We start from the raw sequence: 72089 nt of genomic DNA on the forward strand, positions 1-72089 counted from the left end.
GCTCCTTCAATTTGTGGGATGTCTGGCTCTTCAAGGGGTAGCTTCTGGCACTTTAGCTCCTATATTTCACGCCCTTGCTTCTCTTGTTCCTTGAGCAATTTGCAGAGCATGCTGTTTTGGTTCTGCTGCTCTTCTTTGAGTTGATCCATAATTTCTTGCAGTTTGGTGACAGATGCTTCTAAGCGGGTCCAATAGTTGAATTGAGGAATTTCTGGAAGGAGCTCATGCGCCCTCCTCTTGATAGAGTCTTGAACTTGAGGTCCATCCATTACTTTTTTGGTGATTGGGCTTTCAATTGGGATATACTCATCCACACCTATCTTTACCCCTGCATCTTTACATAATAGACTGATCAAGCTTTTGCAAGCCAATTTGGTCTCAGTGGATTCCTTGTTTGCAATTATGTAAATTTCACAAGGAATCAGCTGATGAACCTCTACTTCTTTTCTTGTCATAATACAGTGAATCATCACTGCTCTTTTGACAGTGACTTCAGAACGATTACTGGTGAAAAGTATAGAATGCCTAATGAAATCTAGCCAGCCCCTAGCAACTGGTTTAAGATCTCCTCTCTTTAGCTGGTTTGGGACACCTTTTGAGTTTGTTATCCACTTGGTTCCAGGGAGACATATGTCCTCTAGAACTTGGTCCAGCTTTTTATCTTTAGCCATTCTCCTATTAAAGGATTCTGGATCATCTTGTAGTTGAGAAAGTTTGAGTACTTCCCTTACTTTGTCAAGATGAAAGTAAATAACTTTCCCTCTGACCATAGTTCGAAAAGTATGGAAGGCAGTTCCCTCCATTCTTTGCTTATCTGTCAGCCATAGATTTGCATAGAATTTCTGGACCATGTTTCTTCCCACGTGTATTACAGGATTAGCCAGGACTTTCCAGCCCCTATTTCGAATCTATTCTTGGATCTCCGGGTATTCATCTTCTTTCAACTTGAACCTTACTTCTGAGATCACTGATCTGCAGCCCACAATTTTGAGAAAATGGTCTGCATGTTCTCTGGTTATGAACCTCTCATGATTCTACTGTGGTTTTGGATTGTTTTCTTTCTTGCCTCTTGAAGTGGGTTGTTTTCCCTTAGGGGCCATGATCTCAGTCTGTTTTGGCTTAGTGATCGCGAAAAATCCCACCAAACTTAGAGGTTTGCTTGTCCTCAAGCAAAAGAGTAGAAAGAAGAGGAATAGAAGGTGAGAAAGATACGAATGATGTTCCAAGAAGGGTGGTCGAATGCGTTTTTAAAGGGGGTTTCAAAGATTAGAAAAAGAAAAGATAAAAAGATATGAGTGATAATAGATACACATGATATGAAAAAGATAAGATTTTAAAATTTTAAAAGATATGAAAAAGATATGGGGAAGTGAAATCTGAATTTTTGTTAATGCATCTAAGATAATATGGATCAATGAAAAGGATTTGGAAAGAAATTGAAAAGTTACATGAGTTTTAAAAATGTTTTGAAAAAGAATTGGAAAAGAATCTAAAAAGAATTAAAAAGAATTTATAGGATTATAAATTTTTTTTTGAAATGGAAATTGAAAGATGAATGTTTGTAACCTTTTTATGCAGAAAATTATGAATTGAAACATGAAAATTCGAAAAAAATTGAATTGGAAATGAAATTACCTCCCCATTGTTGTGCTGGCATTAAATGCCCAGAAGGATAGCCTTTCTGGCGTTTAACGCCCAGCTAGGTATCCTGGCTGGTGTTAAATGCTAGAAATCCTTTATTATTGGGCATTTTTCTGAACGCCCAGGATGCTGCTGTTTCTGGCGTTTAACGCCCAGAATGATATCTTTTCTAGCGTTAAATGCCCAGAATGATAGCCATTCTGGCGTTTAATGCCCAGAATGACTCTTTATTAGCGTTTTAACGCCAGTGAGCCCATTTCTCTATGATTCCTCCGCTTTATGCTCTGAACCTTCATTTTTCTCTGTAAACTTCTGCAGTTGATCATTAACCTTAAAAGTAAATTATATTAAACTCGTATAATTATTATTTAAATAACAAAACCTTTGCTAATGGCTAGGTTGCCTCCCAGCAAGCGCTTCTTTACTATCTTTAGCTGGACTTTTATTGAGCTTTAATTTAGTCTCAGCTTTGAGCATTCTTGCTCAACATTGCCTTTAAGATAATGCTTGACTTTTTGTCCATTAACAATGAACTTTTTGTCAGAGTCAATATCCTGAAGCTCTACATATCCATATGGTGATACACTTGTAATCACATATGGTCCTTTCCACCAGAATTTCAATTTCCCAGGGAACAATCTGAGCCTAGAATTAAACAGCAGAACCTTCTGTCCTGGCTCAAAGACTCTAGAGAATAACTTTCTGTCATGCCACCTTTTTGCTTTCTCCTTGTAAATCTTAGCATTTTCGAAAGCATTGAGTCTGAATTCTTCCAGCTCATTTAACTGGAGTAGTCTTTTCTCTCCAGCTACCTTAGCATTAAGGTTTAGGAACCTGGTTGCCCAGTAAGCCTTGTGTTCCAGCTCTACTGGCAGATGGCAAGATTTTCCATACACAAGCTGGTATGGAGAGGTCCCTATGGGAGTCTTGAATGCTGTTCTGTACGCCCACAGAGCATCATCTAGACTTCTTGCCCAATCCCTTCTATGGGTACTTACTGTCCGTTCTAGGATTCATTTTAGTTCTCTATTTGAGACTTCAGCCTGCCCGTTTGTCTGTGGATGATATGGAGTTGCCACTTTGTGGTTAATCCCATATCGGATCAGAGCAGAGTCAAGCTGTTTGTTGCAGAAATGAGTGCCTCCATCACTGATCAGTATCCTAGGGACACCGAACCTGCTGAAGATATGCTTCTGAAGGAACTTCGTCACTGTCTTAGTATCATTAGTGGGTGTTGCAATTGCCTCTACCCACTTAGATACATAGTCTACTGTCACCAGAATATAAGTGTTTGAGTATGATGGTGGGAAAGGCCCCATGAAGTCAACACCCCATACATCAAATAACTCAATCTCTAAGATTCCTTGCTGAGGCATGGCATAACCGTGAGACAGATTGCCAGCTCTCTGGCAACTGTCACAATTATGTACAAACTCTCGGGAGTCTCTGTAGAGAGTGGGCCAGTAGAAACCACATTAGAGAACTTTAGTGGCTGTTCGCTTACCTCCAAAATATCCTCCATATTGTGATCTATGGCAATGCCATAGGATTTTCTGTGCCTCTTCTCTAGGCACACAACTACGGATTATTCCGTCTGCACATCTCTTAAAGAGATATGGTTCATCCCACAAATAGTACTTTGCATCAGAAATCAATTTTTTGTTTGCTGCCGACTGTACTCTTTGGGTATGAATCTCATAGCTTTGTAGTTTGCAATGCCTCCAAACCATGGAGCTTCCTGAATGGCAAAGAGTTGCTCATCTGGGAAGGTTTCAGAGATCTCAGTAGGAGGGAGGGACGCTCCTGCTACTGGTTCTATCCGAGACAGGTGATCAGCTACCTGGTTCTCTGTCCATTTTCTGTCTCTTATTTCTATATCAAACTCTTGCAGAAGCAACACCCATCTTATGAGTCTGCGTTTTGAATCTTGCTTTGTAAGGAGATATTTTAGAGCAGCATGGTCAGTGTACACAATCACTTTTGATCCTACTAAGTAAGATCTGAACTTGTCAATGGCATAGACCACTGCAAGCAACTCCTTTCTGTGGTTGTGTAATTCTTCTGCGCGTCATTTAGAACACGGCTAGCATAATAAATAACGTGCAAAAGCTTGTTATGCCTCTGTCCCAATACTGCACCAATGGCATGGTCACTGGCATCACACATTAGTTCAAATGGTAATATCCAGTCTGGTGCAGAAATGACTGGTGTTGTGACCAGCTTAGCTTTCAAAGTCTCAAAAGCCTGCAGACACTGTGTGTTAAAGACAAATGGTGTGTCAGCGGCTAGCAGATTTCTAAGAGGTTTTGCAATTTTTGAAAAATCCTTTATGAACCTCTTATAGAATCCTGCATGCCCCAGAAAGCTTCTGATTGCCTTAATATTGGCAGGTGGTGGTAATTTTTCAATTATTTCTACTTTAGCTTGATCCACCTCTATCCCACTATTTGAAATTTTGTGCCCAAGGACAATTCCTTCAGTCACCATAAAGTGACATTTCTCCCAGTTTAAAACCAGGTTAGTCTCTTGGCACCTTTTCAGAACAAGTGCTAGATGGTCAAGACAGGAGCTGAATGAGTCTCCAAATACTGAGAAGTCATCCATGAAGACTTCCAGAAATTTCTCTACCATATCAGAGAAGATAGAGAGCATGCACCTCTGAAAGGTTGCAGGTGCATTGCACAGACCAAATGGCATTCTTCTGTAGGAAAATACTCTAAATGGACATGTGAATATTGTTTTCTCTTGGTCCTGGGGATCTACTGTAATTTGGTTGTAACCTAAATAGCCATCCAAAAAGCAGCAGTATTCATGACCTGCTAGTCTTTCTAGCATCTGGTCTATGAATGGTAAAGGAAAATGATCGTTTCTGGTGGCTGTATTAAGCCTTCTGTAGTCAATACACATACGCCACCCTGTAACTGTTCTTGTAGGAACCAGTTCATTCTTTTCATTATGAACCACTGTCATGCCTCCCTTCTTGGGGACAACTTGTACAGGGCTCACCCAGGGGCTATCAGAAATAGGATAAATAATCCCAACCTCTAGTAATTTGGTGACCTCTTTCTGCACCACCTCCTTCATGGCTGGATTCAGCCGCCTCTGTGGTTGAACCACTGGCTTAGCATCATCCTCCAATAGGATCTTGTGCATGCATCTGGCTGGGCTAATGCCCTTGAGATCAGTTATGGACCACCCAAGAGCTGTCTTGTGTGTCTTTAGCACCTGAATTAGTGCTTTCTCTTCCTGTGGCTCTAAAGTAGAGCTTATGATCACAGGAAAAGTGTCATCTTCTCCCAGAAACATATATTTCAGGGATGGTGGTAGTGGTTTGAGCTCGAGTTTAGGAGGCTTTTCCTTTTCCTGAGGAATTTTTAGAGGTTTTTCTGGTTCCTCTGGTTCCTCCAGATCAGGCTGGGCATCTTTAAAGATGTCCTCTAGCTCTGATTCGAGACTCTCAGTCATATTGATCTCTTCTACCAGGGAGTCAATAGCATCAAGGCTCATGCAGTCTTTTGAGGTGTCTGGGAGCTACATAGCTTTGACAACATTCAACTTAAACTCATCCTCATTGACTCTCAGGGTCACCTCCCCTTTTTGGACATCAATGAAGGTTCGTCTAGTTGCTAGGAAAGGTCTTCCTAGAATGAGAGTTTCACTCTTGTGCTCCTCCATTTCCAGCACCACGAAGTCAGTGGAAAAGGCAAATGGCCCAACCTTGACAATCATGTCCTCAATTACGCCTGATGAAATTTTAATGGAGCCATCAGCAAGTTGGAGGCATATCCTGGTAGGTTTAACTTCATCAGTCAAACCAAACTTTTTGATAGTGGATGCAGGTATCAGCTTGATGCTCGCCCCAAGATTGCATAAAGCTGTCTTGGTACAAGTATCCTCTAATGTGCATGGTATCATAAAGCTTCTGGGATATTTGAGCTTCTCTGGCAAGCTTTTTAGAATGACTGCACTGCATTCTTCCATGAGGAACACTTTCTCAGTTTCTCTCCAATCCCTTTTATGACTTAAGATCTCTTTAATGAACTTAGCATAAGAGGGTATTTGCTCAAGTGCCTCTGCAAAAGGAATCTTTATTTCAAGAGTCCTGAGATAGTCTGCAAAGCGAGAAAATTGTTTATCATGTTCTACTTGGCAGAGTTTCTGAGGATAAGGCATCTTGGCTTTATATTCTTCAACCTTAGTTGGTGCAGGTTTATTCCCTGCAGAAGTGGTTGGAGAATCCTGCTTAAGAGGGTTGTTATCAGCACTTGTAAGTGTCTGATCCCTCATTGGCATTTGAACGCCAGACTTGGATGCTGAATGGGCGTTCAACGTCGACTTCTGATCCTTTTCTTGTGTTTGAACGCCAGAGTCATTTCTCTCTGGGCTCTTACTGTCCTCAGAGGAATTTTTGGCAGTGAATTGGTCATCTTCTGTCAGATGTTCCTTTCTTGGCTTCTTGCTGCTTTGAGTTGAGGCATTCAATGTCTTCCACTCCTTAAATGAACAGCTTGGCATTCTTCTGTTATCTGTTTAGATAACTGCTATTTTGTCTGATTTAATTGTTTTTCCATATTCTGATTAGCATCCTTGGTTTCTTGTAGCATCTCCTTAAATTCTGCTAACTGTTTAGTTATAGAAACTAGTTGCTGATTGAGTTCAGCAACTTGTTTAGGAGGACTAAGTTCAGTGGATACTGCTTTAGCCTCTTCTTTCATGGAAGACTCACTACTTAAGTACAGATGCCGATTTCTAGCAACTATATCAATAAGCTCTTGAGCCTCTTCAATTGTCTTTCACATGTGTATAGATCCACCAGCTGAGTGATCTAGAGATACCTGAGCCTTTTCTATAAGCCCGTAGTAGATGTCTAACTGCACCTATTCTGAAAATATTTCAGAGGGGCATTTCTTTAGCATCTCTCTGTATCTTTCCCAGGCGTTATAAAGAGATTCATTATCCTCTTATTTAAGGCCCTGGATGTCTAGCCTTAGCTGTGTCATCCTTTTTGGAGGGAAATATTGATTCAGGAATTTGTCTGACAACTGTTTCCACCTCTTAGCTTGATCTTTTATAGCAAACAGAAACAGTAATAATCTGTAGACATCCTGATCTACTTCCTTATCACGTACTGTGTCAACAATTTGTAAGAACTGTGCCAGAAACTCAGTAGGTTCTTCTTGTGGAAGACCGAAATACTGGTAATTTTGCTGCACCATGATAATGAGCTGGGGGTTTAGCTCAAAATTGCTGGCTTTAATGGGGGGTATACAGATACTACCCCCATATGAAGCAGTAGTGGGGTTAGAATATGACCCCAAAGTCCTTCTGGAGTGTTCATTTTCACTTAGGTTCATGATGGAGAAAGGAAAATGGTGTGAATTGTAAATAAAAAAATTAAAATAAAGTAAGTAAATAAAAAATGTAAGTTTTGAAAATTAAGAAGAGGAAAAGGAATAAAAGAAATTAGAGAACCAAATTAATTAATTAATTAAAAATTTTTTGAAAACTTTTTTGAGTGAATTTTCGAAAAAAATGAGGAGAGAGAAAGTGGTTAGGAAGTTTTGAAAAAGATATGTCTTAAAATTAAAGATACTTTAAAGTTAATACTTGTAAGAAAATAAATAAGAGAAAAGATTTGAAAAAGATATGATTTTTGAAAATTTGAAAACTAAGATATGATAAGATAAAATTTTGAAATTGAAATCTGAATTTTTTTTTTTATCAAAAATTTTGAAATTTTTACTTAAAATTAGTTAGAGAAGATAATTTTTTTATTTTTTGAATTTTATGATGAGAGAGAAAAACATACAAAAGACACAAGACTTAAAACTTTTAGATCTAATGCTCCTTGTTTTCGAAAATTTGGAGGGAAAACACCAAGGAACACCAAACTTAAAAATTTTAAGATCAAACCACAAAGAAAACTCAAGAACACTTTGAAGATTCACAAGAACAACAATAACAAGACTCAAGGAACTCAAGAACATAAAAAAGAACACCAAACTTAAAATTTTTAGAAAACTAAAAATAAATTTTCAAAAATGAAAGAAAATTAACAAGAGAACACCAAATTTAAAAGTTTGACACAAGATTTAATTAAAGAAAAATTATTTTTGAAAGTTTTGAAGGGAAGATACCAAAATATCAAAAATTACTGTAATTAATAAATATTAAAACCCAAAGAAGCACAAAGTTCCCAAGAACATAAGCACAAGGCTCTAACCAATTGAGTTATGAAAGTAAGAATTGTGTTGCTCCTTGCATACGTTTAAGTACCGTCTCACCTCTTGAACATTCAGATACAAGATTTTCCATATAACATTCCACTTGACCTGCATACTTTGTTACATATCCTCCAATTGCATACATATTAGTATTGGACATATATTTGACACATTGCCACCATATCCATTTTCTCTCCACTTCTTTCTCAAATCTCATCAAGCTATCAATCTTAATCTTGTTTTCCTTCTTTTCCCATTGCACCACCATTTCCTGAACCTGTTCCATGCACTATTCCAAGGTATTATTTTTTTTTCAAATATCACTTCTACACCTTCATACAACCCATATAATACTAAAAAAATAAATTATCCATTCTTTTTTCCGTTTATCTACATTATGAGACATCTAACATTCAAACTAAGTTTTTACCTCCCTGCTACCTACCCAACATATATTTCCCAACACAACGTTTGCTACTGATGAGCGGATAATTTGTACGCTTTTTGGCATTGTTTTTAGTATGTTTTTAGTATGTTCTAGTTAGTTTTTAGTATATTTTTATTAGTTTTTAGTTAAAATTCACTTTTCTAGACTTTACTATGAGTTTGTGTGTTTTTCTGTGATTTCAGGTATTTTCTGGCTGAAATTGAGGGACTTGAGCAAAAATCTGATTCAGAGACTGAAAAGGACTGCAGATGCTGTTGGATTCTGACCTCCCTGCACTCGAAGTGGATTTTCTGGAGCTACAAAAGCCCAATTGGCGCGCTCTTAACGGCGTTGGAAAGTAGACATCCTGGGCTTTCCAGCAATATATAATAGTCCATACTTTGCCCAAGATTTGATGGCCCAAATTGGCATTCCAAATCAGCTCAGAAATGCCCGGCGTTAAACGCCGGAACTGGCACAAGAATGGGAGTTAAACGCCCAAACTGGCACAAAAGCCGGCGTTTAACTCCAAGAGAAGTCTCTACACGAAAATACTTCAATGCTCAGCCCAAGCACACACCAAGTGGGCCCGGAAGTGGATTTTTCTGTCATTTACTCATTTCTGTAAACCTTAGGCTACTAGTTCTTTATAAATAAGACCTTTTGCTATTGTATTATCATCTTGGTAGCTATCTTCATTCTTATGCTATCTTAGATCATTGGGAGGCTGGCCTCACGGCCATGCCTAGACCTTGTTCTTATGTATTTTCAACGGTGGAGTTTCTACACACCATAGATTAAGGTGTAGAGCTCTGCTGTACCTCGAGTATTAATGCAATTACTATTGTTCTTCTATTCAATTCAGCTTGTTCTTGTTCCAAGATATCACTTGTTCTTCAACTTGATGAATGTGATGATCCGTGACACTCATCATCATTCTCACCTATGAACGTGTGCCTGACAACCACCTCCGTTCTACCTTAGATTGAGTGGATATCTCTTGGATCCCTTAATCGGAATCTTCGTGGTATAAGCTAGAATTGATGGCGGCATTCAAGAGAATCCGGAAGGTTTAAACCTTGTCTGTGGTATTCTGAGTAGGATTCAATGATTGAATGACTGTGATGAGCTTCAAACTCCTGAAGGCTGGGCATTAGTGACAGACGCAAAAGAATCACTGGATTCTATTCCAACCTGATTGAGAACCGACAGATGATTAGCCGTGCCATGACAGGGTGCGTTGAACATTTTCACTGAGAGGATGGGAGGTAGCCACTGACAACGGTGAAACCCTACATACAGCTTGCCATGGAAAGGAGTAAGAAGGATTGGATGAAGACAGTAGGAAAGCAGAGAGACAGAAGGGACAAAGCATCTTCATACGCTTATCTGAAATTCCCACCAATGAATTGCATAAGTATCTCTATCTTTATCTTTATGTTTTATTCATCATTCATAACCATTTGAGTTTGCCTGACTAAGATTTACAAGGTGACCATAGCTTGCTTCATACCAATAATCTCTGTGGGATCGACCCTTACTCGCGTAAGGTTTATTACTTGGAGGACCCAGTACACTTGCTGGTTAGTTGTGCGAAGTTGTGTTTATGCCATGGTATTGAACACCAAGTTTTTGGATTCATCACCCGGGATTATTTGAGTTGTAGTGATCACAATTTCGTGCACCAAGTTTTTGGCGCCGTTGCCGGGGATTGTTCGAGTATGGACAACTGACGGTTCATCTTGTTGCTTAGATTAGGTATTTTTCTTCAGAGTTCTTAAGAATGAATTCTAGTGTTTCAAGGTGATGTTCTTATCATCACAAAAGCTGATTGATTTTCATCAATTTAGCTCTTGAATGCAATGTCCTGCTGAAGCTTGTTCAGCCATGTCTAATTTCTTTAGACTGAAGCTTTAGACTAACATTGCATGATTCCTGGAATTCTCATTAAGAATTTTGATATTTTTATTTTTCCTTTTCACTTAATTTTCAAAAAAAAACCAAAAAAATTACAAAATCATAAAATCCAAAAATATTTCTTGTTTGAGTCTAGAGTCTCATGTTAAGTTTAGTGTCAATTGTATGTTTCTGTTCTTTTTGCATTCATGCATGTGTCTTCATTAATCTTCAAGTTGTTCTTGATGGTTTCATTGCTCTGATTTTTAAATTCTCTTGACTTGAGTGTTTATGTGTCTCATATGCATTCTCATTTTGTCAGTGTTAGTAGTATACAAATTGCTAAGTTTGGTGTCTTGCATGCATTGTTATTTGATTTTAGTTGCATTTTAATTATTCCTCATCATTAAAAATCCAAAAATATTTTTAATTTGTGTCTTTTCAAGTCAATAATACAGAGAATTGAAGATTCAGAACATACAGCAGAGGAATTACACAGAAAAAGCTGGGCGTTCAAAACGCCCAGTAAGGAAGGCAAACTGGCGTTTAAACGCCAGCCAGGGTGCCTGGCTGGGCGTTTAACGCCCAAAAGGGTAGTGGTTTGGGCGTTAAACGCCAGAATGTGCACCATTCTGGGCTTTTAACGCCAGGATGGCACAAGAGGGAAGATTCTGTTTTTAGTTCAAATTTTTTTCAGGTTTTCAAAATTTTTCAAAATCAAATCTTTTTCAAATCAAATCTTTTCAATTAAATCTTTTTCAAAATCAATTTCTTTCCATTTTCAAAGATACTTGCTATCAATTAATGATTTGAGTCAACATTTCAAGTATGTGGCCTTTTCTGTTGAGAAAGGTTAATGTTTGAATCATATTTTTTTTGTTAGCCAAGTTATTAATTTTTAAAATCAAATCTTTTTAAATTGCTTTTCAATCATATCTTCTTAACCACATCTTTTTCAAAATAGTTTTCAATCAAATCTTTTTGATTTCTAATTTCAAAATCTTTTTCAGAAATCACTTGATTTTTTTTTTCACTATTATTTTCGAAAATCAATTAAAGTTTTTCAAAATGTTTTTAAAATCTTTTTAATTTTTTTCGAAAATTTCTTCCCCTCTTCTCACATCCTTCTATTTATGGATTAACACTACTCCTTAATGCACAATTCGAACTCCATCTTTCTTGATAAGTTCGAATTCTTCTACCTCTTCCTTCTATTTTTCGTTTCCTCTGACACCTCAAGGAATCTCTATACTGTGACATAGAGGATTCCATATTTTCTTGTTCTCTTCTCTTTCATATGAGTAGGAGCAAAGACAAAAGCATTCTTGTTGAGGCTGACCCCGAACCTGAAAGGACCTTGAAGTGAAAGCTAAGAGAAGTTAAGGCACAATTCTCTGTAGAGGTGATGAGCGGATAATTTGTACGCTTTTTGGCATTGTTTTTAGTATGTTTTTAGTAGTTTTAGTTGAGTTCTTAGTATATTTTTATTAGTTTTTAGTTAAAATTCACTTTTCTGGACTTTACTATGAGTTTGTGTGTTTTTCTGTGATTTCAGGTATTTTCTGGCTGAAATTGAGGGACCTGAGCAAAAATCTGATTCAGAGACTGAAAAGGACTGCAGATGCTGTTGGATTCTGACCTCCCTGCACTCGAAGTGGATTTTCTGGAGCTACAGAAGCCCAATTGGCGCGCTCTCAACGGCGTTGGAAAGTAGACATCCTGGGCTTTCCAGCAATATATGATAGTCCATACTTTGCCCAAGATTTGATGGCCCAAACCGGCGTTCAAAGTCACCTCAAGAAATTCCAGCGTTAAACGCCGGAACTGGCACCTAATTGGGAGTTAAACGCCCAAACTGGCACTAAAGCTGGCGTTTAACTCCAAGGAGAGTCTCTACACGAAATTTCTTCATTGCTCAGCCCAAGCACACACCAAGTGGGCCCGGAAGTGGATTTTTATGTCATTTACTCATCTTTGTACACCTTAGGCTACTAGTTTTCTATAAGTAGGACCTTTTACTATTGTATTTGACATCGGGGGATTATTTTAGATCCTTTGATCATTGGGAGGCTGGCCTCACGGCCATGCCTAGACCTTGTTCTTATGTATTTTCAACGGTGGAGTTTCTACACACCATAGATTAAGGTGTGGAGCTCTGCTGTACCTCGAGTATTAATGCAATTACTATTGTTCTTCTATTCAATTCCGCTTGTTCTTTTACCAAGATATCACTTGTTCTTCAACTTGATGAAGGTGATGATTGACACTCATCATCATTCTCACCTATGAACAAGGTGACTGACAACCATTCTTGTTCTACAAGCATTCGAGGCTTGGTGAATATCTCTTGGATTTCTGATTGCATGATGCATGGTTGATCGCCTGACAACCGAGTGCTCGCCTGACAAACGAGCCAGCCATTCCGTGAGATCAGAGTCTTCGTGGTATAGGCAAGAACTGATGGCGGCATTCAAGAGAATCCGGAAGGTCTAACCTTGTCTGTGGTATTCTGAGTAGGATTCAATGATTGAATGACTGTGACGTGCTTCAAACCTGTAACCTACTGGGCGTTAGTGACAGACGCAAAAGAGTGATTCTATTCCGGTAGGGGAGGGAACCAAACCGGTGATTGGCAGCACTGTGACAGAGTGCGTGCATTAGCTTTCACTACGCGGATGGGAGGTAGCTGCTGACAACAGTGAAACCCTACACGAGCTTGCCATGGAAAGGAGTAAGAAGGATTGGATGAAGACAGTAAGAAAGCAGAGAGACGGAAGGGAAGGCATCTTCATACACTTGTCTGAAGCTCTTACACCAATGATATACATAAGTATCCCTATCCTTATCTTTTATGTTATTTTCGTTCATCACCATACCCATTTGAGTCTGCCTGACTGAGATTTACAAGATGACCATAGCTTGCTTCATACCACCAATCTCCGTGGGATCGACCCTTACTCGCGTAAGGTTTATTACTTGGACGACCCAGTGCACTTGCTGGTTAGTTGTGCGAAGTTGTGTTTATGCCATGGTATTGAGCACCAAGTCTTTGGAGCCATTACCGGGGATTGTTCTGTGTAAAAGTATTGATCACAATTTCGTGCACCAAGTTTTTGGCGCCGTTGCCGGGGATTGTTCTTGTGTATGGACAACTGAAGGTTCATCTTGTTGCTTAGATTAGGCATTTATTTTTTTTCGAAATTCTTGAAGATGAATTCTAGAGTTTCATGATGATTTGCTGAAATCTGGCTGGCTGTAAAGCCATGTCTAATTTCATTGGACCGAGGTTTCAACTTATCATCACAAGAGCTTGTTGATCTTGCTTTTGGAGCAGTGATCTGCTAAGGCTTGGCTGGCCTTTGGCCATGTCTAGTGTTTTGGACCGAAGCTTTCTTTGAAAGCTTGGCTGGCTGTGAAGCCATGTCTAATTCCTGGACCGGAGTCTTAGACTAGCATTGCACTGATTCCTGGAATTCTCATTAAGAATTTTGATGTTTTCACTTAATTTTCGAAAATCACAAAAAAAATTCACAAAAACCATAAAAACAAAAAAATATTTGATGTTTCTTGCTTGAGTCTAGTGTCTCATCTTAAGTTTGGTGTCAATTGCATGCATTCATTCATGTGTCTTAAGGATCTTCAAGTAATTCTTGATGATTTCTTACTCTGATCTTTGAATTCTTTTGACTTGAGTGTTTATGTGTCTCATATAGTGTCAATAGTATACAAACTGCTAAGTTTGGTGTCTTGCATGCATTGTTATTTGATTCTTGTTGCATTTTGATTATTAAAAATCCAAAAAAAATTTTTAATTTGTGTCTTTTCAAGTCAATAATACAGAGAATTGAAGATTCAGAACATACTGCAGAGGAATTACACAGAAAAAGCTGGGCATTCAAAAATGCCCAGTGAAGAAGGCAGACTGGCGTTTAAACGCCAGCCAGGGTACCTGGTTGGGCGTTTAACGCCCAAAAAGGGTGCATTTTGGGCGTTAAACGCCAGAATGGATGCCATTCTGGGCGTTTAACGCCAGGATGGTGCTAGGGGGAAGATTTTGTTTTCAAATCAATTTTTTTTCAAGTTTTCAAAGTTTTTCAAAATCAAATCTTTTTCAAATCATATCTTTTCAATCAAATGTTTTCAAAATTAATTTCTTTCCTTTTTCAAAGATACTTACTAACAATTAATGATTTGATTGAACATCTCAAATTTGTTGCCTTTTCTGTTGAGAAAGGTTTTATGTTTGAATCATATCTTTTCTTGTTAGGCAAGTCATTAAATTTTAAAATCAAATCTTTTTAAATTGTTTTCAAATCATATCTTTTCAATCACATCTTTTTAAAACCAATCATATCTTCTTAACCACATCTTTTTCAAAATAGTTTTCAATCAAATCTTTTTAATTTCTAATTTCAAAATCTTTTTCAAAAATCACTTGATTTCTTTTTCACTTTTAATTTTCGAAAATTATCAATCAAATTTTCAAAATGTTTTCAAAATCTTTTAAATGAATTTTCGAAAATTCTCTTCCCTCCTTCCCACATCCTTCTATTTATGGAGTACCACTCCTTCTAAATGCACAATTCGAACCTTATCTAATTAAAGTTCGAATTCTTCTTCTCCTTCTTCTTTCTATTTCTCTTTTCCTCTGACATTTCAAGGAATCTCTATACTGTGACATAGAGAATTCCACACTTTCTTTTTCTCTTCTCTTTCATATGAGCAGGAGCAGAGACAAAGGCATTCTTGTTGAAGCTGACCCTGAACCCGAGAGAACCTTGAAGAGAAAGCTAAGAGAAGCCAAGGCACAACTCTCTTTAGAGAACCTGACCGAATTCTTCAAGGAAGAAGAACACATGGCAGCCGAAAACAACAACAATGCCAACAATGCAAGGAAGGTGCTGGGTGACTTCACTGCACCTACTCCTGATTTCTATGGGAGAAGCATCTCTATCCCTGCCATTGGAGCAAACAACTTTGAGCTTAAGCCTCAATTAGTTTCTCTAATGCAACAGAATTGCAAGTTCCATGGACTTCCAATGGAAGATCCTCATCAGTTCTTAGCTGAATTCTTGCAAATCTGTGACACAATCAAGACTAATGGGGTTAACCCTGAGGTCTATAGACTGATGCTATTCCCTTTTGTTGTAAGAGACAGAGCTAGAATATGGTTGGATTCTCAACCTAAAGAAAGCCTGGACTCTTGGGAAAAGCTAGTCAATGCCTTCTTGGCAAAGTTCTTTCCACCACAAAGATGGAGTAAGCTTAGAGTGGAAGTCCAAACCTTCAGACAGAAGGATGGAGAATCCCTCTATGAAGCTTGGGAAAGATACAAACAATTAATCAGAAGATGTCCTTCAAACATGCTTTCTGAATGGAGCATCATAGGTATTTTCTATGATGGTCTCTCTGAACTATCCAAGATGTCTTTGGAGAGCTCTGCTGGAGGATCTCTTCATCTGAAGAAGACGCCTGCAGAAGCTCAAGAATTGATTGAAATGGTTGCAAATAACCAATTCATGTACACTTCTGAAAGAAATTCTGTGAACAATGGGACTAGTCAGAAGAAAGGAGTTCTTGAGATTGACACTCTGAATGCCATATTGGCTCAGAACAAGATATTGACTCAACAAGTCAATTTGATTTCTCAAAGTCTGTCTGGAATGCAAAATGCACCAAGCAGTACTAAGGAAGCTTCATCTGAGGAAGAAGCCTATGATCCTGAGAACCCTTCAATGGAAGAGGTGAATTACCTAGGAGAACCCTATGGAAACACCTACAATTCTTCATGGAGAAATCACCCCAATTTCTCATGGAAGAATCAAGAGAGACCTCAACAAGGTTTCAATAATGGTGGAAGAAACAGGTTTAGCAATGGCAAGCCTTTTCCATCATCTTCTCAGCAACAGACAGAGAGTTCTAAGCAGAATACTTCTGACTTAGCAACAATGGTCTCTGATCTAATAAAGACCACTCAAAGTTTCATGAATGAAACAAGGTCCTTCATCAGAAATTTGGAAGGACAAGTGGGTCAGCTGAGCAAGAAAGTTACTGAACTCCCTCCTAGCACTCTCCCAAGTAATACAGAAGAAAATCCAAAAGGAGAGTGCAAAGCCATAGACATGGCCGAATATGGAGAGGAAAGAGAGGAGGAGGACGCCACTGAGGAAGACCTCAGTGGGCGTGTACCAATCCCCTCTGAGTTCCTCAATGAGGAACAATGGGAATCTGAGGCTCAAAATGAGACCATAGAGATTCCATTGGACTTACTTCTGCCATTCATGAGCTCTGATGAGTATTCTTCCTCTGAAGAGGATGAGTATGTCACTGAAGAGCAAGTTGCTAAATACCTTGGAGCAATCATGAAACTGAATGACAAGTTATTTGGAAATGAGACTTGGGAGGAAGAACCACCTTTGCTCACCAAAGAACTGGATGACTTGTCTAGGCAGAAACTGCCTCAAAAGAGGCAGGATCCTGGGAAGTTTTCTATACCTTGTACCATAGGCACCATGACCTTCAAGAAGGCCTTGTGTGACTTAGGGTCAAGTGTAAACCTCATGCCCCTCTCTGTAATGGAGAAATTAGGGATCCTTGAGGTGCAAGCTGCAAGAATCTCATTAGAGATGGCAGACAATTCAAGAAAACAAGCTCATGGACTTGTAGAGAATGTTTTGGTGAAGATTGAGGACCATTACATCCCTACTGACTTCATAATCCTAGAGACTGGGAAGTGCATGGATGAATCCATCATCCTTGGCAGACCCTTCCTAGCCACAGCAAAGGCTGTGATTGATGTTGATAGAGGAGAGTTGATCATTCAAGTGAATGAAGAATCCTTGGTGTTTAAGGCCCAAGGACATCCCTCTATCATCATGGAGAGGAAGCATGAAGAGCTTCTCTCAAAACAGAGCCAAGCAGAGCCCCCACAGTCAAACTTTGAGTTTGGTGTTGAGAGGCCACAACCAAACTCTAAGTTTGGTGTTGAACCCCCACATTCAAACTCTAAGTTTGGTGTTGGGAGGTTCCAACACGGTTCTGAGTATTTCTGAGGCTCCATGAGAGCCCTCTGTCAAGCTACTGACATTAAAGAAGCGCTTGTTGGGAGGCAACCCAATGTTTTATGGTTAACTATTTTCTTTTGTTATTTTATCTTTTTTGTAGGTTGATGATCATAAGAAGTCACAAAAACAATGAAAAAAGCAAAAACAGAATGAAAAACAGGAAGAAAAAAACAGCACACCCTGGAGAAGAAGAAGCTGGCGTTCAGACGCCAGTAATGCTAGCTGTTGGGCGTTTAACGCCCAGTCTGGCACCATTCTGGGCGTTTAACGCCAGAAAGGGGCACCAGACTGGCGTTAAACGCCAGTAAAGGGCAACAACCTGGCGTTAAACGCCAGGAATGGGCACCAGCCCGGCGTTTAACGCCAGAAATAGCTCAAAACGTGATTTTGAGCAACATTTGGTGCAGGGATGACTTTTCCTTGACACCACAGGATCTGTGGACCCCACCATCACTCTCTCTCTTCTTCCCCCATTCACCAATCACCTCAATACCTCTTCCCCAAAAAAACCCTTCACCTATCAAATCCCATCTTTCTCTTCACCACTCACATCCATCCTTCATAAATCCCCACCAACCTCACCCTTCAAATTCAAACCACTTTCCCTCCCAAACCCACCCTCCATGGCCGAACCATTACCCCCCCTCTCTCCTATAAATACCCTTCTTCAACATTCTATTTTCACACAACCTAAACACCCTTTCTTACCCTTCTTGGCCGAACACACCACCTTCCCCCTCTTCCTCATTTCTTCTTCTTCTACTCTCTTCTTTCTTCTTTTGCTCGAGGACGAGCAAACATTTTAAGTTTGGTGTGGTAAAAGCGTTGCTTTTTCATAACCATTTATGGCATCCAAGGCCGGAGAAACCTCTAAAAAGAGGAAAGGGAAGGCAAAAGCTTCCACCTCCGAGTCATGGGAGATGGATAGATTCCTCTCAAGGGTGCATCAAGTCCACTTCTATGAAGTTGTGGCCTTGAAGAAGGTGATTCCCGAGGTCCCCTTTTCACTCAAAAAGGGTGAATATCCGGAGATCCGCCATGAGATCCGAAGAAGAGGTTGGGAAGTTCTTACCAACCCCATTCAACAAGTCGGAATCTTGATGGTTCAAGAGTTCTATGCCAATGCATGGATCACCAAGAACCATGACCAAAGTGTGAACCCGAATCCAAAGAATTATCTCACTATGGTTCGGGGGAAATACTTGGATTTTAGTCCGGAGAGTGTGAGGGTGGCGTTCAACTTGCCTATGATGCAAGGAGATGAGCACCCTTACACTAGAAGGGTCAACTTTGATCAAAGGTTGGACCAAGTCCTCACAATCATATGTGAAGAGGGCGCACAATGGAAGCAAGATTCAAGAGGAAAGCCGGTTCAATTGAAAAGGCATGACCTCAAGCCCGTGGCTAGAGGATGGTTAGAGTTCATACAACGCTCAATCATTCCCACTAGCAACCGGTCCGAAGTTACCATAGACCGGGCCATCATGATTCATAGCATCATGATTGGAGAAGAAATAGAAGTTCATGAGGTCATAGCCCAAGAACTCTACAAGGTGGCGGATAAGTCCTCTACCTTGGCAAGGTTAGCCTTTCCTCACCTCATTTGTCACCTCTGTTATTCAGTTGGAGTTGACATAGAGGGAGACATCACCATTGATGAGGATAAGCCCATTACCAAGAAAAGGATGGAGCACACAAGAGACCCCTCTCATCATGAGATCCCTGAGATGCCTCAAGGGATGCACTTTCCTCCACAAAACTATTGGGAGCAAGTAAACACCTCCCTAGGAGAATTGAGTTCCAACATGGGACAACTAAGGGTGGAGCACCAAGAACACTCCATTCTCCTCCATGAAATAAGAGAAGATCAAAGAATCATGAGAGAGGAGCAACAAAGGCAAGGAAGAGACATTGAGGAGCTCAAGCACTCCATAGGACCTTCAAGAGGAAGGAAGAGCCGCCATCACTAAAGGTGGACCCGTTCCTTGATTTCCTTGTTCTTTATTCTTCTGTTTTTTCGAATTTTAGTGCTTATGTTTATCCATGTTTGTGTCTTATGATCATTAGTGTCTTAGTGTTTATGCCTTAAAGTTATGAATGTCCTATGAATCCATCACCTTTCTTAAATAAAAACGTGCTTAATTGAAAAGGAAAAGAATTGCATGAATTTTGAATTTTATAACAGTTTAATTATTTTGATGTGGTGGCAACACTTTTGTTCTCTGAATGTATGCTTGAACAGTGCATATGTCTTTTGAATTTGTGGTTCATGAATGTTGGCTCTTGAAAGAATGATGAAAAAGGAGACATGTTACTGAGGATCTGAAAAATCACAAAAATGATTCTTGAAGCAAGAAAAAGCAGTGAATACAAAAAAAAAAAGGAGAAGGAGCAAACGAAAAAAAAAACCGAGAAAAAGAAGAAAAGAGAAAGAAAAAGAAAGAAAAAGAGTTGTGATCCAAGGCAATAAGAGTGTGCTTAAGAACCCTGGACACCTCTAATTGGGGACTTTAGCAAAGCTGAGTCACAATCTGAAAAGGTTCACCCAATTATGTGTCTGTGGCATGTATGTATCCGGTGGTAATACTGGAAGACAGAGTGCTTTGGGCCACAGCCAAGACTCAATAAGTAGCTGTGTTCAAGAATCATCATACTTAACTAAGAGAATCAATAACACTATCTGGATTCTGAGTTCCTAAAGAAGCCAATCATTCTGAATTACAAGGGATAGAGTGAGATGCCAAAACTATTCAGAGACAAAAAGTTAAAAGCCCCGCTCATCTAATTAATACTGATCTTCATAGATGTTTTGGAGTTCATTGCATATTCTCTTTTTTTATCTTATTTGATCTTTAGTTGCTTGGGGACAAGCAACAATTTAAGTTTGGTGTTGTGATGAGCGGATAATTTGTACGCTTTTTGGCATTGTTTTTAGTATGTTTTAGTAGTTTAGTTGAGTTCTTAGTATATTTTTATTAGTTTTTAGTTAAAATTCACTTTTCTGGACTTTACTATGAGTTTGTGTGTTTTTCTGTGATTTCAGGTATTTTCTGGCTGAAATTGAGGGACCTGAGCAAAAATCTGATTCAGAGACTGAAAAGGACTGCAGATGCTGTTGGATTCTGACCTCCCTGCACTCGAAGTGGATTTTCTGGAGCTACAGAAGCCCAATTGGCGCGCTCTCAACGGCGTTGGAAAGTAGACATCCTGGGCTTTCCAGCAATATATGATAGTCCATACTTTGCCCAAGATTTGATGGCCCAAACCGGCGTTCAAAGTCACCTCAAGAAATTCCAGCGTTAAACGCCGGAACTGGCACCTAATTGGGAGTTAAACGCCCAAACTGGCACTAAAGCTGGCGTTTAACTCCAAGGAGAGTCTCTACACGAAATTTCTTCATTGCTCAGCCCAAGCACACACCAAGTGGGCCCGGAAGTGGATTTTTATGTCATTTACTCATCTTTGTACACCTTAGGCTACTAGTTTTCTATAAGTAGGACCTTTTACTATTGTATTTGACATCGGGGATTATTTTAGATCCTTTGATCATTGGGAGGCTGGCCTCACGGCCATGCCTAGACCTTGTTCTTATGTATTTTCAACGGTGGAGTTTCTACACACCATAGATTAAGGTGTGGAGCTCTGCTGTACCTCGAGTATTAATGCAATTACTATTGTTCTTCTATTCAATTCCGCTTGTTCTTTTACCAAGATATCACTTGTTCTTCAACTTGATGAAGGTGATGATTGACACTCATCATCATTCTCACCTATGAACAAGGTGACTGACAACCATTCTTGTTCTACAAGCATTCGAGGCTTGGTGAATATCTCTTGGATTTCTGATTGCATGATGCATGGTTGATGCCTGACAACCGAGTGCTCGCCTGACAAACGAGCCAGCCATTCCGTGAGATCAGAGTCTTCGTGGTATAGGCAAGAACTGATGGCGGCATTCAAGAGATTCCGGAAGGTCTAACCTTGTCTGTGGTATTCTGAGTAGGATTCAATGATTGAATGACTGTGACGTGCTTCAAACCTGTAACCTACTGGGCGTTAGTGACAGACGCAAAAGAGTGATTCTATTCCGGTAGGGGAGGGAACCAAACCGGTGATTGGCAGCACTGTGACAGAGTGCGTGCATTAGCTTTCACTGCGCGGATGGGAGGTAGCTGCTGACAACAGTGAAACCCTACACGAGCTTGCCATGGAAAGGAGTAAGAAGGATTGGATGAAGACAGTAAGAAAGCAGAGAGACGGAAGGGAAGGCATCTTCATACACTTGTCTGAAGCTCTTACACCAATGATATACATAAGTATCCCTATCCTTATCTTTTATGTTATTTTCGTTCATCACCATACCCATTTGAGTCTGCCTGACTGAGATTTACAAGATGACCATAGCTTGCTTCATACCACCAATCTCCGTGGGATCGACCCTTACTCGCGTAAGGTTTATTACTTGGACGACCCAGTGCACTTGCTGGTTAGTTGTGCGAAGTTGTGTTTATGCCATGGTATTGAGCACCAAGTCTTTGGAGCCATTACCGGGGATTGTTCTGTGTAAAAGTATTGATCACAATTTCGTGCACCAAGAGGACCTAACAGAAATCTTCAAAGAAGAAGAACCCATGGCAGCCAAAAACAACAACAATGCCAACAATGCAAGGAAGGTGCTGGGTGACTTTACTGCACCTACTCCCGACTTCTATGGGAGAAGCATCTCTATCCCTACCATTGGAGCAAACAACTTTGAGCTTAAGCCTCAATTAGTTTCTCTAATGCAACAGAATTGCAAGTTTCATGGACTTCCATTGGAAGATCCTCATCAGTTTTTAGCTGAATTCTTGCAAATCTGTGACACTGTCAAGACCAATGGGGTTGACCCTGAGGTCTACAGACTTATGCTATTCCCTTTTGCTGTAAGAGACAGAGCTAGGATATGGTTGGACTCACAACCTAAAGAAAGCCTGAACTCTTGGGAAAAGCTAGTCAATGCCTTCTTGGCAAAGTTCTTTCCACCTCAAAATTGAGTAAGCTTAGAGTGGAAGTCCAAACCTTCAGACAGAAGGAAGGAGAATCCCTCTATGAAGCTTGGGAAAGATACAAACAATTGATCAGAAAGTGTCCCTCTGACATGCTTTCTGAATGGAGCATCATAGGTATTTTCTATGATGGTCTGTCTGAACTGTCCAAGATGTCTTTGGATAGCTCTGCTGGAGGATCTCTTCATCTGAAGAAGACGCCTACAGAAGCTCAAGAACTAATTGAAATGGTTGCAAATAACCAATTCATGTACACTTCTGAAAGGAATCCTGTGAACAATGGGACTAATCAGAAGAAAGGAGTTCTTGAGATTGATACTCTGAATGCCATACTGGCTCAGAATAAGATATTGACTCAGCAAGTCAATTTAATTTCTCAAAGTCTATCTGGAATGCAAAATGCACCAGGCAGTACTAAGGACGCTTCATCTGAAGAAGAAGCTTATGATCCTGAGAACCCTTCAATGGAAGAGGTGAATTACATGGGAGAATCCTATGGAAATACCTATAATCCTTCATGGAGAAATCATCCAAATCTTTCATGGAAGGATCAACAGAGACCTCAACAAGGTTTCAACAATAATAATGGTGGAAGAAACAGGTTTAACAATGGCAAGCCTTTTCCATCATCTTCTCAGCAACAGACAGAGAATTCTAAGCAGAACCACTCTGACTTAGCAACCATGGTCTCTGATCTAATCAAAACCACTCAAAGTTTCATGACTGAAACAAGGTCCTCCATTAGAAATTTGGAGGTACAAGTGGGTCAGCTGAGCAAGAAAATTACTGAACTCCCTCCTAGTGTTCTTCCAAGCAATACAGAAGAAAATCCAAAAGGAGAGTGCAAAGTCATCAACATGGCCGAACTAGGAGAGGAGGAAGAGGCAGTGAACGCCACTGAGGAAGACCTTAATGGACGTCCACTGGCCTCCAATGAGTTCCCTAATGAGGAACCATGGGAATCTGAGGCTCCCACTGAGACCATAGAGATTCCATTGGATTTACTCCTGCCATTCATGAGCTCTGATGAGTATTCTTCCTCTAAAGAGGATGAGTATGTCACTGAAGAGCAAGTTACTAAATACCTTGGAGCAATCATGAAGCTAAATGACAAGTTATTTGGTAATGAGACTTGGGAGGATGAACCCCCTTTGCTCACCAAAGAACTGGATGACTTGTCTAGGCAGAAACTACCTCAAAGGAGACAAGATCCTGGAAGTTCTCAATACCTTGTGCCATAGGCACCATGACCTTCAAGAAGGCCTTGTGTGACCTAGGGTCAAGTGTAAACCTCATGCCTCTCTCTGTAATGAAGAAGCTAGGGATCTTTGAGGTGCAAGCTGCAAAAATCTCACTAGAGATAGCAGACAATTCAAGAAAACAAGCTTATGGACTTGTAAAGGATGTTCTGGTAAAAGTTGAAGACCATTACATCCCTGCTGATTTTATAGTCCTAGAGACTGGGAAGTGCATGGATGAATCCATCATCCTTGGCAGACCCTTCCTAGCCACAGCAAAGGCTGTGATTGATGTTGATAGAGGAGAATTGATCATTCAAGTGAATGAAGAATCCTTTGTGTTTAAGGCTCAAGGATATCCCTCTGTCACCATGGAGAGGGAGCATGAAGAGCTTCTCTCAAAACAGAGTCAAACAGAGCCCCTACAGTCAAACTCTAAGTTTGGTGTTGGGAGGCCACAACCAACTTCTAAGTTTGGTGTTGAACCCCCACATTCAAACTCTAAGTTTGGTGTTGGGAGGTTCCAACATTGCTCTGAGCATCTCTGAGGCTCCATGAGAGCCCACTGTCAAGCTACTGACATTAAAGAAGCGCTTGTTGGGAGGCAACCCAATGTTATATTTTATCTATTTTCCTTTGTTATTTTATGTTTTCTGTAGGTTGATGATCATGAGAAGTCACAAAATCAATTGAAAAAGCAAAAACAGAATGAAAAACAGAAAGAAAAACAGCACACCCTGGAGGAAGATCTTGCTGGCGTTTAAACGCCAGTAAGGCTAGCAGATGGGCGTTTAACGCCCAGTCTGGCACCATTCTGAGCGTTTAACGCCAGAAAGGGGCACCAGACTGGCGTTAAACGCCAGGAAAGGGCAAAAACTTGGCGTTAAACGCCAGAAATGGGCACCAGCCCGGCGTTTAACGCCAGAATTGGCATGAAGAGCAATTTTGCTCGCCACTTGATGCAGGGATGACTTTTCCTTGACACCTCAGGATCTGTGGACCCCACAGGATCCCCACCTACCCCACCACTCTCTCTCTTCTTCACCCATTCACCAATCACCTCAACACCCCTTCCCCAAAAACCCCTCACCTATCAAATCCCATCTTTCTCTTCACCACTCACATCCATTCTTCATAAAACCCCACATACCTCACCATTCAAATTCAAACCACTTTCCCACCCAAACCCACCCATACATGACCGAACCCTACCCCTCTCTTCACCCCTATATAAACCCCTCTTCACTCCTTCATTTTCACACAACCTAAACACTCCTTCTCCCCCTTTGGCCGAACCACAAAGCCATTCCCTTCTCTTTCATTTCTTCTTATTCTACTCTCTTCTTTCTTCTTTTGCTCGAGGACGAGCAAACTTTTTAAGTTTGGTGTGGTAAAAGCATTGCTTTTTGTTTTTCCATAACCATTTATGGCATCCAAGGCCGGAGAAACCTCTAGAAAGAGGAAAGGGAAGGCAAAAGCTTTCACCTCCGAGTCATGGGAGATGGAGAGATTCATCTCAAGGGTGCATCAAGACCACTTCTATGAAGTTGTGGCCTTGAAGAAGGTGATCCCCGAGGTCCCTTTTAAACTCAAAAAGAGTGAATATCCGGAGATCCGACATGAGATCCGAAGAAGAGGTTGGGAAGTTCTTACCAACCCCATTCAACAAGTCGGAATCTTAATGGTTCAAGAGTTCTATGCCAATGCATGGATCACCAAGAACCATGACCAAAGTGTGAACCCGGACCCAAAGAATTGGCTTACAATGGTTCGGGGGAAATACTTGGATTTTAGTCCGGAAAATGTAAGGTTGGCATTCAACTTGCCCATGATGCAAGGAGATGAACACCCTTACACTAGAAGGGTCAACTTTGATCAAAGGTTGGACCAAGTCCTCACAGTCATTTGTGAAGAGGGCGCCCAATGGAAGAGAGATTCAAGAGGGAAGCCGGTTCAACTGAGAAGGCATGACCTCAAGCCTGTGGCTAGGGGATGGTTGGAGTTTATCCAACGCTCAATCATTCCCACTAGCAACCGGTCCGAAGTTACTATAGACCGGGCTATCATGATTCATAGCATCATGATTGGAGAAGAAATAGAAGTTCATGAGGTTATATCCCAAGAACTTTATAAGGTGGCGGACAAGTCTTCTACCTTGGCAACGTTAGCCTTTCCTCATCTCATTTGTCACCTCTGTTATTCAGTTGGAGTTGACATAGAGGGAGACATCCCCATTGATGAGGACAAGCCCATCGCTAAGAAGAGGATGGAGCAAACAAGAGACCCCTCTCATCATCAAATCCCTAAGATGCCTCAAGGGATGCACTTTCCTCCACAAAACTATTGGGAGCAACTGAACACCTCCCTAGGAGAATTGAGTTCCAACATGAGACAACTAAGGGTGGAGCACCAAGAACATTCCATTCTCCTCCATGAAATTATAGAAGATCAAAGAATCATGAGAGAGGAGCAACAAAGGCAAGAAGAGACATTGAGGAGCTCAAGCACTCCATAAGATCTTCAAGAGGAAGAACAAACCGCCATCACTGAGGTGGACCCGTTCTTTAATCTCCTTGTTCCTTATTTTCCTGTTTTTCGAAAATTATGCTTATGTTTATCTATGTTTGTGTCTTGTGATCATTAGTGTCTTAGTGTCTATGCCTTAAAGTTATGAATGTCCTATGAATCCATCACCTATCTTAAATGAAAATGTTCTTAATTGAAAAAGAGAAGAATTGCATGAATTGTGAATTTTATAACAGTTTAATTATTTTGATGTGGTGGCAATATTTTTGTTTTCTGAATGTATGCTTAAACAGTGCATATGTCTTTTGAATTTGTTGTTCATGAATGTTGGCTCTTGAAAGAATGATGAAAAAGGAGACATGTTACTGAGGATCTAAAAAATCATAAAAATAATTCTTGAAGCAAGAAAAAGCAGTGAATACAAAAAAAAAGAGAAGGAGAAAAACAAAAAAAAAAGGAAAAAGAGAAAAACGAAAAAAAAGAGAGAAAAGAAAAAAATAAAGTTGTGATCCAAGGCAAAAAGAGTGTGCTTAAGAACCCTGGACACCTCTAATTGGGGACTCTAGCAAAGCTGAGTCACAGTCTGAAAAGGTTCACCCAATTATGTGTCTGTGGCATGTGTGTATCCGGTGGTAATACTGGAAGACAGAGTGCTTTGGGCCACGGCCAAGACTCATAAAGTAGCTATGTTCAAGAATCATCATACTTAACTAGGAGAATCAATAACACTATCTGGATTCTGAGTTCCTAAAGAAGCCAATCATTCTGAATTTCAAAGGATAGAGTGAGATGCCAAAACTGTTCAGAGGCAAAAAGCTAAAAGCCCCGCTCATCTAATTAATACTGATCTTCATAGATGTTTTTGGAATTCATTGTATATTCTCTTCTTTTTATCTTATTTAATTTTCAGTTGCTTGAGGACAAGCAACAATTTAAGTTTGGTGTTGTGATGAGCGGATAATTTGTACGCTTTTTGGCATTGTTTTTAGTATGTTCTAGTTAGTTTTTAGTATATTTTTATTAGTTTTTAGTTAAAATTCACTTTTCTAGACTTTACTATGAGTTTGTGTGTTTTTCTGTGATTTCAAGTATTTTCTGGCTGAAATTGAGGGACTTGAGCAAAAATCTGATTCAGAGACTGAAAAGGACTGCAGATGCTGTTGGATTCTGACCTCCCTGCACTCGAAGTGGATTTTCTAGAGCTACAGAAGCCCAATTGGCGCGTTCTCAACGGCGTTGGAAAGTAGACATCCTGGGCTTTCCAGCAATATATAATAGTTTATACTTTGCCCAAGATTTGATGGCCCAAACCGGCGTTCCAAATCAGCTCAGAAATGCCCGACGTTAAACGCCGGAACTGGCACAAGAATGGGAGTTAAACGCCCAAACTGGCACAAAAGCTGGCGTTTAACTCCAAGAGAAGTCTCTACACGAAAATGCATCAATGCTCAGCCCAAGCACACACCAAGTGGGCCCGGAAGTGAATTTTTCTGTCATTTACTCATTTCTGTAAACCTTAGGCTACTAGTTCTTTATAAATAAGACCTTTTGCTATTGTATTATCATCTTGGTAGATATCTTCATTCTTATGCTATCTTAGATCATTGGGAGGCTGGCCTCATGGCCATGCCTAGACCTTGTTCTTATGTATTTTCAACGGTGGAGTTTCTACACACTATAGATTAAGGTGTGGAGCTCTGCTGTACCTCGAGTATTAATGCAATTACTATTGTTCTTCTATTCAATTCAGCTTTTTCTTGTTCCAAGATATCACTTGTTCTTCAACTTGATGAATGTGATGATCCGTGACACTCATCATCATTCTCACCTATGAACGTGTGCCTGACAACCACCTCCGTTCTACCTTAGATTGAGTGGATATCTCTTGGATCCCTTAATCGGAATCTTCGTGGTATAAGCTAGAATTGATGGCGGCATTCAAGAGAATCCGGAAGGTCTAAACCTTGTCTATGGTATTCTGAGTAGGATTCAATGATTGAATGACTGTGACAAGCTTCAAACTCCTGAAGGCTGGGCGTTAGTGACAGACGCAAAAGAATCACTGGATTCTATTCCAACCTGATTGAGAACCGACAGATGATTAGCCGTGCCATGACAGGGTGCGTTGAACATTTTCACTGAGAGGATGGGAGGTAGCCACTGACAACGGTGAAACCCTACATACAGCTTGCCATGGAAAGGAGTAAGAAGGATTGGATGAAGACAGTAGGAAAGCAGAGAGACAGAAGGGACAAAGCATCTTCATACGCTTATCTGAAATTCCCACCAATGAATTGCATAAGTATCTCTATCTTTATCTTTATGTTTTATTCATCATTCATAACCATTTGAGTTTGCCTGACTAAGATTTACAAGGTGACCATAGCTTGCTTCATACCAACAATCTCTGTGGGATCGACCCTTACTCGCGTAAGGTTTATTACTTGGAGGACCCAGTACACTTGCTGGTTAGTTGTGCGAAGTTGTGTTTATGCCATGGTATTGAACACCAAGTTTTTGGATTCATTACCGGGGATTATTTGAGTTGTAGTGATCACAATTTCGTGCACCAGCCACCATATGTTTAGAGTATACTTACAGTGCAAGAACAAATGGCTCACCGTCTCTAGTTTATCACTGCACATCACACACATTTCATCACTTTGATTTATGATACATCTCCTTAAGAAGACATTCTTTGTATTTAAGGCTCCTAAAATCACGAACCACAACAATATTTCTACCTTTGGTGGCACCACTTCTTGCCAAATATTGTTAAACACATGCTTCATTGTTAAACTCCTAAAAATTGCAATCAATTTGAAGTGGTTGAGTGATAATCTTCTCATTCGGTGGGGTTTGATGGAAAACTATACTCCTAAAAGTAGCTTCTATATTCTCCTTTTTGCAGGTTACAATTAAGCCCTTTCTTATTTCTTATATATGATTGATATATGAATAAAAAATAGTGTTTGCATATTCAATTCTTTAGATAAATTACCTTGGTCTGATGGGTTAATGCTAACGCTTTATATAGGGGATAGAACCATCAATCTTTATCTCCAACCCTCTAAATTTTCATAACGAAGTAATTAGTCTTCATTATTTTTCATATTATAGTATTTGCTTCTTCATCTCATCCTACTAATAGTGGCTATCAATTTTTTAAATAGGTCTAACAATAGCTGACATATCATTTCTGCATATCTTTACACCTGAAAAACTGACAAAACAGCTCTCCAAGCTGAATTTCTTAATATATGGTTTGTGGCCCATAAATGTGCCTTATCCTTGTCCATTATCTTATTCAAGCAATAAATTTCAAGCAAGCATGTTGAATATATTAATTAGACTTTATCCATTTTCATTTATCTTGCTATTTATAAATTATTAATTATTTTTGTGATTTATTCTCATAGATAAAGAGTTTGACAACTTATTAACGATTGATTGGCTAAATCTAATAGACGAAATACGCAATAGTTATTTTTGGTAAAAGCAATGGAAAAAGACATGGACCTTGTAATTTCACTAAGTTTAATCAAGTTCAATATTTTAAATTGGTAATTGCTATTAAAATACCCTTATGATGTTTTTTTTTACACAATTATTATTATTGCTGTTGTTGTTGTGTAAAAAATAAGGTTCAATTATTGATTCCCTAGATATAAATAAATATTATTAACAACATCAGCGAATTTTTAATTTGAATCAAATATTACATGTGCACAAAAAGAATATGCTTATTAATGAACTGGTGTTATTATAACATACAAGAATAACATATGAATTCGTATATTTACTAATCAATTAATTCCTGTGGTGAAAGAGAAGAGGTTTCTTTGTAAATCCATGTACCAAACTTACCTGCTTTGATACCAATATTGTGAACTACTTTGCTTGTGATGACATCAAAAGAAGCCAATTCATCGTTATAGCTTCTAATATAAAATATTACATCACATTTGTTGCCTATTTGCATTGGAAGATCAACTTTTAGAAAGGGTCCAATTGTGAAAAGCTTCACCCAAGATTCTTCTACACCAACTTCACCCAAAATAAATATTTCAATCCGACTATTCTCAGCAAAAGAGGATATCAGAGCAAGAGACTCGTTGAGCACTACCAATGCTCCGGTAAGGAGGCGACCATAATTACTTTGCAGCCAAGCAATCGATGTAGTTCGAAACATTTCAGAGCTGAGGTTAAATGACACAATTACATCTTCTCCGTTGTGCCAACCCCGCCCATACTCCCTACCTCTCCAGTGCCATACTCCATTCAAGTACCTTACAAAATCTTGATGTGAATATTGGTGCGTTTCTATGTCAAAAAGCTCAAGTGTCTTCCAACAATTACTTTTTAGACTATAAATTTGCCAATTTGATGAACCATAATCATCATAGTAAAATGTATGTTGAACGTAATATACACATTGAATAACTTTGTAGTCATCATTGACATTATCATAACCAAATCCAACACTTACATACGGATTAAACATGTGCTCTACAGGAATAACACACGGAGGAATAATTTTACGCTCATCGGTTTTGGGGTTCCAAAGTCCAATTTTTACATCATAATCAGATTGTTCATAATGGCATATGATACCATTAACACAGTCTGCAATAGTGCCGGGAATATACTCCTCAAACAGACTTGGCAAAATTAATGTAACCATGTTTTCATACCTCTCTCCAGAAAGTAAATGCACATCATATTGATGATGGACGACGTATTCTACACTTCCGTCATCGAAATTGTCTCCATCACTTCCGACATCGAAATTGTCTCCATCACTTCCGTCATCGAAATCATCTCCATCACTTCCGTCATTGAAATCATCTCCATCATTTCCGTCATCATATTCACGAATGTGTCCATCACTTCTGTCATCATATTCTCTCCATAGAAGGAGAGACGATGAATAAGCAGTTTTAGATTTTAAATTTTCGTAGTACATGCTCTTGAAATCAGAATTCTCAAGTAAATTTAGCCAAGACTTCTGCACGCAACTAAATCGCTTCAAAGATTTAACAGATAATTTTGTTAGAATTCTCAATACAATATCATTAGGAAGCTGATTGCTATGGTTGCCTATTTCCATTGAAGATGAAGATGGAAACAAATAGAGGATAGGGTCTTGCGCTTGTGCTGTGCCTCGCAGAATGTTATGAAAAATAAATTAGATTCCAACATACAAGTTTAGAAAAATTTCAATGGTTTTACATTTTTGTCGATCTATTTGTTTCTTTCCTAATCAAGATCTCCAATAATATATAGGACTTTACATCAAACAAATCAAATTGATTGATTGTGAGCCAATAATATTAGGAAGACAAAAAAAAATAACTAAAACTTCTCTTATTTAACATTTATTAATTATTACAATAATTAATGAATACTAAATAAAATAAATTATGATTATTTTAGCTAATTTTTTTTTGTGACCAAACAGTTTTGTTATTTTGATTATCAAACATTTTCTCTTATAATTATTGGTAATGCTAGGGGAAAAAAATAAAAACTTGCCTTATTTAACATTTATTAAATCTTATTTAGTATTCATTAATTACTACAGTAATTAATGAATACTAAATAAAGTAAATTTTAACTAATTTTGGTTAAATTTTTTTATTATCAAATATTTTCGAATTGCGAACACCTGAATTTGCATTTGCAATCACAAACATAAATGTATAATTATTATTTATTACGCTTAGTTTATTCTTAAACAATATTAGATTATACTAGTTTAAAAAGAAAGAAAGAAATAACCTAAGCTGAAAAAAACTGTTTGTCATTAATGTTTTGCCTATACAAAATAGTAAGATAAATCGATCTTAAAAGAAATTTTAATTTATTATTATTTGTATTATTTGTGCTACGTTGTTGGGAAATAAAAAAAAGTTTTGGAGGTGAAATAAATTGACATAATTCTAAAAAATAACAGTACTAAATCAAGTACAAATAACAGAGATATATATTGTATTTTCTATTATTATTATTATTATTATTATTATTATTATTATAGTGTGATAAATATGGATCAATAGGTTTTAATTTATAACTTTGTCTAAACTAACTAATTTTAGTAAAAGATTAATTTTCACGGATTTCATGATCTATTAAAGTGAAAAAGTTTGAATAATAATAAAAAATATTTAATATACAAACACTAATATTCAAATAATTGAGAAATCACTATTTATTCATAAGATTTAGGTTAACTTTAGTTATTATATAGTATGATAAACTTTTAACACATTAAATAAAATAAAAATAAAAGTTAGAACAAAAAAGAAAGAAAACTTCAAAATGTGCACTATTTTTTACTCATACAATGAATTGAAATACTAATCTAAAATATAAGTATATAACTAAATAATTTAACTTGCTAGAAATTTGGATTAATGCACCACATAAACTACCTGTTTTGTCGATTTTTAGCAAATCGATGGTAGTTCGATATCTAATAGTCTGGGAGTGAAACCTACTCCTTTTTTGCAGGTACCAATTTTCTATAAGTGCATCAAAGTGTCTTAAATTAGACGAGTATCGAAATAAAAAGTAAATTAAAATTTGTAAAAGAATGAAGGAAGTGAACAACAAAGCATTCGAAAAGTAAATTGACTGAAATAAAAAAAAGGTTGCATTAAAATTTAAACAAAGCAATAAAATGCCTTTGATTGGATCAAAAGACTTTTGACATGAAAATTAAAGGTGTTGAAATGTAAATCTGACAAGGAAATTAAATGGTGCTTGAAAGATAAATTGGACGGGAAAAGTAAAGTTTTACAGAAATTATAAATGGAAAAATAAAGACAAGTGGAAGGAACCCTATAGAAATTTCACTCGAAGCAGACTCAGAAAGTCGCTGAGATGTGAATGTGTGTGAGTAATTTCTGAAGAAAAATTCCAACCCTTATTTCTTAAAAATTCCTAATCTTTATAACCCACATCTGTAACCAACCCCTAATCACACGATATTGCCTTGTGTGCGGATTCTTAGGTAACCGTTCCTGCTCTTCTGCCTATAGACGTTGCCCATAAATTCCTCATTCAGAGAAAGCCTTCAACTTCTCAACTTAGCGTAACCGCTCGATTCTCTATTCGAGCAACTATTCGATTTCTTACTCAAATGCTTGCGCTTTCTCTCTCCACCTCTTCGCCTTCTACGCAAAGTTACCTCCTTTCTCTTTGAACTCCATCTGCGATTATGGCTACAGTGAAACTTCCTTTAAATTTGACACTTCCACCTTTGGTAGACTTTCTCGAACCTTTATTCTCTCGATTTCTCTCGCATCCATTTTTCTTACACAACCTCCATTCTCCAATCTTCATTCCTCTTTGCTCTGTGAGGGCTGCTTCTTCATCTCATGCTGTTGCCCAAGACAATGGTAAAGGCCCCATGGTGGAACCACCAGCTCCTCCAGCTCTTCATGTGTTAAATCAAGTTATATGAAGGCACTTTGGATCTTCTGAATCAGGGCCTCACCCATCAAATCAAAGAAGATCCAAGTACATAACATCACCGGTGAAAGGAGAAGGAAAGAAATAAGCAAGTGCTTAAGTGCGATCTTAACATTTCGAATTCTTTTCAGTGATGGAAACAAGCCAACAAAACGTTTCATATCATGTTGAGCTTGAGCCCTCTTTCACTAAGTAGTGCTGTCATTTACAGTTAGATGTGGGACTTGCACACCAACACCAATACTAATGGGATGTGTGTCTCCTAAGGGAGACTAACGGAAGTTTCCTAATGATGAAGTCATTGACGACCCACAGCTTCAAATCAATGATCCCAGAATCCTAATTCCTTTCACAATAGGTGGAGATGTCCATTGTTTCATTGGACCTACCGAAAACCTAGAAAGAGCAAACAAAAAACTGCCTTTCTTCCCTAGTGCTCAAGGGGAAGATTTGTTGATCAACCAAGATCTCGATATCTCCTTCTTCATCAACCAGAAACCCTTCAGGAATAACCTAAAGATTAACCCTCGAGGGACTGACTTCACAGCCAGGTCTTTGATCTCCTTTGCTCCAACGAACTTAGGTACCAAAGCCATCCAAGTGATATTGGTGTCTGCCGGTAACTTGAATGTCTGAAAGAACCACAACACAACTGTCGTGAACTCAAGCCCAATCTTATCCTAACACCTCTTGATGAAATTCATGTTATACCTGTCACAACTTGGCGCCTTAGATGACTCACAATCCCAAACCATTTCTCTGATCTCCTCAACTGACGACAAATCCTCCAAATTCACGGAATCGACCTCATCTATCCTCCCTCACCAGATCATCTCTAAACCCCACCAACGGAGACACTTCCTGATAATACAGCTCTACTATGTAAATTTAATTTTTTAATTTAAAATTTTTATTTTTAAGATTAATACTAGTATGTTTATGTAATTTTTTTAATTTGAAATTGTTAATTTAAAAATGAGACTAATGCACTTATTCTTTAATTTAAAATTAAAAGTTTCAAACATTTCAATTTTTTATAACTGAGTATACATAATTAATTAAAAAGAACAATAATACGAGTATATTTTTTGTCTTTATTTAGTAATCCTATTTATTAAAGTAATAATAATAAAAATAGTCATCAGAAGAATAGTAGAAGAAATGGCAAAATTCACGGGATGAAAAATCAAAACCTCAAGAATAAATATAATATCAATAAATAAAATTATCACAAATAAATTTTAACAAAGATAAATTTTTATAAGTATTGTTATTAATAAAAAATTATTCTGCTTTAAAGACAAATATTATTTTTTATGGTATTGTCTATTTCGGTAGATCGAAAACTAATCCACCATAAATTGAAGTTCCATTTATTAAAAGTATGTCATTAGCTAATGAGTTATTACATATATAACACAAGATTCAAATCCTTAATATTCTTTTAAGTGGACGAACTCAACTAACTCAAATTAGTTAAGATAAATATTAATTATTTTTAATATATTTAATATTAAAAAATATTTTAATTATAATTTAAAAAAATATTTATAGTCATAATTTATATATTTTTTGTTTAATTTTTTAATAAAAAAGTTTTATATATTTTTATGTATAATGCAGAGAAACACACACTAATACATAAAAATCAACTTATTTGCACAAGTTTTAGCTTCTGCTCTTCTTTACACAAATGGATTGGTTTCTGTCATTTTAAGATTGCCAATCTTTAGTTGTAGAAATAAATAATGGTGGTGATAATATCGATAATTCAAAGGCTGAGTCTGCTTTTTTTTTTTTTGGTTACAAATATACCATAGAGAAAAAAGTTTGTAAGTTTGGCCATTAATGAAGTTGGACGACCATGATGAACTGAGAAGATACGAAGCGGATGTTAGGAAATTATTTAAATTTCTTAATTTATGTGTGGGTAATACATATATTAATTATAATCACAAATTATACTATTTTAAATTAAATGACTTATATAATGGTATTTTATTTATTGTTATAAATGCTAAATTAAATAAGTCATAATTACTTTTAATTTAGAATTAAATGAGAATAAAATTAGATATTATCTTTTGAACTTTAGATAACAATCTTTTAGATTTTAGATATATTATCTTTTGGTCTTTAGATACTATTTTTTATTTGGGCTTTAGGGTTTAACGGGTGCCATGCACAAATATATATATATATATATATATAGCAAAAAGAATATAATATACGAGGAGTCTTGAAAAATAGGTAAAACAAAATCGCGAAATTAAAACCGCAACGCTCAACAAACAAGATTACTTGCGTGCGAAGAAAACTAAAGTTCATAAATATAAATAAGTAGAAAGTAAGAATAGAGGGTCAAGGATACAAAATAACAAGCTCCTAACTCATCCAGCAAAAGTAAGGCTGGCTGGAGAATATTTACATATATATATATCCCAAAACCCAAAATACATAGATAAAATCCTAGCTCTTCGTAAACCTCTAAGAGGAATAAAATAAACAAGTTATTTGGAGAGAGTTAAGTACATCTATATACATAAACTACACATCAAAATATAACTCAAGAATCACTCCGCTGCAGAAGTCCAGACGCCTAGCGAGGTGCCTCTCGACCTGCATCTGAAAAAGCAACAATATCGTATAGAAAGAGAACCGGGGATTCTCAGCATTGTAAAGGTACTAGCACAGGTCCTGGGAATGCCAGAGGCAATCCTAGAACACCAACACTCAGATATAAAGCTCAAAGAACTAAAACATAAGCCATAAACGGGTGTTCATCTAAAGGCTCTCTAACTTAACTAAACATAACCTATACACTAAATTTTCCCACCTTTCCTCCGTTCCTCTGTCTCTTATGAGTTGTGGTGCATGACATTGTAATCCCAATATCAAAATCAAGATTTCTTATAACTTCGTACCACTAATCAGCAAGTGTACTGGGTCGTCCAAGTAATACCATACGTGAGTAAGGGTCGATCCCACGGAGATTGTTGGTTTGAAGCAAGCTATGGTTATTTTATTATTCTTAGTCAGGATATCAATTATAATTATCGGTTTGAATTACTAAAGAAAATAAAAGAGCGTGAAATAGTTACTTGTTGTGCAGTAATGGAGAATATGTTAGAGTTTTGGAGATGCTTTGTCTTCTGAATTCCTGTAATGTAATATTCAACTCATTCAAAAGTGCGAAGTTCCTTCCATGGCAAGCTCTATGTAGGGTGTCACCGTTATCAATGGCTACTTCCCATCCTCTCAGTGAAAATGGTCCAAATGCTCTGTCACAGCATGGCTAATCAGCTGTTAGTTCTCGATCATGTCGGAATAGAATCCATTGATTCTTTTGCGTTTGTCATCACGCCCAACATTCGCGAGTTTGAAGCTTGTCACAGTCATCCGATCCCAGAATCCTACTCGGAATACCACAGACAAGGTTTAGACTTTCCGGATTCTCATGAATGCCGCCATCAATTCTAGCTTATACCACGAAGATTCTGATTAAGGAATCTAAGAGATACTCACTCAATCTGATGTAAAACAGAGGTAGTTGTCAGACACACGTTCATGGATTGAGGAAGGTGATGAGTGTTACGGATCATCACCTTCTCCATAGTTAACCGCGAATGAACATCTTAGATAGGAACACGCATGTTTGAATGGAAAAACATAAATAATTGCATTAATTCATCGAGACGCTGCAGAGCTCCTCACCCCCAACAATGGAGTTTAGAGACTCATGCCGTCAAAGAGTATAAAATTCAGATCTAAAAATGTCATGAGATACAAAATAAGTCTCTAAAAGTTGTTTAAATACTAAAGTAGTAACTAGGTTTACAGATAATGAGTAAAATAAGATAAGTGGTGCAGAAATCCACTTCTGGGGCCCACTTGGTGTGTGCTGGGTCTGAGACTTAAGCCTCTCACGTGCTTGGGCTGCTTCTGGAGTTGAACGCCAGGTTGTAACGTGTTTTGAGCGTTGAACTCCAACTTGTAACCTGTTTCTGGCGCTGGACGCCAGACTGCAACATGGAACTGGCGTTAAACGCCAGTTTACGTCATTTATCTTCGCGCAAAGTATGGACTATTACATATTGCTGGAAAGCTCTAGATGTATACTTTCCAACCCAATTGAGAGCGCGCCAATTGGACTCCTATAGCTCCAAAAAATCTATTCCGAGTGCAGGGAGGTCAGAATCCAACAGCATCAGCAGTCCTTTTTCAGCCTAACTCAGATTTTTGCTCAGCTCCCTCAATTTCAGCCAGAAAATACCTGAAATCACAAAAAAACACACAAACTCATAGTAAAGTCCAGAAATATGATTTTTGCCTAAAAACTAATAATATTCTATTAAAAACTAATTAAAACATACTAAAATCTACATGAAATTACCCCCAAAAAGCGTATAAAATATCCGCTCATCACAACACCAAACTTAAACTGTTGCTTGTTCCCAAGCAACTAGATAAATAAAATAGGATAAAAAGAAATTAAGAAGCAATAATATCTCAGAGTTTTAAGTGAAGCTCAGGTTCTAATTTAGATGAGCGGGGCTAGTAGCTTTTTGTTTCTGAACAGTTTTGGCATCTCACTTTATCCTTTGAAATTCAGAATGATTGGCATCCATAGGAACTCAGAATTTAGATAGTATTATTGATTCTCCTAGTGTAGTATGTTGATTCTTGAACACAGCCATTCTATGAGTCTTGGCCGTGGCCCTAAGCACTTTGTTTTCCAGTATTACCACCAGATACATAAATGCCACAGACACATAACTGGGTCAACCTTTTCAGATTGTGACTTAGCTTTGCTAAAGTCCCCAGTTGGAGGTGTCCAGAGCTCTTAAGCACACTCTTTTGTCTTGGATCACGACTTTAACCACTCAGTCTCAAGTTCTTCACTTGGACCTACATGCCACAAGCACATGGTTAGGGATAGCTTGGTTTAGCCGCTTAGGCCTGGATTTACTTCCTTGGGCCCTCCTATCCATTGATGCTCAAAGCCTTGGATCCTTTTTACCCTTGCCTTTTGGTTTTAAGGGCTATTTGGCTTTTTCTTTTTCTTGATTCTAAATTTTTTTTGAACTGCTTTTTCTTGCTTCAAGAATCAAATTCATGATTTTTCAGATCAGCAATAATATTTTTCGTGTTCCTCATTCTTTCAAGAGCCAATATTCATAAAATTCAAGATAAAAAAATATGCACTGTTCAAGCATTCATTCAGAAAACAAAAAGTATTGCCACCACATATAATTAATTATAATTTTTCTTATTAAGAACTCTAAAGATATAAATTACCTCTTTATTCTAAAAATCTACTATTTTATTCATGTTTGATGATGATGAGAGAAATAAATTATAACTTAATTGAAAATAAAATCAAAAATAGATATACTAATTACCACTACTCCTATATAACTTCTAAGGTAAATTCCTATAGTAACAACTGTCACATAGTTAAAGGTAAAATTAGAACTCAACAACCTGTATTTTGGGAAGTGGGTGTTCCTTTAGTCTGTGGGGTGCTTGGTCCTTCAAGAATTAATTTCTGACGCTTCAATTCCCTCAAGTCGCGCCCTTGCTCCTCTTGTTCCCTAAGCAATTTGCAAAGCATGCTATTTTGATTATTCTGTTCTTCCTTTATTTGGTCCATAGCTTCTTGTAACTTGAAAACAGACGCCCCAAGATGCTCCCAATATTCAAATTGAGGGATTTCTGGGAGAACTTCCTGTGCTCTCCTCTTGATGGGGTCATCCTGCAACTGTTGTTTTTCCATTGATATTTTAGTGATTGGCCGTTCAACTGAGATATACTCAGTTATTCCCATCCTCACTCCCGCATCTTTGCAGAACATAGAAATTAAGCTTGGATAAGCCAATTTGGCATCTTTGGAGTTCTTGTTTGCTATTTTGTAAAGTTCACACGTGATTAGTTGATGAACTTCTAATTCTCTTCCCAACATGATGCATTGAATCATCACTGCTCTTTTAACAGTGACTTCAGAGCGGTTGCTAGTGGGCAATATAGAACGCCCAATGAAATCCAGCCAGCCTCTGGCGACTGGTTTGAGATCTTCTCTCTTGAGTTGATTTGGGATGCCAGTTGTGCTGGTGGTCCACCTGGCTTCGGGGATGCATATATCCTCTAGAATCTTGTCAAGGCCCTTGTTTGTTCTCATCATTCTCCTATTAAAAGAGTCTGGGTCATCTTTCAGCTGAGGCAACTTAAAGATCTCCCTGATTTTGTCAGGGTGGATGTGAACAATTTTTCCTCTGACCAAGGTCTGATAGTCATAGAGGGCAATTCCAAATATTCTATGTCTATCCGTTTGCCAATGATTAGCATAGAATTCCTGAACCATGTTCCTTCCCACTTTTGTTTCAGGATTAGCTAGGATTTCCCAGTTCCTGTTTCGAATTTGCTCTTGGATCTCTGGATATTCATCTTCTTTCAGATCGAACTTGACTTATGGGATCACTGATCTTAGACCCATTATTTTCTAGTAATGGTCTGAATGTTCTTTGGTTAAGAACTTCCCTTGATTCCAAAGTGGTTTTGGAGTACTCTCTTTCTTGCCTCTTGGAGTGGGTTATTTTCCTTTAGGAGCCATGATCTTAGTGAGTATGTTTTTGTGATCACGGATAAACACACCAAACTTAGAGGTTTGCTTGTCCTCAAGCAAAAGAAAAGAAAGGAGAGGGATAGAAGGAGAGCTAGTGTAGAATGGTGGATGAGAAGAGGGAGGCCGAGTGGGGATTTAAAAGGGAGGGGGTGGGTTTTCGAAAATTTTAAAAAGATATAAGATAAAAGATATGATTTATAAAAGATAAATATGATAAGAGAAAGATATAAATTTAAAAAAAAAAGTTGTGAAAGATATTTGTAAAAGATAAATCTGAATTTTTATTTTGAAAAAGATTTAAAAAGATAGTTGAGTTTTGAAAGATTTGAAAATGAGTTGGATTGGATTGAAAAAGGATTTGTTTTTATGGATTAAGATGCATTTGATATTTTTGAAAAAGGGATTTTAGAAATTAGGATTAAAATTTTTGGAATTGAAGGACGAGATTTTGAAACATGTTTATGCAAGAAATCATGAAGTTGAAACGTGAAAAATAAAATAAAATAAAATAAATTGTGAAGTAAAAACAAATTTACCTCCCACCATCTTGGCGTTAAACGCCCAAATGCTGCATGTTTTGGGCGTTTAACGCCCATGTGCTGCTCCTCCTGGGCGTTCAACGCCCAGCTGTTGCTTCTTTCTGGTGTTGAACGCCAGGAACTCCTTTGTCACTGGGCATTTTTCTGAATGCCCAGGATGCTATCAATCTGCCGTTAAACGCCCAGAAGGTGCTTCTTTCTGGCGTTCAACGCCTAGAAGATGCTCCTTTCTGGCGTTTAATGCCCAGATGGCTACCCTTACTGGCGTTGAATGCCCAGTAGGTGCTTCTTTTGGGCGTTCAACGCCCAAAACAGCTTTTACTGGCTTTTTCGTACCAGTGAGCTTCCTTTTTTTGCTGTTTTATCCTCTAAATCCTTCTGTAACTCTGTGAACTTAAGAATTTGCCATTTTACCTTGAAGAAAATCAATATGAATCTATAAAAATAAATAAATGAAAAATAAACTTTGTTTATGGCTGGGTTGCCTCCCAGCAAGCGCTTCTTTATTGTCTTTAGCTGGACTTTTACTGAGCTTTAATCAAGTCTCAGTTTTGAGCATTCTTGCTCAAAATTGCTTTCAAGATAATGTTTGACTCTCTGTCCATTAACAATGAACTTTTTATTAGAATCATTATCCTGAAGCTCTACGTATCCATATGGTGACACGCTCGTAATCACATATGGACCTCTCCACCGGGACTTCAATTTCCCGGGAAATAATCTGAGCCTAGAATTAAATAGCAGGACTTTCTGCCCTGGCTCAAAGACTCTGGATGATAATTTCTTATCATGCCATCTTTTTGCTTTCTCTTTGTAAATTTTTGCATTCTCGAAAGCATTGAGTCTAAATTCCTCTAGCTCATTTAACTGGAGCAATCGTTTTTCTCCAACTAACTTGGCATCAAGGTTTAGAAATCTGGTTGCCCAGTAGGCTTTATGTTTCAGTTCCACTGGCAAGTGATAGGCTTTTCCATACACAAGCTGGTATGGAGAAGTTCCTATAGGAGTCTTGAATGCTATTCTGTATGCCCACAGAGCATCATCCAAGCTTCTTGCCAAATCCCTTCTGTGGTTAATCACAGTCCGTTCCAGGATTCTTTTAAGTTCTCTATTAGAGACTTCAGCTTGCCCATTTGTCTGTGGATGATATGGAGTGGCTGCCCTGTGGCTGACTCCATATCGAACCAAAGCAGAGTAAAGCTGTTTATTGCAAAAATGAGTGCCCCCATCATTGATTAATACTCTATGGGTACTGATGAGCAGATAATTTATACGCTTTTTGGCATTGTTTTCACTTAGTTTTCAGTATGATTTAGTTGGTTTTTAGTATATTTTTATTAGTTTTTAATTAAAATCACATTTTTGGACTTTACTATGAGTTTGTGTGTTTTTCTGTGATTTCAGGTATTTTCTGGCTGAAATTGAGGGAGCTGAGCAAAAATCTGATTCAGGCTGAAAAAGGGACTGCCGATGCTGTTGGATTCTGACCTCCCTGCACTCAAAGTGGATTTTCTGGAGCTACAGAACTCCAAATGGAACGATCTCAATTGCGTTTGAAATTCGACATCCAGGGCTTTCCAGCAATATATAATAGTTCATACTTTGCTCAAGGATAGACGACGTAAACTGGCGTTCAACACCAGTTCCATGTTGCAGTCTGGCGTCCAGCGCCAGAAACAAGTTACAAGTTGGAGTTCAACGCCAGAAACAGGTTACAACCTGGCGTTGAATGCCCAAAACAGCCCAGACACGTGAGAAGCTTAAGTCTCAGCCCCAGCACACACCAAGTGGGCCCCAGAAGTGGATTTCTGCGCTATCTATCATAGTTTACTCATTTTCTGTAAACCTAGGTTACTAGTTTACTATAAAAAAAACTTTTAGAGACTTATTTTGGACATCATGACATTTTTCAGATCTGAATTTTATATACTTTAACGGCATGAGTCTCTAAACTCCATTGTTGGGGGTGAGGAGCTCTGCAGCGTCTCGATGAATTAATGCAATTGTTTCTGTTTCTCCTTTCAAACATGCGTGTTCCTATCTAAGATATTCATTTGCGCTTAATTATGGAGAAGGTGATGATCCGTGACACCCATCACCTTCCTCAATCCATGAACGTGTGCCTGAGAAACACCTCCGTTCTACATCAGATTGAATGAGTATCTCTTAGCTTCCTTAATCAGAATCTTCGTGGTATAAGCTAGAACTGATGGCGGCCACTCTTGAGGATCCGGAAAGTCTAAACCTTGTCTGTGGTATTCCGAGTAGGATTCAAGGATTGAATGGCTGTGACGAGCTTCAAACTCACGATTGCTGGGCGTGATGACAAACGCAAAAGGATCAATGGATCCTATTCCAACATGATCGAGAACCAACAGCTGATTAGCCGTGCTGTGACAGAGCATCTGGACTATTTTCATTGAGAGGATGGGAGGTAGCCACTGACAATGGTGATTCCCTACATACAGCTTGCCATGGAAGGAGCCTTGCATTTATGAAAGTGAGTAAGCATTATGTTGCAGGGATTCAGAGGACAAAGCATCTCCAAAAACCCCAACATATTCTCCATTACTGCACAACAAGTAACTATTTCACACTCTTTTATTTTTTAATTAGTATCCTGAATAAGAATAATAAAATAAACATAGCTTACTTCAAACCAATAATCTCCGTGGGATCAACCCTTACTCACGTAAGGTATTACTTGGACGACCCAGTGCACTTGCTGGTTAGTGGTACGAAGCTGTGTTAAATAGTCCATTAATATTGGCATACACAATTTCGTGCACCAAGTTTTTGGCGCCGTTGCCGGGGATTGTTCAAGTTTGAACAACTAAAGGTTTATTTTATTTCTTAGATTAGGAAGATTTTGGCAATTGGGTCAGAGTCTTTTATTTTCTTTTCAAAAATATTATTTTTCTTTATTAATTTTTTATTTTTCTTTAAGTCTAGTGTCTTGTTATAAGTTTGGTGTCAATTGCATATTTTATATTTTTCTTTAAAATTTTCGTATTAGTGTTCTTTGTTCTTCCTTGATCTTCAAGTTGTTCTTGTTTATTTTTCTTGTTTGATCTTTAATTTTTCTTGTTCTGTGTCTTTTCTTGTTTCACTTGTGTTCTTTTTAAAGCATTAATCTTCCAAAAGGAATATACCTATTTAGAACAAGTGTTACATTTACTCCCAATTGGCTAGAGCGTTGGTCTATGTTCTTGGCAATTGGGCATCTTCTTTTTAAAATCTTTTTTCAAAAATAATTTTTCTTGATTTAATCTTGTGCCAAACTTTAAGTTTGGTGTTTTCTTGTTAATCTTTTCATAATTTTCGAAAATTTTATTAAATTCTTCTAAAAATTTTAAGTTTGGTGTTCTTTCTTTTGTTCTTGGTGTTCTTGTGAATCTTCAAGGTGTTCTTGAGTCTTTCTTGTGTTTTGATCTTAAAATTTTTAAGTTTGGTGTTCCTTGGTGTTTTCCCTCCAAAATTTTCAAAAATAAGGAGCATTAGATCTAAAAATTTTAAGTCTTGTGTCTTTTATGTGTTTTTCTCTTTCATCATAAAATTCAAAATTCAAAAAAAATATCTTTTCTAACTAATTTTAAACTATATTTTCAAAATTTTTATATAAAAATTCAGATTTCAATTTCAAAATTTTTCAATTCTTATCTTTTTAAGTTTTTTTTAAAAAAAGATATTTTTAATATATATTTTATTACCTTTTTCAAAAATATCCTAACCACTTTCTCTTTTTCCTCAAATTTTTCGAAAATCTTCATAAACTTTTTCAAATTTTTATAAATTTTAATTTTTAATTTTCTTTCTTTATTTACTTTATTTTTATTTCGGTTTTTGTTTTATTTTATTATTTCGAAAATTATTCTTATAATAAAATAGACAATATCAACATCCATACCATCTCCCTTGCTCCATCATGGAACTAAGTGGAAATGAACAGTCTAGGAGGACTCTGGGGTCATATGCTAACCCCACTACTGCTTCATATGGGAGTAGTATCTGTATACCCTCCATTGGAGTTAGTAGCTTTGAGTTGAATCCTCAGCTCATTATCATGGTGCAGCAAAACTGCCAGTATTCCGGTCTTCCACATGAAGAACCTACAGAGTTTCTGGCACAATTTTTACAAATTGCTGACACAGTACATGATAAGGAAGTAGATTAGGACGTCTACAGATTATTACTATTTTCATTTGCTGTAAAAGATCAAGCTAAGAGGTGGTTAAATAACCAACCTAAGAATAGCATAAGGACATGGAAACAGCTGTCAGAAAAATTCCTGAATCACTATTTTCCTCCAAAACGGATGACACAGCTAAGGCTGAGCATCCAGGGCTTCAAACAAGGAGATAATGAATCTCTTTATGATGCTTGGGAGAGATACAGAGAGATGCTGAAAAAATACCCCTCTGAAATGTTTTCAGAGTGGGTGCAATTAGACATCTTCTACTATGGGCTTACAGAAAAAGCTCAGATTTCTCTAGATCTCTCAGCTGGTGGATCTATACATATGAGAAAAACAATTGAAGAAGCTCAAGAGCTTATTGATACAGTTGCCAGAAATCAGCATCTGTACCTAAGCAGTGAATCTTCCATGAAAGAGGAAGCTAAAACAGTAACTGTTAAACTCAGTCCAATAGATCAGGCTAATGAATTCAATCCGCAATTAGACTTTCTAACAAAACAGCTAGCCGAGTTCAAGGAGATATTACAAGAAACAAGAATGGCTAATATGAATATGGAAGTACAGTTGAAGCAAACAGAAAAGCAACTGTCAAAACAAATAACAGAAGAATGCCAAGCAGTTCAATTAAGAAGTGGGAAAATATTAAATACCTCACTTCAAAGCAGCAGGAAGTCAAGAAATGAACAAATGGCTACTCAAAATCCCTCTGAGGACAATCAGAGCCCAGAGAGGAATAATGCTGGCGCTGAACGCCCAAACCATGCTCATTCTTGGCGTTCAACGCCAGAAACAAGCAAGGGTTTGGCGTTGAACGCCCAAAGGGAGCACATTTCTGGCGTTCAGACGCCAGAAACAGGTAAGGAGCTGGCGTCTAACGCCACTCCAGCTTCCACCCCTGGTATTCAAATGCCAGTGGGGGATCAGACACATACAAGTGCTGATAACAACCCTTCTAAAAAGGTTTCCCAATCCACATCTGTAGGCAATAAATCTGCAGCAACTAAGGTTGAGGAATACAAAGCCAAAATGCCTTATCCTCAAAAACTCCGCCAAGCGGAACAGGATAAGCAATTTGCCCGCTTTGCAGACTACCTCAGGACTCTTGAAATAAAGATTCTGTTTGCAGAGGCACTTGAGCAAATACCCTCTTATGCTAAGTTCATGAAAGAGATCTTAAGTCATAAGAAGCATTGGAGGGAAACTGAAAAAGTTTACCTCACTGAAGAATGCAGTGCAATCATTCTGAAAAGCTTTCCAGAAAAGCTTAAGAATCCCGGGAGCTTTATGATACCATGCATATTAGAGGGTAACTGCACCAAGACAGCTCTATGTGATCTTGGGGCAAGCATCAACCTAATCCCTGCATCCACTATCAGAAAGCTTGGCTTGACTGAAGAGGTCAAACCAACCCAGATCTGTCTTCAACTTGCTGATGGCTCCATTAAATACCCATCAGGCATAATTGAGGACATGATTGTCAAAGTTGGGCCATTTGCCTTCCCTACTGACTTTGTAGTGCTGGAAATGGAGGAGCACAAGAGTGCAACTCTCATTTTAGGAAGACCATTCCTAGCAACTGGACGAACCCTCATTGACGTCCAAAAAGGGGAGATAACCCTGAGAGTCAATGAGGATGAGTTTAAGTTGAATGTTGTCAAAGCTATGCAACATCCAGACACATCAGACGACTGCCTGGGCGTTGATATTATTGACTCCCTGGTGGAAGAGGTCCATATGACTGAGAGTCTCGAATCAGAGCTAGAGGACATTTTTAAAGATGTTCAGCCTGATCTGGAGGAACCAGAGGAAATAAAAGAACCTCTGAAAACTCCTCAGAAAGAGGAGAAACCTCCTAAACCCGAGCTCAAACCACTACCACCACCCCTGAAATATGCATTTCTGGGAGAAGGTGACACTTTTCCTGTAATCATAAGCTCTGCTTTAGGGCCACAGGAAGAGAAAGCATTAATTCAGGTGCTAAGGACACACAAGACAGCTCTTGGGTGGTCCATAAGTGATCTTAAGGGCGTTAGCCCAGCCAGATGCATGCACAAGATCCTATTGGAGGATGATGCTAAGCCAGTGGTTCAACGACAGAGGCGGCTAAATCCCGCCATGAAGGAGGTGGTGCAGAAATAGGTCACTAAGTTACTAGAGGCTGGGATTATCTATCCTATTTCTGATAGCCCCTGGGTGAGCCCTGTCCATGTTGTCCCTAAGAAAGGAGGAATGACAGTGGTTCATAATGAAAAGAATGAACTGGTTCCTACAAGAATAGTTACAGGGTGGCGTATGTGTATTGACTACAGAAGGCTCAATACAGCCACCAGGAAGGATCATTTTCCTTTACCATTCATAGACCAGATGCTAGAGAGACTAGCAGGTCATGAATATTACTGCTTTTTGGATGGCTATTCAGGTTACAACCAAATTACAATAGATCCTCAAGACCAAGAGAAAACAGCATTCACATGTCCTTCTGGAGTGTTTGCCTACAGAAGAATGCATTTTGGTCTGTGCAATGCACCTGCAACCTTTCAGAGGTGCATGCTCTCTATCTTCTCTGATATGGTAGAGAAGTTTCTGGAAGTCTTCATGGATGACTTTTCAGTATTTTGAGACTCATTCAGCTCCTGCCTTAACCATTTAGCACTTGTTCTGAAAAGATGCCAAGAGACCAACCTAGTTTTAAACTGGAAAAAATGTCACTTTATGGTGACTGAAGGGATTGTCCTTGGGCATAAAATTTCAAACAAGGGAATAGAGGTGGATCAAGCTAAAGTTGAAGTAATTGAAAAATTACCACCACCTGCCAATGTTAAGGCAATCAGAAGCTTTTTGGGGCATGCAGGATTCTATAGGAGGTTTATAAAGGATTTTTCAAAAATTGCAAAACCTCTGAGCAATCTGCTAGTTGCTGACACGCCATTTGTGTTTGACACAAAGTGTCTGCAGGCGTTTGAGACCCTGAAAGCTAAGCTGGTCACAGCACCAGTTATTTCTGCACCAGACTGGACATTACCCTTTGAACTAATGTGTGATGCCAGTGACCATACCATTGGTGCAGTATTGGGACAGAGGCATAATAAGCTTCTGCATGTCATTTATTATGCTAGCAGTGTTTTAAATGATGCCCAGAAAAATTACACAACCACAGAAAAAGAATTACTTGCAGTGGTTTATGCCATTGACAAGTTTAGATCCTACTTAGTATGATCAAAAGTGATTGTGTACACTGACCATGCTTCTCTTAAATATCTACTCACAAAGCAGGATTCAAAGCCTAGGCTCATAAGATGGGTGTTGCTTCTGCAAGAGTTTGATATAGAAATAAGAGACAGAAAAGGAACAGAGAATTAAGTAGCTGATCACCTGTCCCGGATAGAACCAGTAGCAGGAGCATCCCTCCCTCCTACTGAGATCTCTGAATCCTTTCCGGATGAGCAATTTTTTGCTATTCAGGAAGCTCTGTGGTTTGCAGACATTGCAAACTATAAGACACAAGGTTCTCCTTCTGTAACCATGGAGAGGAAGCATGAAAAGTTTCTCTCACTGCAGAATCAACCAAAGCCCCCACAGTCAAACTCTAAGTTTGGTGTTGAACCCCCATATTCAAACTCTAAGTTTGATGTTGGGAGGTCCCAACCTTGCTCTGATTATCTGTGAGGCTCCATGAGAGCTCACTGTCAAGCTATTGACATTAAAGAAGCACTTGTTGGGAGGCAACCCAATATTATTTAATTATATCTATTTATTTTCCATGGCTATTTTATGTTTTCTTTAGGTTGATGATCATGTGAAGTCACAAAAACAAATGGAAAATCAAAAACAGAATGAAAAATAGCACACCCTGGAGGAAGATCATTTTGGTGTTTGAACGCCAGAAACAAGCATCTGTCTGGCGTTTAACGCTAGAAACAAGCACCAAGCTGGCGTTTAACGCCAGAAACAAGCATCAGTCTGGCATTAAACGCCAAAAACAGGCTACATTTGGGCGTTTAACGCCAGAAACAGGTGGCAGTCTGGCGTTAAATGCCAGGATTGCACAGTAAGGGCATTTTGTACGCCTAATTGGAGCAGGGATTCTAAATCCTTGACCCCATTCGATCTGTGGACCCCACAGGATCCCAACCTACCTCACCATTCAAATTCAAATCATTCCCCTCCTAAACCCACCCATTCACACACTTCCATCTCCTCCATCTTCTCCACTTCTTTCTTCTTTTGCTCGAGGACGAGCAAACCTTTTAAGTTTGGTGTGGTAAAAGCATTGCTTTTGTTTTTCCATAATTCAGTGGTAGAGCAATTGACTGCAGATCAAAGAGCTATGAGGAAAGAGCAACAAAGGCAAGGAAGAGACATAGAGGAGCTCAAAAGCACCATTGGTCCTTCAAGAAGAGGAAGACGCCACCCTCATTAAGGTGGACCCATTCCTTAATCTCCTTGTTCTTATTTTCCTGTTTTTCCTTTACTATGCTTCATGTTTAATTATGTTTGTGTCTTTACTATATGATCACTAGTATCTAAGTGTCTATGTCTTAAAGATATGAATGTCCTATGAATCCATCACCTTTCTTAAATGAAAATTGTTTTCTGAAAAAGAAAAAGAAGTACATGAATTTTGAATTTTAAAATAGTTTAATTATTTTGATGTGGTGGCAATACTTTTCGTTTTCTGAATGAATGCTTGAACAATGCATATGTCTTTTGAATTTGTTGCTTATGAATGTTAAAATTGTTGGCTCTTGAAAGAATGATGAAAAAGGAGAAATGTTATTTGATAATCTGAAAAATCATAAAAATGATTCTTGAAGCAAGAAAAAGCAGTGAAGAACAAAGCTTGCAGGAAAAAATGCGAAAAAAATAGCAAGAAAAAGAAAAAGCAAGCAGAAAAAGCCAAAAGCTCTTTAAACCAAAAGGCAAGAGCAAAAAGCCAATAGACCTTAAAACCAAAAGGCAAGGGTAATAAAAAGGATCCAAGGCTTTGAGCATCAGTGGATAGGAGGGCCTAAAGGAATAAAATCCTGGCCTTAGCGGCTAAACCAAGATGTCCCTAACCATGTGCTTGTGGCGTGAAGGTGTCAAGTGAAAACTTGAGACTGAGCGGTTAAAGTCGAGGTCCAAAGCAAAAAAAAAAAAACAAAGTGTGCTTAAGAACCCTGGACACCTCTAATTGGGGACTTTAGCAAAGCTGAGTCACAATCTGAAAAGGTTCACCCAGTTATGTGTCTGTGGCATGTATGTATCCGGTGGTAATACTGGAAAACAGAGTGCTTAGGGCCACGGCCAAGACTCATAAAGTAGCTGTGTTCAAGAATCAACATACTGAACTAGGAGAATCAATAACACTATCTGAATTCTGAGTTCGTATAGATACCAATCATTCTGAACTTCAAAGGATAAAGTGAGATGCCAAAACTGTTCAGAAGCAAAAAGCTAATAGCCCCGCTCATCTAATTAAGACTGATCTTCACAGATGTTTTTGGAATTCATTGTATATTCTCTTCTTTTTATCCTACTTTATTTTTAGTTGCTTGGGGACAAGCAACAATTTAAGTTTGGTGTTGTGATGAGCGGATAATTTTTACGCTTTTTGGCATTGTTTTTACTTAGTTTTCAGTATGATTTAGCTGGTTTTTAGTATATTTTTTATTATTTTTTAATTAAAATCACATTTCTAGACTTTACTATGAGTTTGTGTGTTTTTTTGTGATTTCAGGTATTTTCTGGCTGAAATTGAGGGAGCTGAGCAAAACTCTGATTCAGGCTGAAAAAGGGACTGCCGATGCTGTTGGATTCTGACCTCCCTGCACTCAAAGTGGATTTTCTGGAGCTACAGAACTCCAAATGGCGCGCTCTCAATTGCGTTGAAAATTAGACATCCAGGGCTTTCCAGCAATATATAATAGTTCATACTTTGCTCAAGGATCGACAACGTAAACTGGCGTTCAACGCCAGTTCCATGTTGCAGTCTGGCGTCCAGCGCCAGAAACAAGTTACAAGTTAGAGTTCAACGCCAGAAACAGGTTACAACCTGGCGTTGAACGCCCAAAACAGCCTAGGCACGTGAGAAGCTTAAGTCTCAGCCCCAGCACACACCAAGTGTGCCCCAGAAGTGGATTTCTGCGCTATCTATCATAGTTTACTCATTTTCTGTAAACCTAGGTTACTAGTTTACTATAAAAACAACTTTTAGAGACTTATTTTGGACATTATGACATTTTCAGATCTAAATTTTATACACTTTGACGGCATGAGTCTCTAAACTCCATTGTTGGGGGTGAGGAGCTCTGCAGCGTCTCGATGAATTAATGCAATTGTTTCTGTTTCTCCTTTCAAACATGTGTGTTCCTATCTAAGATATTCATTTGCGCTTAATTATGGAGAAGGTGATGATCCGTGACACTCATCACCTTCCTCAATCCATGAACGTGTGCCTGACAAACACCTCCGTTCTACATCAGATTGAATGAGTATCTCTTAGCTTCCTTAATCAGAATCTTCGTGGTATAAGCTAGAACTGATGGCGGCCACTCTTGAGGATCCGGAAAGTCTAAACCTTGTCTGTGGTATTCTGAGTAGGATTCAAGGATTGAATGGCTGTGATGAGCTTCAAACTCGCGATTGCTGGGCGTGATGACAAACGCAAAAGGATCAATGGATCCTATTCCAACATGATCGAGAACCAACAACTGATTAGCCGTGTTGTGACAGAGCATCTGGACCGTTTTCACTGAGAGGATGGGAGGTAGCCACTGACAATGGTGATTCCCTACATACAGCTTGCCATGGAAGGAGCCTTGCATTTATGAAAGTGAGTAAACATTATGTTGCAGGGATTCAGAGGGCAAAGCATCTCCAAAAACCCAACATATTCTCCATTACTGCACAACAAGTAACTATTTCACACTCTTTTATTTTTCTAATAATTCCAACTGATAATTTTAATTAATATCCTGACTAAGAATAATAAAATAAACATAGCTTGCTTGAAACCAATAATCTCCGCGGGATCGACCCTTACTCACGTAAGGTATTACTTAGACGACCCAGTGCACTTGCTGGTTAGTGGTACGAAGCTGTGTTAAATAGTCCATTAATATTGGCATAAACAATTTCGTGCACCAGGTACCAAATCTGCTGAAGATGTGTTTCTGGAGGAATTTTAGCACTGTTTTAGTGTCATTAGCGGGTGTTGCAATAGCTTCCACCCATTTGGATACATAATCCACTGCCACCAGAATATAAGTGTTTGAGTATGATGGTGGGAAAGGCCCTATGAAGTCAATACCCCATACATCAAACAACTCAATCTCCAAGATCCCTTGTTGAGGCATGGCATAACTGTGAGGTAGATTGCTAGATCTTTTGGCAACTGTCACAATTAAGTACAAACACTCGGGAATCCTTATAGAGAGTAGTCCAGTAGAAGCCACATTGGAGAACTCTTGTGGCTGTTCGCTCACTTCCAAAATGTCCTCTATACTGTGATCCATGGCAGTGCCAGAGGATCTTCTGTGCTTCTTCTTTAGGCACACATCTACGGATTACTCCGTCTGCACATCTCTTGAAGAGATATGGTTCATCCCAAAGATAGTACTTTGCATCTGTGATCAACTTCTTTGATTGCTGCCTACTGTACTCTTTGGGTATGAATCTCACTGCCTTGTAGTTTGCAATGTCTGTAAACCATGGCACTTCCTAGATGGCAAAGAGTTGCTCATCCGGAAAGGTTTCAGAGATCTTAGTAAGAGGGAGGGACGCCCCTTCTACTGGTTCTATTCGGGACAGGTGATCTGCTACTTGGTTCTCTGTCCCTTTTCTGTCTCTTATCTCTATATCAAACTCTTGCAGAAGCAACACCCATCTGATGAGTCTGGGTTTTGAATCCTGCTTTGTGAGTAGATATTTAAGAGCAGCATGATCAGTGTACACAATCACTTTTGATCCTACTAAATAAGATCTAAACTTGTCAATGGCGTAAACCACTGCAAGCAGCTTTTTTTCTGTGGTTGTGTAGTTCTTCTGTGCATCATTTAAAATATGACTGGCATAGTAAATGACGTGCAGAAGCTTGTCATGCCTTTGTCCCAATACTGCACCAATGGCATGGTCACTGGCATCACACATTAATTCAAACGGTAATGTCCAGTCTGGTGCTGAGATGACTGGTGCTGTAACCAGTTTAGCTTTCAGGGTCTCAAATGCCTGCAGACACTCTTTATCAAAGATAAATTGCGTGTCAGCAGCTAGCAGATTACTCAGAAGTTTGGCGATTTTTGAAAAATCCTTTATAAACCTCCTATAGAATCCTGCATGCCCTAGAAAGCTTCTGATTGCCTTAACATTGGCAGGTGGTGGTAATTTTTCAATTACCTCTATCTTAACTTGATCCACCTCTATTCCCTTGTTCGAAATTGTTTGCCCAAGGACAATGCCTTCAGTCACCATAAAGTGACATTTTTCCCAATTTAAGACCAGGTTAGTCCCTTGGCACCTCTTTAGAACAAGTGCTAGATGGTCAAGACAGGAGCTGAATGAGTCTCCAAATATTGAAAAGTCATCCATAAAGATTTCCAAAAATTTTTCCACCGTATCAGAGAAAATAGAGAGCATGCACCTTTGAAAGGTTGCAGGTGCATTGCACAGACCAAATGGCATCCTTCTGTATGCAAATACTCCGGATGGACATGTGAATGCTGTTTTCTCTTGATCCTGGGGATCTAATGCAATTTGATTATAACCTGAATATCCATCCAGAAAGTAGTAGTATTCATGACCTGCCAGTCTTTCTAGCATCTGGTCTATGAATGGTAAAGGAAAATGATCCTTTCTGGTGGCTGTGTTGAGCCTTTTGTAATCAATGCACATACACCACCTTGTAACTGTTCTTGTAGGAACCAGTTTATTTTTTTCATTATGGACCACTGTCATGCCACCTTTCTTAGGGACAACTTGGACAGGGCTTACCCAGGGACTTTCAGAAATAGGATAAATAATCCCAGCCTCTAGTAATTTAGTGACCTCTTTCTGCACCACCTCCTTCATGGCTGGATTTAGCCACCTTTGTGGTTGAACCACTGGCTTAGCGTCACCCTCCAATAGGATCTTGTGCATGCATCTGGCTGGGCTAATGCCTTTAAGATCACTAATGGACCACCCGAGAGCTGTCTTGTGTGTCCTTAGCACTTGAATTAGTGCTTCCTCTTTCTGTGGCTCTAAGGTAGAGCTTATGATTACAGGAAAGGTATCACCTTCTTCTAGAAATGCATATTTCAGGGATGGTGGTAATGGTTTGAGCTCGGGTTTGGGAGGTTTCTCCTCTTCTTGAGGGATTTTTAGAGGTTCTACTATTCTCTCTGGTTCCTCCAGATCAGGCTGAACATCTTTAAAGATATCCTCTAGCTCTGATTCGAGACTCTCAGCCATATTGACTTCTTTTACTAGAGAGTCTATAATATCAATGCTCATGCAGTCATTTTGGGTGTCTGGATGCTGCATGGCTGTGACAACATTCAACTTGAACTCGTCCTCATTGACTCTCAGGGTTACTTCCCCTTTTTGAACATCCATAAGGGTTTGGCCAGTTGCTAGGAAAGGTCTTCCCAGAATGAGAGTTGCACTCTTGTGCTCCTCCATTTCTAGCACCACAAAGTCAGTGGGAAAGGCAAATGGCCCAACCTTGACAATCATGTCTTCAATCACGCCTGATAGGTATTTAATGGAGCCATCAGCAAGTTGGAGACATATCCGAGTTGGTTTAACTTCATCAGTCAACCCAAGCTTTTTGATAGTAGCTGCAGGTATTAGATTAATACTTGCCCCAAGATCACATAGAGCTTGCTTGGTACAAGTACCTTCTAATGTGCATGGTATCATAAAGCTTTCCGGATCCTTAAGCTTCTCAGGTAAGCTTTTCAGAATGACTGCACTGCATTATTCAGTAAGGTGAACTTTCTCAGTTTCCCTCCAATCCTTCTTATGACTTAAGATCTCTTTCATGAACTTAGCATAAGAGGGTATTTGCTCAAGTGCCTCTGCAAACGGAATCTTTATTTCAAGAGTCCTGAGATAGTCTGCAAAGCAGGCAAATTGCTTATCCTGTTCCGCTTGGCGGAGTTTCTGAGGATAAGGCATTTTGGCTTTGTATTCATCAACCTTAGTTGCTGTAGGTTTATTGCCTATAAATGTGGGTTGAGAAGCCTTTTTAGAGGGGTTGCTATCAGCACTTGTATGTGTCTGATCTCCCACTAGCGTTTGAATGCCAGGGATGGAAGCTGGAGTGGCGTTAGACGCCAGCTCCTTACCTGTTTCTGGCGTCTGAACGCCAGAACTGTGCTTCCTTTGGGTGTTCAACGCCAATTCATTGCTTGTTTTTAGCGTTGAACGCCAGGATTGAGCATGGTCTGGGCGTTCAGCGCCAGCTTTCCATCCATTTTCTGGCGTTTGAGCGCCAGAGTCATTCCTCTCTGGGCTCTGATTGTCCTCAGATGGATTTTGGGTGGTTTGCTCATTTCTTCACTTCCTGCTACCTTGAAGTGAGGCATTTAATGTTTTCCCACTTCTTAATTGAACTGCTTGGCATTCTTCTGTTATTTGTTTTGATAACTGCTGTTCTATTTGCTTTAACTGTACTTCCATATTTATATTAGCCATTCTTGTTTCTTGTAGTATCTCCTTGAATTCAGCTAACTGTGTTGTTAGAAAATCTAATTGCTGATTGAATTCGACAGCTTGATCTGCAGGATTGAGTTCAGCAGTTACTGTTTTAGCCTCTTCCTTCTTGGGAAATTCACTGCTTAGGTACAGGTGCTGATTCCTGGCAACTGTATCAATGAGCTCTTGAGCTTCCTCAATTGTCTTTCTCATGTGTATAGATCCACCAGCTGAGTGGCCTAGAAAAATCTGAGCTCTCTCTGTAAGCCCATAATAGAAGATGTCTAATTGCACCCACTCTGAAAATATTTCAGAGGGGCATTTTCTTAGCATCTCTCTGTATCTCTCCCAGGCATCATAAAGGGATTCATTATCTCCTTGTTTGAAGCCTTGGATGCTTAGCCTTAGCTGTGTCATGTTTTGGAAAAAAATAGTGATTCAGGAATTTTTTCGACAGTTGTTTCCATGTCTTTATGTTGTCCTTGGGTTGGTTATTTAACCACCTCTTAGCTTGGTCCTTTACAGCAAATGGAAACAGTAATAATCTGTAGACATCCTGATCTACTTCCTTATCATGTACTGTGTTAGCAATTTGTAAAAATTGTGCCAGAAACTCTGTAGGTTCTTCCTGTGGAAGACCGGAATACTGACAACTTTGCTGCACCATGATAATGAGCTGAGGATTCAACTCAAAGCTACTGACTCCGATGGAGGGTATACAGATACTACTCCCATATGAAGCAGTAGTGGGGTTAGCATATGACCCCAGAGTCCTTTTGGACTGTTCATTTCCACTTAGTTCCATGATGGAGCAAGGGAGATGATATGAATGTTGATATTATTTATTTTATTATATATAAAAATTTATTTTCGAAATAATAAAATAAAACAAGAAAAAATAAAAACGAAATAAAAATAAAATTAAAAAAATTTGAAAATATTTTGTGAAGATTTTTGAAAAAAATTGAGGAGAGAGAGAAAGTGGTTAGGATATTTTTGAAAAAGATAATAAAATATTATTATATATATATATATTTTAAATCTTAAGAAGATAAGATTTGAAAAGTTTTGAAATTGAAATCTGAATTTTTTAAAAAAAATTTTCGAAAAAGTAGCTTAAAGATAGTTAGAAAAGATATTTTTTTTGAATTTTGAATTTTATGATGAAAGAGAAAAACACATAAAAGACACAAGACTTCAAATTTTTAGATCTAATGCTCCTTGTTTCGAAAATTTTGGAGGGAAAACACCAAGGAACACCAAACTTAAAATTTTAAGATCAAAACACAAAGAAGACTCAAGAACACTTTGAAGATTCACAAGAACACCAAGAACAAAAGAAAAAACACCAAACTTAAAATTTTTAGAAAACCAAAATAAATTTTTGAAAATTATAGAAAGATTAACAAGAAAACACCAAACTTAAAGTTTGGCACAAGATTAAATCATGAAAAATTATTTTTGAAAAAGATTTTTAAAAGAACCGGTGCCCAATCATCAAGAACATAAACCAATGCTCTAGCCAATTGAGCTGTAAATGTAACACTTGTTTTGAAGATGTATATTCCTTTTGGAAGACTAATACTTTGGAAAAGCACAAGAAAAACAAGAAAAGACACAAAATAAGACAAACCAAAGATCAACTAAGAAAAATTGACAAGAACAATTTGAAGATCAAGGAAAAACAAAGAACACTAATTCGAAAATTTAAAGGAAAATATAAGATATGCAATTGACACCAAACTTAGAACAAGACACTAAACTCATGGAAAAAATTAAAAATTGATAAAAAAATAATATTTTTGAAAAATTTTTGAAAAGGGAATAAAGGACTCAGAATTTAATGACTCTATAGCAACAAAAAATAAATTATTCCTAATCTAAGCAACAAAATAAACCTTTAGTTGTTCAAACTCGAACAATCCCCCGCAACGGCTCCAAAAACTTGGTGCACAAAATTGTAATCCCAATATCAAAATCAAGATTTCTTATAACTTCGTACCACTAACCAGCAAGTGCATTGGGTCGTCCAAGTAATACCTTACGTGAGTAAGGGTCGATCCCACGGAGATTGTTGGTTTGAAGCAAGCTATGGTTATTTTATTATTCTTAGTCAGGATATCAATTATAATTATCAGTTTGAATTACTAAAAAAAATAAAAGAGCGTGAAATAGTTACTTGTTGTGCAGTAATGGAGAATATGTTGGAGTTTTGGAGATGCTTTGTCTTCTGAATTCCTGTAATGTAATATTCAACTCATTCAAAAGTGCGAAGTTCCTTCCATGGCAAGCTCTATGTAGGGTGTCACCGTTGTCAATGGCTACTTCCCATCCTCTCAGCGAAAATGGTCCAAATGCTCTGTCACAGCATGGCTAATCAGCTGTTGGTTCTCGATCATGTCGGAATAGAATCCATTGATTCTTTTGCGTTTGTCATCACGCCCAACACTCGCGAGTTTGAAGCTCGTCACAGTCATCCGATCCCAGAATCCTACTCGGAATACCACAGACAAGGTTTAGACTTTCCGGATTCTTATGAATGCCGCCATCAATTCTAGCTTATACCACGAAGATTCTGGTTAAGTAATCTAAGAGATACTCATTCAATCTGATGTAAAACGGAGGTGGTTGTCAGACACATGTTCATGGATTGAGGAAGGTGATGAGTGTCACAGATCATCACCTTCTCCATAGTTAAGCGCGAATGAACATCTTAGCTAGGAACACGCATGTTTGAATGGAAAAACATAAATAATTGCATTAATTCATCGAGACGCTGTAGAGCTCCTCACCCCCAACAATAGAGTTTAGAGACTCATGCCGTCAAAGAGTATAAAATTCAGATCTAAAAATGTCATGAGATACAAAATAAGTCTCTAAAAGTTGTTTAAATACTAAACTAGTAACCTAGGTTTACAGATATTGAGTAAACTAAGATAGGTGGTGCAGAAAATCCACTTCTGGGGCCCACTTGGTGTGTGCTGGGGCTGAGACTTAAGCCTCTCACGTGCTTGGGCTGCTTCTGGAGTTGAACGCTAGGTTGAAACGTGTTTTGGGCGTTGAACTCCAACTTGTAACCTGTTTCTGGCGCTGGACTTCAGACTGCAACATGGAACTGGCGTTGAACGCCAATTTCCGTCATTTATCTTCGTGCAAAGTATGAACTATTATATATTGCTGAAAAGCCCTGGATGTATACTTTCCAACCTAATTGAGAGCGCGCCAATTGGACTCTTGTATATCCAAAAAATCCATTCCGAGTGCAGGAGGTCAAAATCCAACAACATCAGCAGTCCTTTTTCAGCCTAACTCAAATTTTTGCTCAGCTCCCTCAATTTCAGCCAGAAAATACCTGAAATCACAGAAAAACACACAAAATCATAATAAAGTCTAGAAATATGACTTTTGCCTAAAACTAATAATATTCTATAAAAAACTAATTAAAATATACTAAAATCTACATGAAATTACCCCCAAAAAGCGTATAAAATATCCGCTCATCAAGTTGCACACACAAACAAGTAAAATAAGGCAGACACAAGTAGTTCACAAATAATACAGATAACAATTATGACAAATAGCATATTATAATCACGTAGGCAATCCCAGATAGTTCATAAGCAAGCAAATCAGACAATATGCACATGATGTATGCTTCTCCTATGGTTGATGAGTCTCATCTATCGGTTATCAAGCCAACCCGATAAGTTCGGCTGCTAAACTTTGGCCTGTCCCTCGACGCGCATCCCCAAGAGTCTATGCATAGCTTTTTCTCATATATATGTAAAATTGCTCAATGGGGGTCAACATTCCCGAGAATTTATAAGTGCCCAGTCACACTTGCGTCATAGGGTCAACAGAGTATCGAGTCTCAACCTGGAACACGTGGTGGCAAGCCACGGTACTTTACCCAGGAAAACTCATTTCTCAGATAACATTGAATGCATAAAACACATAAGTATTCATAATCATTCATATTCATCACATAATCATTCGTCATAGCCATGGCATTATATATCCTTCATGCATACATATTCTTCTCATATAGTTCATCACTTTTTAACCTTTACTTCATCCCCAAGTTACCTCTATTTCCTAGCTTCAACTTATTTCTAGGCTTATCACTATAATCTAGGGATAAAAGGGTAAAAATTGAGGTTTGGAGGTTCAAAGTTAAGCTTTAAAACATAAAAACTCATGTGCTGAAAAATAGGGGTATGCGTACACATGCACCTATCCGCGTACGCATGTACACTAGACAGAATAGCATGCATGCGTATGCCCTATGTATGTGTACGCATAGGTACCAAACAGAATCTACCCCATGCGTAGAGAGGGTATGCATATGCATGCAAGGTATTTTGCCAAAAATTTGGCTAAGTCTGAAATCTGCAAAATTATCATTTTAAACCCTAAACTTCCGACGCGCATAACTTTTTCGTTTTAAATCATTTTCACCCATTTTTCGAACAGTGTAAACTTCATGGACACAATTTTCATATAAAGTAAGTTTGAAATTATTTGGAGATCCAGAAGCCAAGTTATGACTCGTCAAAGTTTGGCCAAAAATTAATATTTCATAAAAACCTCAAACCTTAATTTTCTATCAAGCCACATTTCAAAAATCAACCTAATACACTCAAATTCAGCACCAACTCATATAATATAACTCCACATCCTTCCACCACCCCGTTATACTCCAATTTAAGCAATTCTAGTACATAAACTTCACACTTATATTAATAAGAACATCAATAATTCATTATCTATACAAATTTATTACTATCAACATGTCAATCATCATCATAGCATCATTTAACATTCTCTACAAAACTCACATATAAATTTTGTAAGAATCTAGCAATTTATTATTCAGACACTCTTCCCTAATTTCAAAATTTAAGGTTTTGAGTTTGATAGATTATGTAATTTTGATGTTATAGGCTTGAGTTAGCTTGTAGAAACTCTTGGATTTTGTTCATTTGAGCCGTGGGTAAGGTAAAGAACTCCTATTTCTTTGGTGAATTTCCAATTTAGTGAACTCTATGTTGATTATAGTGATATTGTATGAATTAGATTGTGTTCTTGTTGATTTGGAGTTCAATTCGGCGGTTTAGAACAAAATCTGGGTGATTAAACTTGAGGAATTGACGTTTGGAAGCTTGGAGCTTTTGAAAGGAAAGGTTTTTGAGGAGTTCCGAGCTTAGGGAGGAATTGGCCAAGGTATGATTTTAGTTTCTCATAGATAATATATAATGTTTTGTGAAAACATAGGCTAGATGACCATAGGATAGGTTAGAAATGTGGGAATATGTTAATGCTAGTAACCTTGATAGAAATATGGAATTATATTGCGAATTAGTTGATGAATGATGATTCTGATGAGTAGATTGTTATGATTATTGATGAATGTGAATATTGATTATAAAAGATTAAGGATTGGTTGAGTTGTGTGTGTGTGTGTGTGTGTGTTTTGAATAATGAATGAATTGAGAGTTGAAAATGATTTTGATATTGGGATTGGTTTGATTGATTAGAAATGATTTGAAAAGGGTTTTGAAAGGTGGTTTGGCTGGGACTCGAGAAGGGTGGCAAAGTCCAAATTTTAAACAAGATGCTGTTGAAATTTTTATAAAAATTAGAGATTTTGTTTAAAGTATTATTTAGACAAGTATGGATATAAGAATTATATTATTTAACTTCGATTTATAAAGAAATGAAATGTATTATATTTTGGAACTTGATTTATTTATAAAAGTATTATGTTGGAGTTTCAACTTATCAAGAAAAGTATTATGTTTTGAGTTTTACTTGGTTAAGAAGAGAATTATGTTTTGAGTGTGAATTTTTTTATGAACGGAATGGGAGGTGTGAAGATGATAATTGTTGAATGAATTGAATGATGATGAGGATAAATTTGATATGAAATTGTTGTGGGGATCGTGGTTATTCCCCCCCCCCCGGCCACCAGATTTTAAAGAAAATTATTTTGTGGGGATCGTGGTTATTTACCGCTCACGTGTGTGCTATTTTCCAATTGAAAACGTCTGTAGGGATCGAAGTGGTTTACCGGCCACAGATGGTGGGGATCGAGGTGGTTTACTGCTCACCAGGTGAGGATCCTGCTACTTTACCGCTCACCAATTTTCAAGAGGATGATGTCCGGATTAGCTACCGGACATGTCGGGTTGGTTGTATAACCGACAGATAAGACTCATCAGCCATAGGGTAGGCATACATCATATGCATATGTGTCTTTTGTTTGATTGTGCATTAATTGGGCTTGCCTATGTGATTACCATGCTTACCTGCTATATATGCTACTTGTTGTATCTGTATCCTACTTGTGCTTGCTTTGTCTGTATTGCTTGTCTGTGCACCGGAGTTTTGGAGGATTGGAGGAAGGCGGAAGTTAGGGCTTAAGTTAGAAAGGAATTAGAAATAAGAACCTTAGATAACCTACCCTGTTTATGGTTTTCCATTTATAAACTTTAAGATTTAAATCTGAGTGTCAAAGTTCTAAGATCGCCTCTGGCTTTTTCGGACCTTATATATTATGTATGTGGGCACCATTACCATGCTGAGAACCTCTGGTTCTCATTCCATATCTATGTTTTTGTTTGCAAATACAGGTGGAGATGTGTCTTGGTGAACATCTAGAGGCTTCTCTGGCAAGCGAAGTTGGGAAGTTATATTTTGGAATTGTCTGTTATGCATTTTTTGTTCATAGATTCTCCTATGTGTATATATAGATAAATGATGTTTAAACCTCTTAGAGGCTTTTTGGAGAACTAGGTGTTTTCTTTATGCATGTTGGGTTATCTTGGGATATATACTTATGCTTATATATGTATTTATACTCCGATCAGCCTTAGCTTTGCAGGTTGCATTCGGAGCTTGATATTCTATATTTTGGTACTCAACTCTTTATATATACTCATGTCTTACCCTTATCTTGTCTCTGGTTTTACGTTTATGAGTGTAATGCGCTTTTCTTTTCGCGGTTTTTGCTTAAACCTTTTTTCAAGGCCTCTAGTTATAAATTTCTTCAACCTTTATTCTTAGAGGTCGTAATACCTCACCACCTCTGTTTTACGACTTAAGCGTAAGGCTCTGTGTGGTAGGGTGTTACATTATGGTATCAGAGCGATTCGTTCCTATAGAGCTTGAGGGACGGACTGACTATGTTTCTGGGTATACTCTAAGTGTCTATACATGCTAAATTAGGTTATCTAATTGATATATCTGGCATGAATGTCCATGAGCATGCATTTAGAACTTTGAAGCACTAGACTTGCGATATTGAGATTGATCACCTTGATATCACATGTTTGGTGTGAACAGGAATCAAACGGCGACTCGTGGTTGTCGTCACGGGCGAGGCAGAGATAGAATAGGTACTGCGGACCCTGAAACAACGAGAAATAACCCTGTGAAATTTATGGCTTCCCTAGAAAACATGCTTGCAGCTATGCGGATGACAGTCGAAGCGTTAGGGAATCAAGCTGGAAATGGGAACGACGCTAATGAGGATAACAAGACAATGACGATTGCAACTTTTCTTAAGATACATCCACCGATCTTCGGAGGAACCACAAACCCTACTGAGGCCGACAACTAGTTTCAAGCAATCGAGCGAGCTTTACAAGCACAACAAGTCCCTGGAAATCAACGTGTTGAGTTTGCAACTTATCAGTTAGCGGGTGAAGCCCAGTATTGGTGGCAAGGGATGCGACGCTTTCTGCAACAGGGTGATACTGCTATACCCTGGGATGGATTCCGAACTGAGTTCTACAAGAAATACTTTCCCAACTCGATCAGAACGGCTAAGGAGCTTGAACTTCTGCAATTGAAACAGGGTCAGATGTCGGTCCCTGAATACACAAACAACTTTGAGGAATTGTACCGATTTTCTATGATTTCTCATGGAACTCGAGAAGACTTTGAGGAATGGAAGTACATCAAATACGAAGGAGGATTTTGAAGTGACATATTGAGTTCTGTGGACCCAATGGAAATCAGAGTTTTCTCAGACTTGGTAAACAAGAGCAGGGTCGTGGAAGAATGTTTAAAGAAGGCTGTTGTGGCAGGGGGTGATAGCCGGGAGTTCTGCCGAAGGGACCACAACCAGAATTTTGCACCGAGGGGCCAATACTTCAAGAGGAGTGGCAGTCGCCAAGGGAGTGATAAAGGGAAGCAAGTTACACCTTACCCAGAGGATGTGAGGTGCCAAAGGTGCGGAAGTTTTCATCTGAATAGGTCGTGCCAAAAGGGTTTAGGTCTATGTTATAGGTGCGGGGAGCCAAGTCATATCTTCAGAGATTGCTCCCGTAGGAAGTCTCAAGACGCTGATCAATCATGACCACAAGGTGGAGGTAATCCTGAAAAATGTTAATAGAATTCTAATTGCATTATATGATATTGGGAATGCTGCGTTTAGACATAGTGTATGACGGAGGTGAGGATTTAGAGCTAAAAGTGTTAAGACTTAGTTGTAACTCGAGTGTGCATATACCAACTTCTCAACTTATAATACTTAGACTCGAGGTTCCTTCTTGCTTACCGCTGATAGAATTGGACTAGTTATCAATGCACCACGTGTTGCTGGATTGCTTTGAATATACAATTTGATTTATGTTCGAAAGATCTGAAAAAAGCTGATGGTCGGGAAGGGTAGTGGTTTAATTCTATGACAGTGAGCTATAATGGAGAGAGATTGATTGTGCGATAAGCTTAGTATCCATGGATCTTCGTGACTCAATCTATTCTTTTTCCCTTATAACTTGCTAAAGGATGGTTGAAATTCATCCAACGTTCTATCGTCCCTACTAGCAATCGGTCAGAAGTGACCATTGAAAGAGCCATCATGATTCATTGCATCATGATTGGAAGTGAGGTGGAGGTACATGAGGTAATACCTCAAGAGTTATACAAAGTGGCGGACAAGCCCTCCACCAAAGCAAGGCTAGCTTTCCCTCATCTCATATGTCACCTATGCAATTCAGCTGGAATTGTCATAGAAGGAGACATCTTCATTGAGGAAGACAAGCCCATCACTAAGAAGAGGATGGAGCAAACTAGAGAGCATGCACGTGAGCATGTGCAAACGCCTCAGCAAGAAATCCCTACGATACCTCAAGGGATGCAATTTCCTCCTCAAGGCTATTGAAATCAATTGCATAATTCTCTTGGAGAATTGAACAATGATATAGAGCAGTTGAGGATGGATCATTAAGAGCATTCCACCATCCTCAATGAAATAAGAGAGGATCAAAGGGCTATGAGGGAAGAACAACAAAGACAAGGGTGTGATATTGAAGAGATCAAGCACTACATTGGATCTTCAAGGAGGAGTAGTAGCCGCCATCACTAAGGTGGATCCATTCACTTAATTCCCTTTTCTTGTGTTATTTTTCTATTTTCTGTTATTTTTTATTGTCTGTTCTCTTGTTCTTGTTACATGATCATTTTTATCTATGTCTTAAGGCTATAAAATGTTCCATATATCTCTCACCTCATTTAAAAGAAAAATTTTTAATTTTAAAAGAATTGAGAGATACATCAACTTTGAGTTATATAATAAGAATAGTCAATTATTTTGACGTGGTGGCATTACTTTAGTTTTCTGAATGTATGAATGAACAGTGCATATTTGAAGTTGGAATTTATGAATGTTGGCTCTTGAAAGAATGATGAAAAAGGAGAAGTACAATTGGTAATCTAAAAAATCTCAAAAATTGATTCTTGAAGCAAGAGAAAGCACCAAAAAGAAAAAGAAGAAGCACGTTGCAATATATATATGCATGCATGCGAAAAAAATAAAAAAATAAAAAGCAAAAAAAGCCAATAGCTCTTTAAACCAAAAGGCAAGAGCAAAAAGCCAATAACCCTTTAAACCAAAAGCAAAGGGCAAAAGGATCCAAGGCTTTGAGCATCAATGGTTAGGAGGGCCTACAAGAAACAAAATCTTGGCCTAAGCAGCTCAAACAAGCTGTCCCTAACTATATACTTGTGGTGTGAGGGTGTCAAGTGAAAAGCTTGAGACTGAGCAGTTAAAGCCGTGGTCCAAAGCAAAAAGAGTGTGCTTAAGAACTCTGGACACCTCTATCTGGGGATTCTAGCAAAGCTGAATCACAATACGAAGGGGTTCACCCAGTTAAATGTCTGTGGCATTTATGTATCCGGTGGTAATACTGGAAAACAAAGTGCTTAAGGTCACGACCAAGAGTCTAAAGAAGTTGTATTCAAGAATAAAATAAAACTAAACTAGGAGATTCAATAATATCATCTGGATTCTAAATTCCTAAGAATGCCAACACTTCTGAGTTTCAATGGATAGTGAGATGCCAAAACTGTTCAGAAGCAAAAAGCTACTAAGTCCTGCTCATCTAATTGAACTGTGCTTCATTGAAAACTCTGAGATTTATTGTATCTTACTCTTATTTTTATCCTACTTTGTTTTTAGTTGCTTGGGAACAAGCAACAGTTTAAGTTTGGTGTTCTGATGAGCAGATATTTTATACGCTTTTTGCCATCATTTTCATATAGTTTTTAGTATATTTTGTTTAAGTTTCATTAAGTTTTCATAGGTTTTAGTGAAAAATTTACATTTTTGGATTCTACTTTGAGTTTGTGTGTTTTTATGCAATTTTAGGTCATTTCTGGCTGAAGTTGAGGAGCTGGAGATGCTGCAGAGACAGAGAAAGTACTGCAGATGCTGTCCGGATCTGACCTCCTTGCATTCAAAAGAGATTTTCTGGATGTACTGAAGTCCAAATGGAGCATTCTCAACGGCTATGAAAAGCTAACATTCAGTTCTTTCCATCAATATATAATCGTTTATACTTTGCTTCAGAATTGAAGGCTCAAAACTGGTGTTCAACGCCAGCCTTCTGCCATATTCTGGAGTTCAGCGCCCAAAGGAGAAGAGACCAGCGTTCAATGCCCATAAAGGACCCCCTAGCCAGCATTCAACACCCTAGAGGCCCCCTAGCACGTGGATCTCAATCAAGCTCAGCTCAAACACTCACCAAGTGGGCCCCAGAAGTGGATTTTTGCACTAAAAGACTGTTTTATCCTTCTTATGTAATCATTAGTCATTAGTTTAGTATTTAAAGGACCTTTTACACTTAATCTGAAGCCTCATATTGGGGATGCACACCATATTCATGTTTTAAATTGTATTTTCTATCAGTATGAGTTTCTAAACCTCCTAGGTTGAGGGGAGGAGCTCTGCTGAGTTTTATAGATTAATAAAAGTACTACTGTTCTAATTCAATTCGTGTCTGATTCTCTATTCTAAGATGTATCTTCATTCTTCATCATCATGAATGTGTTGAACCGGCACAAAGTTATCTCATTCTACATGGGTTCAGAGTGAGTCTTTCATCGGATAATGATGAACCACTAGCTTGATTATACATCTCTTAAACGGATAATCTACAACTTTGTTGGGGGCTTCTCGAGACACCAGTTCAGCCGAGGTATGGGGAGATTAGAGTCTTTGTGGTAAAGGCTAGAACCAAGGGCGCATCATTCTCTGATCCGGAAGATTCGACCTTGTCTGTGGCGTTTTGAGTAGGATCACTAAGGAGAATAGACTGCAGAAGCTTCACCCTCAATCAGACTGGATCCGCACTAACCCTCGGGTTCATATCTGGAGGAGCATTGGTGACCTCTCAACCGGCATTGTTCACATACAGCCTACCATAGAAGAAATTATTCACAGTTGAAGAAGACAGTCAGACCGGAATTAATCCAGAAGAACAAAGCATCTCCAAGCCTTAACCATCTTCATATCATTGCATTCACATCAACCTAGTAAGGTTTTCTTTATTTTTCTTTTATGCGCTTAAACAAATCCAACTACTTTTCTATCCGCCAAACTAAGATCTAAAAGATAACCATAGCTTGTTTCAAGTCACAATCCTCGTGGGATCAACCCTGACTCACTCAGGTATTACTTGGACGATCCAGTGCACTTGCTAGTTCAGTTGTGCAAAGTGTAATTCTGCGCACCAGCTGTATAACCGACAGATGAGAGTCATCAGCCATAGGGTAGGTATACATCATATGCATATGTGTGTTTTGTTTGATTGTGCATTAATTGGGCTTGCCTATGTGATTACTATGCTTACCTGCTATATATGCCACTTGCTGTATCTGTATCCTACTTGCGTTTGCTTTGTCTGTATTGCTTGTATGTGCACCAGAGTTTTGGAGGATTGGAGGAAGGCGGAAGTTAGGGTTTAAGTTAGAAAGAAATTAGAAATAAGAACCTTAGATAACCTACCCTGTTTATGGTTTTCCATTTATAAACTTTAAGATTTAAATCTAAGTGTCGAAGTTCTAGGATCGCCTCTGGCTTTCCCGAGACCTTATATATTATGTATGTGAGCACCATTACCATGCTGAGAACCTCCGGTTCCCATTCGATATCTATGTTGTTGTTTTCAAATGCAGGTCGAGATGTGTTTTGGTGAACATCTAAAGGCTTCTCTGGCAAGCGAAGTTGGGAAGTTATATTTTGAAATTGTCTGTTATGCATTTTCTGTTCATAGATTCTCCTATGTGTATATATAGATAAATGATGTTTAAACCTCTTAGAGGCTTTTTGGAGAACTAGGTGTTTTCTTTATGCATGTTGGGTTATCTTGGGATATATACTTATGCTTATATATGTATTTATACTTCGGCCAGCCTTAGCTTCGCAGGTTGCATCCGGAGTTTGATATTCTATATTTTGGTACTCAACTCTTTGCATATACTCATGTCTTACCCTTATCTTTTCTCTGGTTTTTCGTTTAGGAATTACGAGTGTAATGCGCTTTTTTTTTCGTGGTTTTTGCTTAAACCTTTTTTCAACGCCCTTAATTATAAATTTCTTCAACTATATCTATACATATTTTTTATTCTTAGAGTTCGTAATACCTCACCACCTCTGTTTTACGAACTTAAGTGTATGACTCTATGTGGCAGGGTGTTACAAGTTCAATATGGGAATTTGGCTCGTTGGTTAGTATTTTATATGTTCTGTTAAAGGGGTTAAATTGAGTTCGTAATAAATTTATCGTCATATAATAGTATGTCACTTAATATTCTAACTAAACAATCTGTTAATTGAAATAGATAAAAGGACTAATGTGACGTAGTTTTCAAAATTTAAAGGTTTAATTTGAATCAATTGAAATTTAAAAAGTTAATTTAAAGTTAAGTTTAGATTTTAAGGATTATTTTGAATATTAATTCTAAAGTTATTATTTAAAACTAAGGTGATAATAATAGTGAAAATAAATAAACCAAATTGTAACCAAACTCCATGATGTTTGATAAGCCAATTGCACAGCCTCATGAACAATTGAACATGTCATATGACAACTTCTATATATAGATAAATACAGTCAGAGACGGATTTACTTAATGGTATATGTGGGGCCAAGTGCCCCAATTAAATTTTATAAAATCTTTTAAGTAATATATAATATTAAATTTTAGTTGACTCTACCTATATAAATAATTTTGATTCCATTCTATTACAATATTATTAAAAGATATTTAATAAAATTTGATGTTAATTATTTAATAAAAATATATTTAAATAAATAATAATAAAACAATGAGAAGTCAAAATAAGCAGCCCTGATCCTAATTATTCCCAAAACAAACTTTTTCGCCATTCTCTTTCTTTACTTTTTTTTTTCAGTTTTCCTTTTTTTATTTTTTTCTATTCTATTTTTTAATTTCTTTTGATTTAATTAAAAGTTTATTTTTATTTTTTTTATTTTATAAATTATACAGCATTTGTTTTGTAATTAAACTATTATGTAATATTTTATTTTTTGGTTAATGGTTATTGTACAATAAAATTTTATTAGTATTTTTTTCTATGATTGATTTGCTGAGTATTTTATATTCATATTATACATTTAATTTTTTTTTAAATTATAAATTGTATTTCTATAATATTTATATTTATTAATAAATTAATTTAAGCTTATAAATTTATTCACAAAGAAATATTTCAAAAAAAAAACCATTACCATTAGAGTTCGGATATCAAAATAATTTATCAACCTGGACAATGACCAAATATTTCAAATTATCTTTTTCAATAATAAAATATAACTATAAAAATTAGGGTAAAGTATATTTTTTGTCTTAATGTTTGCGTGTTTTTTTTAATATTTCAAACATTTAATTTCATTCAATTTTCTCCCTAACATTTTTTATTCATTCATGTTTGTCCTTAATATTTTCGATTTATATCAAAACTATTCCTAAAAAATTTCAATTTATTACTAACATTTTATATAAGTTGACGTTTAGGAATAATTTTGACACAAATCAAAAATGTTAAGGACAAAATTGAATGCAACTAAATATTAGGTGTATTTTTAAAAAAGTATAAATATTAAGAACAAAAAATAAGGTCCTGCTACACATACAAGCAAATAAGGCTTACAAGCCTTACAAGTTGGCCCAGCCCAGAAACAATCCACGCGCACTCACTCCTTAGAATGGAGCGTCAATTCCATGCACCTCACACAACGGTTATGCTTCACAAAACACGCTCGTTATAGCGCACTCTTCCTTTTCTACTTCAAAGAAAACACAAACCGTCAAGTTTCGAGGAACATTCCAAACTGAAGAGACGTTCGAAGTCGTCGCGAAAATTAGAAGAAATGAACAACAAAAGATAGAACTCTCCATCAACAATCTCCAGAAAAAATGAAGAAATATTATTCAAGGTACATTACTGTTTTACTGATCTTATATATTTTCCTCATTTCTGTTTCTGATTTCAAAATCGAAGAACTAGGTTTTACTGTTCTTCTATGTTCTTCTAGGTTTTACTGATCTTCTTGTTCTAAATCTCATATTACTATTTTTACTGTTCTTCTTATTCTAGGTTTTACTCTTCTTGTAAGTTCTTCGAGGTTTTACTGTTCTTCTAAGTGGTTCTAGGTTTTACTGTTCTTCTTGTTCTAGTTCTAACTGATTTTTTGCTGTATATTGCTTAATTTGTTGGGTGTATATGGCGTAATTTATATGGGTGTATATGGTTGATTATTGGGTCTATATGGCGAAATGTGTTGGGTGTATATGGTTGATTGTTGGGTGTATATGGCATAATTTGTTGGGTGTATATTTCTGAACTCATATAATTTAATATAGTCAATTGTTGCAACTGTTCTAATATTACTTGTCCTTGGGTGTATATTGCTTGACATTGTAATATTGATTGAGCTTGTATATTTGTCCATGTTTGAGTGAATTGAACATCATTTTGAACTGATCTCATTAAATACTTATGAAATCAGTTTGGGTGTATGTACTTGATCTATGGGTGTATCTAACTGATATATGGGTGTATTTTTTATATATTGACAGCATCTCTTTTTCATTGTAGTAAAAATGGAAGGCAAAAACCAAGCTGCAAATAATGTAAGAACAAATATATGTCTTGGATCAAATCAGTTTTTCATAATAGAAATATATCTAACTCTAATTTTGCTTTGTTTACAGCAAACCAAAGACCTAAAGTGTGTAACCCATATGTTGAGTGAGAAATTCAGAAATATGAGTGATGAGAAGAAAGCAATTGTTAGGAATTTGGGGTTTGGTGGCCTGATGCACATCCCGCCGCTAAGGGTGCATCACAAAATATTAAAGGAGTTGGATAACTCCTTTAAATTAAGGAAAAACACACTCAAAATCGGCTACGGTTCGTTTAAAGTAAGACCAAGAACAATAGGGGATGCGCTTGGCCTCAACGCGTCAGGTAACTCGTTACAAACATAGGTGTATATAAGGCATATTGGGGTGTATTTCAAGTGATGTTAGGTGCATTTCAAGTGATTTTCATACAATGTTGTTTTCCTTTTTGTAGGAGATTTACTATCTCAGAAAGTCAATTATAAGAATCTTTTTTAAGACAACAAACAAATTTTTAGAACATTCCAGGGGAAGATCCTAAAAAATCTGACAGATGAGATGATGACTATTGGTGTTGATAATGAACAGGATCGCCTCATGTTCAAGAGGATTTTCATCCTCTATATACAGATGGCGTTCCTGTTACCAACCACAATAAATAAAATCTCCCCTGTGCCCCTGGCACCAATTTTCAAGATGGACACAATAGAATAGGGGAACTGGGGGGCACATGATCTGGATTTCATCATCAAGGGCATAACAGATTACAATCTGAAAAAGAAAAAGGCAATTGATGGCTGCCTGTTTGCCCTGATGATAGTTTACTTCCATCTATCAAAAAATAAAGACAAGAAAGCAGAAGAAAGACCTCCAGAACCCTGGATTGCCAACTGGACTAGAGAGTAGTTGGTTGAAAGAATGAGAGCAGAAATGGAAGAACATATGGTAAGTGAAAAGAATATTGGGTGTATTTTATTTACCTGAATGCTGTTAACTGACATTTCTAATGTTTCAGGGAATTGTAAAGATGGCCGAAACAAAGGATAAATTAAAACAAATGAAGAAAAAAGATAAGAAAGAAAAAAACAAAAAAACAAAAAAAAAA

General features: G+C 37.9%; 1 protein-coding gene and 1 non-coding gene across 2 annotated transcripts; both read right to left on the reverse strand.

Annotated features, from left to right (window-relative positions):
• Nucleotides 1-15449: 15449 nt before the first annotated feature.
• Nucleotides 15450-15557, reverse strand: LOC130983674 (small nucleolar RNA R71). The gene has a single exon (XR_009087654.1). It is a non-coding gene; the product is annotated as a small nucleolar RNA R71 (small nucleolar RNA).
• A 14154-nt stretch (nucleotides 15558-29711) lies between these two features.
• On the reverse strand, nucleotides 29712-31171 carry LOC130981137 (F-box/kelch-repeat protein At3g06240-like). The gene is made up of 2 exons (XM_057904759.1): nucleotides 29929-31171; nucleotides 29712-29722 (listed from the first exon to the last, which is right to left on the reverse strand). The coding sequence occupies exons 1-2, from the start codon at nucleotides 31169-31171 to the stop codon at nucleotides 29712-29714; spliced, it is 1254 nt and encodes a 417-aa protein (XP_057760742.1).
• Nucleotides 31172-72089: the final 40918 nt, after the last annotated feature.

The sequence above is a fragment of the Arachis stenosperma genome, chromosome 5 (assembly GCF_014773155.1).
Source record: "Arachis stenosperma cultivar V10309 chromosome 5, arast.V10309.gnm1.PFL2, whole genome shotgun sequence".
NCBI lineage: Eukaryota > Viridiplantae > Streptophyta > Magnoliopsida > Fabales > Fabaceae > Arachis > Arachis stenosperma.

Coding starts and splice junctions, on each gene's coding strand:
- LOC130981137 (XM_057904759.1), bottom strand. CDS start 31,171: ATGGAAATAGGCAACCATAGCAATCAGCTTCCTAATGATATTGTATTG.